This window comes from Hydra vulgaris, chromosome 11 (genome assembly GCF_038396675.1).
Source record: "Hydra vulgaris chromosome 11, alternate assembly HydraT2T_AEP".
Taxonomy (NCBI): Eukaryota; Metazoa; Cnidaria; class Hydrozoa; order Anthoathecata; family Hydridae; genus Hydra; species Hydra vulgaris.
Window position 1 is genome coordinate 40,081,656 of NC_088930.1, and position 72,089 is coordinate 40,153,744.

At 29.9% G+C, this 72,089-nt stretch overlaps 2 protein-coding genes across 2 annotated transcripts; one reads left to right on the forward strand and one right to left on the reverse strand.

Annotated features, from left to right (window-relative positions):
• Positions 1 to 29,509: 29,509 nt before the first annotated feature.
• LOC100206315 (acyl-CoA-binding domain-containing protein 5A) lies at positions 29,510 to 37,160 on the reverse strand. Its single transcript, XM_065811064.1, has 8 exons — positions 36,940 to 37,160; positions 35,435 to 35,469; positions 33,808 to 34,330; positions 30,836 to 30,900; positions 30,337 to 30,724; positions 30,028 to 30,239; positions 29,846 to 29,949; positions 29,510 to 29,725 (listed from the first exon to the last, which is right to left on the reverse strand). Exons 1-8 carry the CDS (start codon positions 37,025 to 37,027, stop codon positions 29,704 to 29,706), a joined length of 1,437 nt encoding a protein of 478 aa, XP_065667136.1. The 5' UTR covers positions 37,028 to 37,160; the 3' UTR covers positions 29,510 to 29,703.
• A 26,851-nt stretch (positions 37,161 to 64,011) lies between these two features.
• On the forward strand, positions 64,012 to 66,354 carry LOC105844409 (myo-inositol 2-dehydrogenase). Its single transcript, XM_065809531.1, has 4 exons — positions 64,012 to 64,140; positions 64,303 to 64,502; positions 64,643 to 64,774; positions 65,561 to 66,354. Exons 1-4 carry the CDS (start codon positions 64,136 to 64,138, stop codon positions 66,268 to 66,270), a joined length of 1,047 nt encoding a protein of 348 aa, XP_065665603.1. The 5' UTR covers positions 64,012 to 64,135; the 3' UTR covers positions 66,271 to 66,354.
• The last annotated feature ends 5,735 nt before the right edge of the window (positions 66,355 to 72,089 follow it).

The following is a 72,089-nucleotide window of genomic DNA, read 5'->3' on the forward strand; positions in this document are numbered from 1 at the left end:
ATTCAAAAATCATGACTTAGAGTAAAAGCGGGTCAAACCGATCACCGAACAGTAAAAATCAAGTAACTTTATTATTTTTAAAAATTTTTAAACTATCTTTTTTAAATAAGATAAAAAATACCAACAAGCACATTATTCAATTTTTTTTTTTTTTTTTTTTTTTTGATTGAAAATATGAAAACTAGAAGAAAAAAGACCGCTTTCGGCAGAAAGTCTGTTAAAACCGATCAATATAAAATGCATTTATTAAATTTAACATTTTATATATGTAAATGTATATATTTATATATATTATTTATATGGCATACAGAAATATGCTATATGGTGCTTTGCCTTGATCACCACAAAAACCCGTTTCATCGCAATTCCAAATGTGACAACCAGAAGTTATCCCAGACAATTGATATTGTTTAGTGACAACTTCAAAATAATTATCAATTATTTCTTGCGTACAAGAAGTGGCTCTGGCAGATGCTAAAGTGTGAGTTTTTCTTGTGGAAATTTCTTTTGATCGCTTGTGGAAACTTCTTTACATCGGTTTATAAATGCATAAAACCAGTCTCTGCCAGGCCTGCCGTTATTAAATCGGCCTGATTGATTTGTACGAAGAAGGTAACCGCATACGAAGTCCATGACATTATTTCGTGTTAAACCATAATTCCAATCACAAAGGAACTTAACGCATGCACCATAATTGACTCTGTTTGCTGTGAGAGTACGGTTGTCGATCCTGATCCCTTGAAGCTAGTATTGTTGTTATTCTTGCGACCTATTAAAGTTGAGAATGGAATATAATATTTAAATGCAGCTTTTCTGATTGAAATTTTTTTTTTTTATATACCATTTAACGCAGCTTCTATATCTTCTTCATTGTATGATTTTTTACTTGTTGTCATCTTGAAAAGTTGGTAGCTACGAAAGTTGGTAGCTACGAAAGTTGGTTGCTACGAAAAAGTTGGTAGCTACGAAAGTTGGTTGCTACGAAAAAGATAGTTGCTACGAAAGTTGGTAGCTACGAAAAAGTAAAAACAAAAGCTAAAAAGAAAAAAAAAGTTGACAGATGAATGTCAAAAAAGATCCATAAAAACTTTTATTGATGATATTTAAAAAGAGATTGTTTGTAAACAATGTCTCCTTAAAGTTGTGCTTTTCAAACATAGGAGATTAAAAGATCTTTTTCGTTGTGATTTTTATTGACTAAATAGCGTTGTAGTTATTTGCAAACACTGAGCAAAAAAGCCAAAAAGTTTCAACTTATATTTTTTATTTCAACGAGTTTATGGAAAGCACAAAATGATTAAAGAATTGATATAGTAAAAAATTCCAAAGTATACATGTTTTAGAAAAGAAACTAGTTGAACAAAAGCTTTAAGCATTTAATTGTTAAAGCTTACTTAGCATTTAACTGTTTTAAAGCTTGAAAATTTTAAGCTTTAAAACAGTTAAATGCTAAATAGGGTGTCCAATATAAAAGTTTTGCACGCATGTCTTTCCTATTCTCTGTTATCCACTAAGTTTATATGGAACACTAAAAAATACTTTTGCGCTGTGTAAAAGCTAAAACTTTCAAATTTTCATCAAATTAAAAGATTTTGCCTTTTTTCTAGATGCAGACTATTTAATTTTTCTCGATATTTTTGAGGATTTGGAAAGTCAATGTATTAAGAATGAGTGGAAAAGAGTTGATCTAAGAGGTTTATTACCGACTATCTAGAATGCTCTGGTTCACTGGTACTTTTAATACTCTGATATGTTGTGTTTATTGTTTAATATTTTGTTTTGACTCGTCAAAGTAATAATTCAAAACTGTATTTTTTTTTTCGTATGAACTAATTTAGTTAAAAAAATTTAATGTAATATCTTATTAAAATATATATATATATATATATATATATATATATATATATATATATATATATATATATATATATATATATATCAACACTATAAATATTTTACGTTAAATTTTCAAAAAGATATCATGTAATATAACATATAAAATGTAATTTTTTTTAATAATTAGTTTTAGGAGAGAGACTTATTTAATGTACCTATTGTTTATTTTAGAGTTTTATTTATTTTAGAGTATGCACTAACATTAAAACTATTATTCCAATTTTTATTACTAATATTATTAAAAAGTGGATTAATAGTGTACACTAACATTAAAACTTTTAACTCAAAATGTTTCTCAAATCTCCTAAGTATACTATAAATAAATTCTAAATATAAATTTACCACATAATAAAATGATAAAGTATTTGAATGTTCTTAACAAAAACCTTTTCATACAATACAGATAACACAACAACTCTTTGTGTCAAAAAATGAAACACATTGAAGTAAATATTTTATACAATAACAATAATAATTTTTTTTATCATTTAGATCAATAAGATTTCGATCCACTAAGTAGATCATGCCTGCCCTCAGAAGTATTGAACAGGGATGTAATCTGCAGAGTTCCTGTGAGAACCCTGAACAGAGATGTGTGGCTTTTGCTGTTATAGATGTTTTGAAGATTGCAGGAGTTTTATATAAACTATATATTACAGAAGAGTTTCATCAAGCATTTCAGAAGTCAGTGGGGAATAAGTATTTCGGTTCAAGAGAATGAACGAGACAAGAGTTAAAGGCAAAATGAAAATAAATGCATTAAAACCCAATAAACTTTAAGGTTCTTTTCATAAATTTTGACCTGATTGTGGATCTGAAGTTATTTTAGATTCTTTAGGTAATGAAGATTTAGCTGATATATTCAGTTGTTATAATATAAGTCTATTATAAAATAAGTCTAAGATGATAAGTGATTCATAAGATAATCAAGATTTGCTTTATTGTATTGCTTCAATTTCAACCCGATGCAGAGTAGGTATACGCCTACAAACTTCATTAGTAGCTACAATCTGTTATAAAGCTGGTGTAAATCTAGAAGATATTAATCTGTCAAGAAGTGCAGTCAAAGAAAGAGGTTCGAAAAAATTGAGGTATTAATTGACAAGCTCCAGCAAGAGACTATAAATACTCTAAAAGGAAAGGATTTTTGTGTTCATTTTAATTTTCATAGAAAGCAACTCAAACAGATTGAAGAAGATTTTAACATAACTGTTGCTGTAGAAAAGAGAGTAGTCAGTGTCACATCGCCCGAAATGGATGATTCTGATGACAAAATGCTGGTTGTTGTTCAGTCAACAAGCTCTGAGGATATTGAGCAAGCTGAAGTCATTTTGAATCTGCAAAAGTACTTTGAATTGTAGATTAAATATATGCTGTTTGCTGCGTCATTAAATCATCCAATACTGGAGTAAACTATTGCTATCCTTGGCTCCATTTTCAACATTCTATTTTTACGGTTTCTCTGCAGGATACATATGCTAGAAATACACATCTGCCACATTATACTGGGAGATGTGTATCTCTAGAACTAACTACTAGTAGATATGTATACCCCAATTTATGGAGGCCTTGACTGAAAAGAAGAAAAAGGGCTCAAGAGAAAATCTTTATGTTAACTCCAAAAAGTTTGGTGTTCAGTCAGGTAGAAAGTGGACAAGTTGATAAACCTGGTAAGGTGTAATTGGACTCAGAGACAGGCTAGATTACCTTTTCATTAAATTTACAAGGAAGCATTGAAAGTTCGGTAAAAGAGCACTTTTTTGCATAGACATTTGTCAGAGGTGATTGCAAAAAATGGAATTCTTGAAGACACTTGGAAGTAGGTAAGCAGAAGATTGTATGGCTCAAAATGATTTTTTTTAGCTTTCAAAAAAGCAGACCAGATAATATATTGATATATTGAGAACATAAACTGGAGAGCTGCTATATCGACTGATTTAGGTAGAATATGCAAGGAGATGCAACTACATTAACTGAGGGTTTGGGTTGAGGCGGGTATAAATCGGAAAATTTAGTAGCACTCTTACGTTTCTCACAAAAATAGTATGATATCTGGACTTCATTTTTTTAAAAACTCAAAATCTCATTTTTAGCCATACTATATTCTACCTACGTAGGGAGTGAGTCCCAACGGATGAGATATAAAAAAATGGAAAAATCTTAAATAGGACGATAGAATAAGTGTGAATTTTATAATTGCTAACTGGAAAAGTGCAAATGGCGTAACTCTGAACTAGCGTAAATGCAAACTTGCATAAGTGCGAACAGGCAAATCTGCAAAGCAGTTGCAAAAACTGGCATAAGTGCGAACTGAATAAGTGTGCTACTAGAGTTTGCAAACATTGGCATAAGTGCGAATTGGCATAAATGCAAACTAGCATAAGCCGCTAAAAAGAATTTGTAGACATTAGCATAAGTGTGAACTGGTCTAAGTGCAAATTAGCATAAGTGCAAAATGCCGATTCGCACTTAATTTAATATTTGCAATTTATTTATTTGTTGCCAATTTGCACTTATTTTAACTTTTGCAATAGCTTCACATTTATGTCAGTTCATACTTATGCCAGTTCGCACTAATGCCAATGCTTGCAAATTCTTTCGGCGCACTTATGCCAGTTCGCACTTATGCCAGTTTTAGCAACTATTTTGCACTTATTCATTTATTCAGCCTTCCGTTTTAAAATGAGATAATCTTGTTTTTAGATGGCTTATAAATGTGAGGAGTAAAAACGGAACAGTATCTGCATTAAATCTAAAAACAAAAGCCAGCGAAATTGATAAAAAAAATAATACCAAATTATTTCAAGCGTCTGATGTTGACTAGACTGTTGAAAAAAGAGATATAACGTTTCTTTCAAAACATTATGTGAAAAGGCTAAATCTTGTACACCTAAAATAACCACACAATGAAAGGAAACAACTCTCCTTACAATTTTATTTAGGTATAAACTTGATGATATTTATAATACAGATGAATTTTGGTTGCTTTTTTTGCATGCAAGTCACTAAATCTTTGATATAAAGCTTGCATACGGGGAAAGCATAGTAAAATTCGTCTTACTGGGATAGCCGCAGCAAATTTAGTTAGTGATAAAAATTTTATGTTTGTAATAGGAAAATCAAAATTGCCTTGCTGCTTCAAAGGATTTAAGCACTTACCTTTCAGATACAGAAATCAAAATGAAAGCTGCATGAATAGCGTACTATTTGAAGAGTGGATACAAAAAATGGATACACAGTAGTGTGATAACAAAAAATTTTTTTTTATGAAACCACTTGCAAACGAGGAAAGTTTATGAGTAATTGAAGAATATAAATTGAAAAAAAAAATTAAAAAAAAAATAAAAATTGCATTTTTGATTTTTTTAAAAAAGTTTTTCCCACCACCACCACCACCACCACCACCACCACCACCACCACCACCACCACCCACCCACCTTCCTCTTTGGAAGAAAAAAGTGAAAAAATATTTCTTTTTTTAAAATGACATGTGTTTTTTGCTTTGTTCAAAAGAGTAATAGTAATAACTAAGCAACTTTTATTAACAAATAAGATACAGAACACCTAGCAATTTGTCCAAAATGTACAAGAAATGTTTAAAAAATTGTTTTTTCTATGAACTTCAGGTTCAAAAATTCACAGCACGTTTAGCAATTTGGTTAGATCTGGGAATATCAATTAATGACTCTTCGACTGACCAATGTGTCTCCAAACACTTAACTGCTTTTTTGCATTTTATCTTCATGAGTGAGGTAAACAGTTCATTGAAGGATGCTTCATTGTAGTGTTGCGAATGGAACCAAGCATTTGCCCATTCGTAGCAGATGAAGCCGCATGCGGAGCGAGGATACTGCGCCACTCTGGTGTCAGAAATAATGCTATAATAGCATATATCGCACGTGAGTTCCATCTTGCCTAGTGTAAATTTGGGAGTTTCTTCCAGCTGATTCTAGGCAAACGTAAAGTTGTTTTGTAATGACGATATGCCTGACATAGTTCATATAAGAACTTAAAATCATCTCGCCATCCAGGGTTCTCGCCTGTGTTAACATCATCTGTCGTAACGAGGTGGTAATCAGGCTGAAGAAAGACATAGTTTTCTGTTAATTTGTTAATGAAGGAATAGTTGAGTTCTGGTTTGGTTGTTGGCTCTTGAATAAAAAAATCCATGACATGCTTCAGAAGGAGGTCGAGCGCATAGCGCTGACAGCCAATATATTGTGGCTTCTGAAAGCCCTTGACATTTAAAAATACCGAGTTTGATTTCGGTTGTCAAATTTTTCAGCAGAACGACTTGATACTCTTCCCCTTGCATTCTTTTACCATCAAACTGGAGACAATAGGGATCTTTGCTTTGAAGTTTTTGAACAATTTTGGTTTTCATTTTCTGCCCTTCAGAGATTACTCGTTTCCTGACACCCACCTGACTTGGAACCGGCACATCATGACCATGTTCAGCAATGGCTGCAAGAACGTCATGTGCTTTATGTGTAGAAATGTTATTTTTCAGCACTAGTAAACCCGCTGTTGTATTGCTTGATCTTTGGTATTTCGGTTTGCATTCAGGAGAAGATGACGTGGAAGAAGAGGTTAGCGACCTGGGTGAAGAATCAGAGGTTTCAGAATCCGAAGATTCTGAGTCAATTTCATGTGTTTGTGTGGGTTGGGATTGAGAAGAGCTGGCTTGAGGTTGAGTTGTTGATAGTCGGATTCGTTTTCTTGGGTGGATTGATTCCAAAGGGGCTTGTTTGACCATTAAATAACCAATCTTTCCTCCACTCTTAACTTGCCTCTGGTAGAGCTCTTATGGTATCCTCCGTGCTTTTCCATTCTCCATTAACGTTAGTGACATCTATTAACTGAGAAAGTGTTGCAGTGAATTTATCAGACGGTTTCTTTTTGTTTTTGTCATATAGATCAATCAGACTATTGAGCTTCTTTCTGATGAGTGCGCTTTATAATAGTGGAAAGTCTAGAATTTCCCTCCGGAGCAATTCTATATCCGTAATCATAATTTTGATTTGATCCAGTCGCCATTTTTCGCTGTTGAACAGAAAAATAAAGTTTCCAAGATTTTGACGGATTGTCGGCATCCGTGTGAGATTGGTTAGCTTTTCAACAGATGGAATACTTGGATCCCTTTTCTGTTTAGAAAAGGAGGGTAGATCCTTCATTCAAATATACCTGTTTGACTTTGCACTGTTGCTGGAATTTCTATAAGACATTTTATTGATAATCTTGCACTGAAAACATAAATATTCGAACGAGTTCATACTTCACACGGTATAGCTGGGATCAAAACAAAGATAATAAACAACATCTGTTAACAAACTACTAAACTAACAACCATCTGTAAATGTCTTGTTTATAAACAAATGAAAACAGCTGACTGGAATGTGCTTAAAAGCAGTATAGAACGTCATATAAAAAGTCAGTGTCAAATTGAAACCGATAGTCAAACTGTGCGATGTGTGTACAAAAAAAATAAAAAGGTGGGGGAATTTTTTTCAATTTTTTTAAAAATTGATGTTGCTACTGTCATCTACCTACAATTGTTCCTCTAATGTAAAGGGTTTCAGTTTCGTAACGAAATGATAATAGTTATTACCCTAATACACAGTTTACTAAAGAAAAGATTAAAGTAATATTTACAATAGAAAAACGCCCAGCGCACCCAAAAATCGATTATAAAAAATCTGTTGAGCTCATTTTTTGCCACCAAATACCACGTCTTGACTTTAACCAATGGATCAGGTAGTTATAGGCTTTTGAAATTCAATTACATCTCTTTGGCATTGCAAAGACTTGTTGAAGCTATCAATAAAAGAAAAAATCTTCCTAATTTTTTGATTTTTGACGTAACAAAAATGCTTAATCTTGCATGGCAAAAAGAGAAAATCTTTATGATTGTTAACTGTTTTGTAAAAGCAGGAATTTTGGAGGAACAGAAACCTTTCCGTTTATATAAAGACGACGACCCCTTTAAAGAGCAGTGAGATTACATAGAAAAAATTTTACCATTTAGGTACAACAGCCGAAGAATTCATTTCTGCAAACGAAAACTTCATGAGAATATTACCTTAACTGACAGATGAAGAGTTGATAAATGAAGTAAAAAAATGCAGCGAATGAACATAATGCCGATGACGAGGAAGGTAAAGATGATGATGATGCGATCGATCCAGTTTTCCAAAAAGTTATGTTCGGGAGGCAATGCAAGTGTTGTATGACTGTATGCTCCTCAGTCGTAATGGTGAGATTACTTATAAGTACATGACCTTTTTTCATTAATTATTTCATTCATTAAACGATTATTTTTGATGCGTTACTCAATTATAATTTTAAAAACAGTTGTTAAAAATATAAAAATGTCAATCAAAAAGTAAAGTTAATTTTGACACGGAGACTTTTATTTCATTCTTTCTCTAACAATGTTACCAAGGATTTTTAAAACGCATGTCATAAAAGACATGTCAATAAAAGTTTATTCATTCAAAAATCCATTCATTAAGCTAAATCTAAACTAAAAAATGGCATCAAGAAGTTCTTTTTGTACGTATGTTAACTATTCTAGATCGTTGGAGATATATGACAATGTTTTGAAAACATGTTATTATTCATATATATATCCTTGTCAAAATTCTCAAATGCATGAAAAATAATATATTTATAAACAAAGATTTATAAAATATATAGCCGTAGTTATTCGGAAAACTATTTGCGAGGAAGTGGGACAGTATCCCTATTTTTTATAATTTATTTTAGTTTAGTAGGATTATTTAGTTTAGTAGGATTATTTAGTTTCTATTCAAAATAGAAATAAAAATATTTTTTTATTTTTTATACTATATATAGTTCTTGGATCAATTTTTTAAAATATTTCAGTGTAAACTTTTTTCCAATATGGAAAAAGGTTTACACTGAAATATTTAAAAAGTTTTCTCTATGATATCATATAAGGCTGTATATAAACGAAATCGGTGATTTTTCTCAATTTTTCAACCTTTCCTCCCCCCCCCCTCTTCGTTTGTCAATCTGTCAATTTTGACCTACCCCCTCCCCTCCCCTACCTTATAAATATGGTCACTTTTTGTATCGCCACCCCCAACCCCCACCCTAAAATAACATTTAAAATATTTGTAAACATCATTGATTTTTTTCGGTTAAATTATGCGCTTATATTGTAGTAGGTCTTAACAAACTATATTTTTAAAATTTTATATTTTAAAAAAAAATAAACAAACTGATCAAACAAAGAAAAGTTTATACTATAATATAAATGCACTCAATCATCATCTTCCCATGGGTTGTTTGAGTAATTTTCAATTAAAACAGTCGGTGTGTGAATGCTCTCCGCAAACTAAAACGTTATACTCGTGAAGTACAATCAGATCCGTTGCGTCAACCTCATTTTTGTCTAACCATTCAACAGTTTTCAAATTCATCTGCAGATGACAACTGTCATATATTTTGTCTGACGTTTGTCAGCGATGCGAATTGGTCAGACCCGTTTGATAGGATGTTTGATAGTGTTAAAAGAATGGAAGAATGGATAGCAACGTGCTTTTTTAACATAGCTTAAATGGAAAAGTAGATAATGCACTTTTTACAGATTCTATTAGCTAAACTAGACTGAACTGATAGTTATAACGCATCATAGGAAAGAATTGGAAAACCTTAGCAGGTTGAGGATAAATACTTTTAATGTTTAATGTGATAAGCATCAACAGGGATGATGAAAATAACTCTTTAGCTCCTGAAACATCAACTGCTTTGAGACCATCTCTCGTTTGGCTGACTGGGACAGGTGGCAAAAAAAATCGTGCTCTATATAGAGTAAAGTAAGATCTTTTTTATAGTGCGCAAACAAGAACGATATTTGCATTTCACAATTTGAGTAAAATATTGTCTCGTACGAAGATGACGGTCAATTCAACGTTGATCTGTAACAATTATACTAATAATATATTAATAATATTGTAATACTATAATATTATAAAATAAAAATATACTCTGTAACAATTGGATAACCGATAACTTTTAGGTCAGACCAAATATCTGCTAAAGCCTGTCCAGCAAAACCAAAGTTCTTTTTTCCTGAACCTTCATCAATTGTCCTACCAGATTTAAAAAATTTATTGATTAATATAGGTTAAAAATTATTTTATACATTACGAATTAATTTTCGTCAATGAATATTTGTAATTAACTTGAGAATCAAGATCAGTTCCGTAATGCTTGTGTGGAAGAATCACCCGCAGATAATTCTTCACTTAAAGGTGCCATTTGTTGCTCAGCTCAATAGAATGCACTGCAACCCGGAGCATTTGTCATGATGAAAAGAGCGTCGAGGTTATTTTTCAAGAAATGGAGAGTTACCCGGTACTCCAAATTCATCAAGAACGACTCTTTTTTTGTCCCAACTAGATTCCTTCTAAACTTTAATCAATCTAGTAGGGGCTGTTTTGACGTGCCTTTTTACTTTTGATCTCCCATAACTTCTCAGAAGTAGACAATTATAGAGGGCGCTCTTGCTGATTGCGAATCTAATTTCGATCATCTCGGATGCCGAGACGTAGAGGGTTTTAATGCTTTAAATAATAAATGGATATATTTGGATATAATGAACTACTCAGCAGAAAATAGAATTTTTTTTATAAATTATATTACGCGGAGAACCTCTGACCAACTTCTTTCATGAGCGGACGAACCATGGACAGCAATATCAATAATCGCCTTTAAAAGAAGACGTTGATCTACTTATAAAGACGGTCGACCAGATTCTTTCTGATTTTCAGTTTCTCTTTGACTTTTTCTTCATTCTAGCTTTTTTCAGTTCTCCAGTTTTCTTCTATTGAGCTTGATCATAAAATTTCTTGGCCAACTCTTTGGTTAGATGAGCTTCTTTTTTTTTTTTTTCAAACCATCTTTTTTAGCTTCAGCAATGAACCCATTTCTTCTCCTAGTCTATATTATAATACAGGTTTTCGGTATTCAAAATAGTTCAATCGGTGTTGCAAGGTATTTATGAAAAACATTTAAAAAATAATATAATATTATAAACCGGTGTTGTAAAACCGGTGTTTTAAACCGGTGTTATAAAAAACATTTTAAAAATAATATAAGTAGTATAAACCGGTATTGCACGGTATTTATAAAAAAGTTTTAAAAAATTTAGCCAAATCCTTAGAAAACTGTATGAAATTAAAATAGAAAAAGAAAATATTCACATTTTTCTTTTTCTATATTATTTTAATTTTTAACATCTAAAAATTAAATGTATTACCTAAAATATTAAAAATATTTTATCAAGCAGTAATAAACTCAATAATTAAACGTTCCAAAAAATAGTATTTTAAAAACATTAATGCATTTGATATATCAAAACTTATTTGGTTTCCAAGCTTAGTTGAAAAGTTACCAGCAACCAAAAAAATTTAATCGGTGGATCTTGACAAGAACTGAGTTGTATTGTGAGCAGTATCAGTCTTATTTAAATTCGATGCTCGAACTTCACTTGCTTCAAACAGCTTAAACTCCCTTAATATCTCTGAAAATGGACCAGAACAATCTTGGGTTGGAAAGAAATTGTCTTTGTTAGGAATTGTTGTAACTGAGTCTTAAGGTTTTTATTGGCTTCTTTACCAGCTTCTTCACCAGATGGTTTGACATTTACACCATCCAATACTTTGGTAAATTTGTGTTTTACTATACTAATTTTCATATTGAATAATTGCTGTCTTTGATGAATATTTGAGGCTACCATTAATTTGTGACGTATTTGAATAAGGGTTTTGAAAATATCTCATTAGTTACACTAAATCTTTGTTGCGTCGCTCATAGTACCGCTTTTTGAGAGAATCTAGCATCACTACTTTTATGTTAGACGTTTGTTCAGAAAGATTTTTGAACAAAAACATGTGAACACTTTCACTGGTCAAAATAGTTGAATTACCCTTACTTAGCTCCTTAATAGCCAATTTAATAAGTTTTTATACTTTTAAAATATCTTCTAAAAGTTCAAAATTGACTTCCTCATAAAAACTATTTGTTCTAATGTCCAAAACTGCTTTTTAAATGCCTGGTTTCAATATTACCAACCTTTTAATCATGGGAACCAAAGAGTTCCATCGAGTTTTAATGTCATGTTTTAGCATCAGCTTTTTACTTTCTTGATGGAAAACATGGTTTTGCAATATGGAGCTCGGAACGCTTGACAATTGAAAAAATTTAATCAGTTTATGTGAATTATTTAATACAGACTTGATGATCATCTCGAAATGTTCTGTTGCTGATTTCGTGAGCAGTTTTCTCTATGATATCATTAAACATGTTGCTGCGATTCAATCTCTTAAGATAACCATTGTCTTTATAATCAGAATCTGAATCATTATCTTCTTCCAAAATAATGTTTAAAAAAAGTTCTTCGGAACATGTTCGGTCGTCGCTAGTACACGATCTTCTCGAGAATTCTCGAGAAACTTTGAGAAATGTCAAAATCGTAATTTTTTTTAAATTTTAATATAATTTATGTTCATAAAATGTATATGGACAAACATTGGATTAAAAAACAGCAGAGTAACAAACATAAACGTCAATTAATATAAGAATAAAATGGTATAAAAATATGACGAAAAAAAGATATGCTCTAAAACATACAAGTGTAACAAGTTTTTAATTGTTATTTATTAGTTAATTTATAGAAGAGAAAAACATTAATACAAAAATGTGAAACAAAAACAGCAATTAGACAAATTATAAGCATTTAAGTAATAATTTTTATTTATTGTTTTTGAAGTAATATTTTAGAAAACATAACGCATTCAATGACGTGTTGATAATCCATTTTTTTTTTTTTGTAATCATTAGCAGTCGAGAAATTACGTTCGTTTTGCGTTGAAGTTGTTTTTCATGTAGATAATGCATCTTTTAGATTTTCCAAATTTTGTGACCTTGTTCCAGTTGTTTGGAATATGATGCATTCTTTTTTAAGTGTCTGATAAAGATTCTGGTTATCATTATCGCAACGTTGGTGTGGCATAATTTCTTTTGTTGTATAGCTAACTTTGTTTAATTTGTTGTAATAGCTAAATTTAGTTGTTCTTCAAGCGATAGCTCAGTGTTGGCACTTCTAGTGGACGTTTCTTCAGTTAGATCTTCTTCGGAGTCGACGATCCAGACAATCTATCTTATATTTACATGTTGAAAACAAGTAAATAAATCATTTAAGATATGGTGGCACGTTCAGTTTCACGTTGACCAAGGAGATATAATATACGAGCAAGAGCTTTCCCGATGCAAGACGTGTTTAAGAAATATAAAATAAGTATTAACACGTACTACTACGTGTTTTAGTCATCTTAAACACGTCTTCTGTCCACAATGTCAGTAAAATGGACCTGGGTATTAAAGTACGTTAGTGTGTCATTTCCTTGTGTGATACATCATTTCCTTGAGTGATACATTATTGACCATGTTAGGCAACAAAAACTTAATAGCTCAAGAGGCAAAGTATCATACTTAGTGATTTTTACAACAAAAAATGTGCTTTTTATAGAAGCATGCATGTTGAAACCTACCAAGCAGATGAAGAATCCGACTGTGTAACATTCGTGTACATGTTTTTCTTAGTTATTAGTTTGCATTGAAGAAAAGAGGTCAGGCATGAATATTTTACCCATCTTCAAACTAGCTGATCTAGCTAGACTATATTTTGATAGCTTGATTGAATAAACTGAAGATAAGTTACTTAGTGTGAGTAGCTTGATTGAATAAACTGAAGATAAGTTACTTAGTGTAAGTATAACACATGGAAAAAAAAAATTTTTAGGTCCCATTTTCCTAACATGCATACGCAACAGAATTTTAGAGATACTTTTAATAACAACTTTAAACAACTTCTTGTTTTTAATGACATTGTTCCAACACAAATTATTCAGCAAGCCATATTTGACACCCGTAAATCTTTTACAGGTGAATTTCAGCCAGTCAGGAAAGTTCAGAATCAAAAAAATTCCTCCCACTTGTTACTTGACGGTCAAAACATTGAAATACAAACCAAGCCAAATAACACTCCAGATACACTCACTATAAGCCAGCCATACTTTTAATTGCGGGAGGTACAAGTGATATGAGAAATATAACTCTTTTGTTGATTGGGATAGACAAACTCAATCACAAAAACTTCCATTACCCTGTATCCTAGTTTGCTTGTGCATGCAAATACTATTTAAAATAGCTATTTAATCTTAATTTGAGCGAATGAGGAAATTAATTTTGAGAAAACGACAATATTAACAACTCATAGTTGCGCATCGACAGAAATTGATATTTTCATCACCTAATTTCAGAACAAAAAAGTTTCAATTGGTCCAATATTTGTATATATGATAGATTTCGGTATGTAAAATGTGGAAATAGAATTAACTCCAAGATTTTATTTTTGCGACTTTTTGCAAGGCGTTTTGCAGGTGAGTTCCTCATATCATACGATTGTATACTTGCACTGTTAACTGAACTAGGCAATGAAGTGTGTGAATAATTTTTGATCTGCATGGCATGCCAATAACATTAGTAATCCAAATATAAATTTGCCAATAGTTTTGTTGCCACTATTTTAAAAAATTCTTTCAATAGTGTTGCGATGATCCGAAACTCTATGAATGTAATAAAAAAGTGTATCTATCATATTAATCCTAAACAGATCCTTGTAATAATATTTAATCATTCGTTAAATAAAATTGTTTAATGGGACTGGTCTGTTCTGTACGGGCAAGAAAAACTCGTTTGTATTGATGGGTGGTCTACACATAGAAACGCCTTATCTTAAAGCGCTTAGTATTTCTCGCAAAGAGGCTGGGTTGAAGCTGTTATTACAGCTAGAATTGCAACATTTGACACCGCTGAAGCTTTTTTATCTGCATCCTATGTAAAACATTGTCGATATGTGCATGAGGGTTTCTTTTTCTGCGAATCATTTTTCTTATACTATCAGGCATGCGATTTGTGTTGTAGTTTGCTGGATGATCTACTTTGATCTACTTTGGTAGTTTAACAAAAATGGTGCCATAGTTGTTTTAAACTCAGTAGAAAGAATTTGTTCAAGATCGTTTTGTCATCAAGATTGTAAGTGTGTATGCGCCCCTGAAACGTAGCAACTTATCCACATTTAGAAATAAGCAATTGCAATCTTATCTAATAAAAGCAAACGCTTTAAATTAACTTAAAGCAAAAATGATTTATTTTTCAAATTATACATTGGTTGCCAAGTTAGTGGTAAGCACTTTAAAAAACTTTGGAAACACTTTTTGGGTATGAAAGTCAGTCCCCATCCATTCTTTGTCTAAAAATCTAAAAGCGTGTTCTAACGAAAAAGCAGACACTTGCCTAATTTTACATGCATATCATGCTGCAAAGGTTGGTTACAAGAATATTGCAATACGTAAAGTATATACAGATCTTTTCATGGCAACATCCGTTTGTCAAAAAATGTTAAGTAATCAGCTGTGAATTGCATTTTGGACTAGCAACCATTTCCGTTACATTGCAGTGCAAGAAACACCTAACAGTCTTAAACCATTAAAATTAAAACATTTACCAATTTTCTATGCATTTATTGGGTTGGAAAGTAGAAAGAACTGATCATCATTGTTTAAGCAGCATGGCGCAGCGGTTACAGCGCTTGCTTTAGAAGCAAGAGATCTAAGGTTCAAAAGAAGCTATGGGCATATTTCGCGCCATTGGTATGGAAAGAAGTATGAACTTCCTAGTTATTTGCTTTTTCTCGGTGCTCTGTGATAAGAACTTTAGGTCTGCCTGGGACGTCTGCGTGGGACATCAAAAACAAAATTTAAAAAAATTATATGTATGAAGCCTCCTGAAGCTGATAAATACTGTCCAAATAAATTTGATGCTGATGTCTGACAGGTTGTACATCACGCCACTATAAATATTCTTTGCAGCTGTGAAGAAAAAACTAACAAAAATTTAAGTGTACCAACACTTTTTATATTGTTAAAAGTTGTTTTTCAGGTTGCGTAAAAAGTTCAAGGCCATTTTTCTATAACGTTTTAAACAAGGTAGACGAACTTTTTACGCAACTTATACAGTTTTCAGGGCCCCTGAAAAACTATCATTTCCCATCAACAGAAGCCACAGCAAGTGATGGTCTGGTCAGGAATCACCCACAATGGTTAAACTCCTCTCTTCTTTGTTTCAGATTGAGTCAAAGTTTGTGGTGCTGAATATCATGCAATGCTTGAAGAAAAACTTTTGCCTTGGACCCAGCAGCATTTTGGAGATGAAGAATGGACGTTTCAACAGGACAATGCAGCCTCTCACAAAGCTATATAGACTCAAACTTGGCTGGAAGAGAACTTCCCCAATTTTATCAAAGTTGACATCAGCTCACAGAGACTGATTGAGAATGGCCATCAAACTCACCAGATTTGAACCCGTTGGACTACTTGCTTTAGAGTATTCTAGAGACCAAAGCTTGCATGAAACCCCATCAATCAATTAAAAAGTTAAAAAAAGACCTGATTAAATCCTGGACAGAAATCCCAATGGAAACAATTGCTAAAGCTGTGGATGATATTCCTAAAAGGTTAAAAAAGTGCATCCAGGTAGACGGAGGACATTTTGAGAACATGTAAATAACTATGTCTGAAGAACTTTGTACATACATTCATAACCTGTGTACATACATTCATAACCTGTTTTGCAAATGAAATATACTGTGTTTTGTAAATGAAATACTGTGTCTTGCGAAATGGCCCCGAATTTTTTACGCACCCTGTAGAGTTGAAAGTTACTGGAAGAAAAAGATGAAGTCTGTAGAGCACTTAGGAACAGTCACAGAAAAAGGACGGGACTTAATTGAATGACAAGTAACACGAGAATAAATATCAGTAGATGCCACAAAAGATGCTTGATCTTTAGAGCAGTGTCCGTTAAAGTCTTTGTAGAAAAGAAAAAGAAGCAACATTACGAAGATGTGATAATGGTTGGAGGTTGGCTGCAAGAGCAGTTCCAACAATGCGTTTACAATGCGTTTTTGAACCTTGTCTAAAAGAGAAAAGGCATCATTGGAAGATCCGCCCCAGATACGGCAACAGTATTCCATACAAGAACGAATTTGAGATTTATTGAGATAAAGAATAGAATACGAAGTAAGAAAGTTTTGAGCACGATAAAGAGATGCATCTTAAGCAGATGCTAATTTTGCAACGGATTAAATATATGGTTTCCAAGAAAGATCAGAAGTAAGAGTTAATCCTTGAAGATAAAGGGTAAATGACACATCGAGTATATTACCATTCATAAATATAGGAAGATCTAAATTATTCCGAAAACGATTGGCTGAAAAAAATTGGGTTTTATCTGAATTATAGTTCATCAGCCACTGTGAGCCCCATACTGTAGCAGAACCAAAATCCTTTTCAAATTCCCCCTCCAAGCAATCAGAGAGTTTTGGCTTCTTATCATGACAAGAATAAATGGTTGCATCATCAAGAAACAATGCCACCTTAGATGTGAGAATATCTGGAAAATTGTTAATGCAAATTAAAAATAGTATAGGGCCAAGGATTGAACTTTGAGTAACCCCTTAAGTTACAAGATATAAAGAAGAGTACTTTCCATCGAGAACAACTTTTATACTACAATTGGAAAAGAAGCATTCAATAATCTTAAAGATGTTAACAGATACACCGTAAGAAGAAAGCTTATGGAGAAGACCAGCATGCCAAACTTTATCAAAAGCTTTTGAAATGTCAAGACCAATAGCCTTAACCTCTCCGTCTCTATTTAATCCACGATAAAGTTAACGGTTAATCGAAATCCATATTGATGATCAGAAAGTGGAAAACCATGAAGAAAAGTGAGGCCTGATCTGGAACCGTCGAGAGGAAATAAAAGATTCAATGCCAGTCTGAATCCACGAAGTTATTTAAGAAGCACATTTTTAAGTCGGAAGACGAAAGATTTCCATCTAAAGGCCATCACAAAGAAAGCCACGGAAAGAGTCCCAGTCAGATTTAAAGTAGTTAAAAGAGGTACAATGATAGGGGAATTCTGATGATGAAGAAGAATGAGATAGTAGTTTTAAAGAGAGATCAAAACGTGATCAGTTTCTTCACATTCAAGCAGGTTGAATGTGGAGAAACTGAGCACTGACTAGGAACAAGAGAATATCAGAAACAAGATATAAGTCAAGTAGTAAAGGTAAATGATTCAGGTTGTCTGGAAAGCGAGTTGGAAAGTTGACTATTTGAGTTAGAGATTGAGAAAGGCAAAAGTTGTGGGCCTTAACGCTTGCAGAGTCACTGATACTAGAGCTAAGCCATTCAGTGTGATGAGCATTAAAATCACCAATAACAACGATATTGGCAGATGGATAAAAAGAGAAGTCTTGGTCAATTTGATCAGAAATAACATCAAAAAGAGTGTAGTCTTGAGATAAAGGAGAGCGATATAGAACAAAGAGAAAGGCAATAGTGTGAAGTGGTGCTAAACAAAAGCACATGAAATAATAGTCTGTGGATTCAAACCTAGTTTCACGACAAATGTGTGAATTCTTACAAATGTAAATGCCCAGGCCAAGCATGTGACTATTGGAGTCTTTACTAATTAAAGAAATATAACCATCAACACTAAGATCACAAGATAAGACAGCTGAACTCAAATTAGTCTCACAAAGAGCAAGTTGGTCTGGTGAACTTTGCAAGAGATAAGACTCAACAAAAGAAATTACTTTGAAGACCCCTAATATTTGTGAATGATAGGTTTAGAGAACTTGGTGATGGAAATGGTTTTTTGTTTAGTTTTTGTATAGTTTTGTGTAGTTTTTGGTACTTTATTCAATTTTAAATTTGTTAAAGAACTTGGCTCAAGTCATAAGTTGTACTCAGTACACTACCCAATAGTTCAAGCAATTGCCTTATTATTATTTAATAAACCCTCAGTCGAAACATAATATTCCGCATGTATAGTGTCCTTGTTCGTGTACAAACAGGGACACTATCCATGCCCAACATTGCACTGTTAATACTTTGATATTTTTCAGCTGTTGACAGAATCAGCCTTTCTGATAGCTACCACAGAGTTCGGGATACCTGACTATCAGCCGGCCTTAGAACCATAAAACTGAAAAAATAAAGTTTTAGAGTTGTACCCTCATTAGGAGATAATAGAATGAGTGCCTAGTCATAAATATAGAGACACAAGCAAAACCCATGCATTGAGTCAAGAAGGTCCAGCATTCAACATTCTAAACTGAAAACAATATATTAAAAATACATCTGCCCTAGCCTAATAGACGAAGAAGCGGTGTGAGGCTGGTCAACAGATAGAATCTGTTTACCCCTTAAGTCTTTGTCTAAGGGGCCTTCTACAAGACAGTAGCCGGATGCGTTAAACATTTACCCAAGATGAGTATTTTTAAGGAAATACCTTCTCTAGCCTTTACTTAACCAAGAGCCCCACGGCAGGGGGTATTTTAAGTTGGAGTTGGTTTCTCCTAGCCTTTGCCTATAAAAGTCTATCCAACATTGCAGCAGGACATGAAGCAGGTTGTACTGGGTTACATGTTACCAGTAGCAGGATAATCTGACCTGACCAGACCATTATGTATATAATATACATGACCTGACCATTATCTATATATATATATACATATATATATATATATATATATATATATATATATATATATATATATATATATATATATATATGTATGTAATTTTGGTTTAATCGGACAATGTTTAGTGGTAGCAGATTTAAATCAAAGTTTCATTTAAGCGCAACTTTTTGTAGCTTTAAATTTGCAAATCACTGGACAACCTAAGATATATTTGTTGTTATACTTATCTGAGTTGAAGAAGCAGTTTTGCACTGGTATACAGGTAGTAGTATAAATGTGTGTTAAGAACCGTGTATGCAATTTTTTTTAGTTATTTAAGTGCTTCTAGATGTTCTAACGATTCAAGAAGTTCTACCAATCACAGAACACAATGGGATGGTATTTAACCAAGGAATTTACTTCCTTTTTTACCAATGTTGTATATATGGCTAGAGCTGGCTTCAACCCACAGACCTCCAGTTCTAAAGCCAAAACTCTGCTATATTGTTCTGAAGCCACAGCTGCTACAATTGAGGAAGGGTGAGTGAAGGAAAAATGTGGCCACCTATTTTACAAAAATCAAGAGTTTTTTAAAATAGAATCTAAGAGACAAAAATCAAGAGTTTTTTTAAAATAAAATTTAAAAATAATTAATTGATTTAAAAAAGAAATATTTATTATAGAACCAAAATATATTTACCTGTATGCCTTAACCTAGCTCAAGTTGGCTCTAGAAGAATCGTTAAACTTAGCAAAAATTGAAATTAAGAAATGAGTTTTGTAGGTATCTTCTTCTTAACAGTTGTTTAAATAACTTCAGGTAATTTCAAAATATCGTGTGGTATAAACACATGTTTATGAGCTAAAAACACATGTTTATGAGCTAAAAACACATGTTTATGTGTGAATTTTCAAGCTTCTTTTGTGAAAACACTGCTTAGTTTCATAATTAAAATCCATAAAATCCATGTTAATTTGTCTGAATAAACTACAAGGCCCATTTTTTTGTTTTACAGAATTCAGATACATAATTGAAACCAGATTCTTTGAACAGGATATGAAACTTTAGTGTTAAAGTCAAGCCAAAATCGACTTTTTATAGCAGGCCTTTAAATTTTCAATATTAACTTGAAAGCTTTTATAAAGTCGGAATATAAAGAAAGAATCAACAACTAAATTTAACAACATTAAGCGTTCTCCAAAAGACTTTAGTTTAATTGGCAGCTTACTCAGTGGGCACGGAACGTTTTTAAAACGATTTTTAGACGTTTTTATAAGGTTCAAACCTAACAAAAACGTCCAAAGAACGTTTTAAAAACGTACTGTGCCCACTGGGTATCATTAAACACTATACACTTTTTTAGAATTTTTCGAGAAGAATTTCCATTAAAATTTACACCATACTGACCAGTCTTAATAATTTTCAACTGTTCATAAATCTTATTCATATTGATTTCTGACCAAATCTGCTCCATGCTATCAATTACATGGTTGGCTGTTCCCTTTGTTATATGAAGTTCCGGTAAATCAACGCCGGAGACAACTTTTTTTGATGTTTGAGCTAAGCAACTTTGAAGGATGAAAAAAACTCCATATTTAAGTATGTTCATGTACATGAGGAATAAGGATGCTATGCAAAAAATTGCGGTGATTGGAAACTGGGAACAACAAAAACCCCAAAACGTTAGCCACCCAAGTCCCAAATAAGAGGGCAACGAGTCAAATTTTAACTTTTTTTTTCAATCATAAATTTAATTTATATTCATAAACGAATTTGAAATTTGATTCAATAATCTCTTCTTGTTCGGCTTTTATGACCATATAAAGTTTACACCCCCCCCCCCCTCAAATTGAGGGGATTGTAAACTTTATAAAGTTTACAATCCCCTCACGAACATACTTATTACTTAACTTTAGAGCATGAACATACTTAAATATGGGGTTTTCTTTATGTTTTAAAGTTGCTTAGCTCAAACATCAAAAAAAGTTGTCTACAACTTTGGGTTCAGAATTCAGAGGGGTTTCCATGTACTTAAACAGGATTTATAAAAATCTAAAAATTTTGTCCAGACTTTAAACCAGATTCTTTGAATTTTTTATAGTTTTCTTGATAACTCCTAAATGTTCTGTATGGAGCATTTGCCCAGGTTTCTCTTCTATCCCACTCGCATACATAACAGGGATGAGTTGAACTGCTACTTGGAGATATCCCTGTCAGAATTTGACTAAGTTTTATTTCGCATACCCCAATGTGCTCAACTTTTTAAAGATTTAGTTTTTCAAATATTATTTTAATGTTAAAATATCACTGACGATTGAGAATGGCCATCAAACTCACCAGATTTGAACCCGTTGGACTTAAAATAAAATAAAACTTAGCATTTACTGACAAACCTTTGACATTTTTTAATAGAACATCTTTATATGAACATATGCAAGTTTTGCATATGCAAAACAAAACCCGCTGTTGCGGGTTTTGTTTTAAGATAATCTACGCAACTTTTCCGTAACTTTCATACATTTTATTGATATTAACTATTTTATGCAAAATTTAATAAAACCACTTCCCCGTCAACAGCAATTTTAAACAACTGTTTTTCAGAATCTAGTCATTTAAGATCCAGGAATAGTTTAACAAAAAGAGTTACATCATTGCATTAAGCAACTGTAATGTTCTTATATTCCAAAGTTTTATGATTGTTTTTAAATTGAAATAAAATACTTTCTGTGGTATATAGTGGGAGATAATAGCTATCCAAATCAGAGACACAGTCTTTCACTCAAGGTTCTACAGCGTTTCATCTTTTTTAAATAACTCTGTAGTTATTAATTTTTTTAAATAATAAATTTTGCAACAAAAATTGCATTATTTCATTGCGCAGAATTAAATGTGTATTAGTATTTTGATTTTACCTTATCATATTAGCAAGTTTTATTATTTAATGATTACTTAAGAGAATTCTGAATCAAAAAAGAATTTAGTGAGTAAAATTGTTTGATTTTATTCCCAGATGCAATAGATAAATTTAGTTTACTACCTTCTGTCTTCAACGAAATGGTGTCATCACACTAACTACATAACTTTTCTTTAACAACGTAAGATGCCATTTTCCTTGACATCTAAATAAGTTCCAAAACTATGAAGTCTAATGGAAAAAGGTTTTTGACAATTTTATATTGTTGAAAAGGTTATAGTTTTAAAGGTTACTAATACCTTGATATCCTGATGCAACTGAATGTTATTTCTAAAAAAAAAATTACATAAAACTTGTTTTCTATAGAACATGTTATACAACCTTTCACAGCCAAGTATTCAAAGTTATAAATAAATTTTCTACCTGAGCGTTGTTGGATTGCATTTATGCAGGGCTGGATTAACATATTCATGGGCTCTATGCACTTAATTGAGCATGGTGCCCGAACATTTTTTTTTTTTAAATCTTCGCTTCCAACAAGGCTGCAAGTGGGAAGTTACTGTAAGAGAAAAGATGAAGATAACGATTGACGGATGACTTAAAAGATTGCAAATTATATGAACCAGGCAAGCAAGATGAAGGAAGCGAATTCCAAAGAGCTGATGTTCGAGGAAAAAAACTAGACGAATAAGAGTTTTTGTAGCACTTAGGAACAGTCACAGATAAAGGATGACACCTAATTGAATGACGAGTAATACGAGAATGAAATATAGCAGATGACACAAGAGACGCTAGCTCTTTAGAGCAGTGCCCATTATAGTATTTGTAGAAAAGAGAAAGAGAAGCAACATTACGACGATGTGATAATGGTTGGAGGTTGGCTGCAAGAGCAGGTCCAACTATGTTTACAAAACGTTTTTGCACCTTGTCTAAAAGAGAAAGGGCATCATTAGAAGATCCGCCCCAGATATGGCAACAATATTCCATACAAGGCCGGATTTGAGATTTATAGAGATAGAGAATAGAATCCGAAGTAAGAAAGTGACGAGCTCGATAAAGAGATGCAACCTTAGCAGATGCCAATTTTGCAACTGATTTGATATATGGTTTCAAAGAAAAATTGGAAGTAAGAGTTAGTCCGAGAAGATGAAGAGTAGGTGACTCATCGAATACATCTAGGATTCATAAATATAGGAAGATCTAAATTATTGCGATAACGATTGGCTGAAAAAAATTGAGTTTTATCTGAATTAAAGTTCACTAGCCACTGTGAGCCCCATGCTGTAGCAGAAGTGAGATCCTTTTCAAGCTCAAATGCCCCCTCCAAGCAATCAGAGGGTGTTGGTTTCTTATCACGACAAGAATAAATGGTAGTATCATCAGCAAACAATGCCACCTTAGATGTGAGAATATCTGGAAGATTGTTAATGTAAATTAAAAAGAGTATAGGGCTAAGAATAGAACCTTGAGGAACCCCTGAAGTTACAGAATAAGAAGAAGAGTGTTGTCCATCGAGGACAACTTTTATGCTACGATTGGAAAGGAAGGATTCAATGATCTTAAAGATGTTGCCGGATACACCATAAGAAGAAAGCTTATGGAGAAGACCAGCATGCCAAACTTTATCAAAAGCTTTTGAAATGTCAAGAGCGATGGCCTTAACCTCTCCACCTTTATCTAATGCACGATAAAACCTGTCAGTTATTACTGTTAGCAAATCAGCTGTAGAACAAGAAGATCAAAATCCATATTGATGGTCAGAAAGTAAGTTATTAGATTCAAGATGAGAAATTAAGTGTTTGTTAATAAAAGATTCAAAAACCTTGCTTATGATAGGAAGTAGACTTATGGGACGGTAGTTAGACAAATCAGATCGCTCTCCAGAATTTTTGAAGATAGGGATAACAGATGCCGCTTTCCAGCAGGCTGGAAAGCAAGACTCTGATAAGCACTTATTGAATAGTTTTGATAGTATAGACGACAGCTCCGGAGAACACTTCTGTAAGACAATAACAGGTATGTTACCCGGGCCACAAGCTGTAGAAGAGTCTAGGCAGGAAATCACTTTAGATACAGATGCTGGAGTGATATGAATGTCAAGCAATGGATCAACCTGTTTGTTGGCAATATCAGGTAGAACGCAACTAGTGGAATCAAGAGATGATATTGATGAAATGTTTTTAGCAAACAATTCGGCTTTGTCTTTAGGTGAGGTGACAAAGCCTGAACCATACAAGAGAGGTGGAATTATAGATTTGCCCTTATTATTGATATTATTAAAGATTTTCCAGAAGTCACGAGAGCCTAATTTTTGAGATGAGATACGAGATTTCATGACCTGAGAATAGCGGGTTTTGGCGTTAGACAAAACCTTTTTACAATTGTTTCTAGCAGTAATAAACAGACGTCTGTTTTCTGAAGAATTGTTTTGCTGATAAATATGGAAGTAACGGTTTCGATTGGCAATCGCAGCAGCACAGTGTGAGGAAAACCATGGAGAAGAGTGAGGCTTGACCTGGAATCGCCGAGAGGGAATAAAAGATTCCATGCCAGCCTGAATCCATGAAGTTATGTAAGAAGCACAATTGTCGACAGGAAGACGAAAGATTTCTACCCAAGGGCCATCACGAAAAAAATCACGGAAAGAATCCCAGTCAGCTTTACTGTAGTTGTAAGAGGTACGATAATAGGGGGATTCAGGTGATGAAGAAGAAAGAGATATTAGTTTTAGAGAGATCAAACTGTGATCAGAAGCACCTAAGGGTGAATGTGGAGAAACTGAGCACTGACTAGGATCAGAAACAAGACATAAGTCGAGTAGAGAAGGTAAATGATTCAGGTTGTCTGGAAAGCGAGTTGGAAAGTTGACTATTTTAGTTAGGGATTGAGAAAGGCAAAAGTTGTGGGCTTTAATGCCTGCAGAATCACTGACAATAGAGCCAAGCCATTCAGAGTGGTGAGCATTAAAGTCACCGACAACAACTATATTAGCTGATGGATAAAGAGAGAGGGCTTGGTCAATATGATCAGAAATAACGTCAAAAAGTTTGCAGTCTTGAGATGAAGGAGAGCAATATAGAACAAAGAGAAAGGCAATATAGTGAAGTGGAGCTAAACGAAAGCACATAAAAGAATAGTCTGTGGATTCAAACCTAGTTTCACGACAAATGGTTGAGTTCTTACGAATGTAAATGCCGAGGCCATGCATGTGACTATTGGAGTCTTTACGAATTATAGGAAGATAACCATCAACACTAAGATCACAAGATGAGACAGCCGAACTCAAATTAGTCTCACAAAGAGCAAGTAGGTCTAGTGAACTTTGAAAGAGATAAGACTCAACAGAAGAAAAGTTACTTCGAAGACCACGAATATTAGTGAATGATAGGTTTAGAGAACTTGGTGATGATGATGGTTTTTTGTATTTTATAGTTTTTGGTACTTTATTCATTTTAAAATTAGATTGAAGAACTTGACTCAAAGCATAGATAGTACTCAGAACACTGTTTAATAGTCCAAGCAATTGCCTCATTACTACTAATAAACCCTAAGCCGTATCAAAGGGCTCCAAATGTGGCCCCCGCAATTCACACCAAAAGTACAAACAGGGACACCATCCATGCGCAACATGGCACTGTTAATACTTTGATATTTTTCAGCTGTTGATGGAATCAGCCTCACTGAGAGCTACCACAGAGATCGGGAAACCTGACTACCAGCCGGCCTCAGAACCATAAAACTGAGTTTTAGAGCTGTACCCTCATTAGGAGATAATATAATGAGTTGCCTAGTCATAAAAAAAGAGACACAAGCAAAACCCATGCATTGAGTCAAGAAGATCCAGCATTCAACATCCTAAACTGGAAACAATGTATTAAAAATATATCTGCGCCAGCCTAATAGATGAAGAAGGGGTGCGAGGCTGGTCAACAGATAGAATCTGTTTACCCCTTAATGGAGTAATATTACCCCTTAATGGGGTAATATTACCCCTTAGAGGTGTAATACCCCTTAATGGGGTAATAAATAACATGACCAACCAATAGCATTTAGGTGCAAATCGCTCTGCAATGTTATTATTTATTTTAATATTACATACACATGCTATAATCTATACATCACACTGTCACACATCATGTAACTATGATAATGTAATTGGTAAACAACATATATGAGTTTGATGTAAATAGTTGCAAAACTACTACACTACTAGTAACTGTTATAATTTTTATAAATCAGATATTTCGTTTTCTAGACTTTGAAAAGTGTAAAATCTTTGATTACATTGTCAAAGTAAACTGAATTAAGCATATCTGCTCGATGCAGAGTAGAGACAAAGAGTCTAATCTCTCCTGCTTCATTGTTGTTCTAAATGGGTATTTGAGTCTCTTAGGCTGTGAAAAGGATCGCTTAGCAGAAACATTTGTTAGCTTGCTGGTAAGGAAAATGCGAAGTGCAATATCCAGGTTTTGAAAAACACTAAAAAGTTTATCTTGAATAATGACATCATACAGTTCAGCATAAGTGAAATCACTTTTGTTCCCCTAAAACTTTGAGCTGAGGTACTTATGAAACTGCTGCAGTACTCCAACAATGTGCAAGGTGAGATTTTCCTGGTAAAAACTGATTAAAGTATGACAGCCTTTAAAATACTTTTCTTCGCTTAACTATAGGTTATTGATGACTGAAAACTGTGCTGACACATCTTTGTAAACTTTACTTCTTTTTACCATTTCAGTCGTCAGTTTGTCAATTATGCTGTAGAATGTAAACACTCTAAATATATCCCTGGCATTTATATCTTCAAAAGCATCAACTGCTAAACCATCATCAGCTTGCTTTCTTCTTTACCTTATACAATTCTTCGATTGCCTTTAAACAACATCTGGTAGTATTTCTTTGGCATCCTTCACATATTTATCAAAGCGGTCCCTCATGTCGGTCAGATAAACTGCCAAACTCTAATAGAGATTTCCGCCCACTGCCAAATTAAATTCTTCGTGTTGCAATGCAGTACTTGTTTTATAAAAATGTTGCAGTATGTACTGCCAAATTACTAGCATCAACACAAACTCCAATTCCATCATTTTATTAGCTGAACTTGTTGCCACTCGCACAGTGTGACCTTTTTGTGACTGATCATTAGCAATGCTCTCCAGTGCATCAACTATTTCTGAGAAAGATTCCGGAATAGCACTAGTTGCAGCTAAGTGTGCTTCCCATTCAGTATCTAAAATGGGTTTTAAAAACCTTATCTTGTACATGAGATTTCAAGACATCCCACTACACTGGTTGCTACAAAGGCTGCATGCCTTTGTAGCAACCAGAAATATTTGCTGCGTTTTCGCACGACTGTCTTCAAAACTTTGAGAAATCAATTTCACATACTTCACACATGTTCTGCAACACACGTAAGTTTTTAGAAATATAAAATTATAAAATTTTTTATAATTTTATATTTTTTTACAACAGATGTAAAAATAACAATTTACCCTTTTCGTTTTTTAGGTGGAAAAGTCATCTTTGACCTGTCAATGTCAAAGTTAATTTTCTGCCTGAGGTTAACAACATCTGTTTTTTCAACTTAAATAGAAAAAGATATACTAGTACCGTGCAAAATGTGGTTTGATTCAATTATTAAATCGTATTTCTTTGAGTTGAACAGGTTTTTTAAGCTTTACACGGTTAAAATTTGGGCCAAAGTCACTACATTTTACGGTAGCTTATGCAAATGCAACTCTAATGCGAAATTTTCAATCAAATTATTAGATAATGTATTGTTATCAAGTATTCCAGTTATGTGAATGGTTTTACGTTTATGACACATATACTTTTTATATATATTTTTATAGTTAAAAATCATCAAGTATACCAACTTGGACACAATCCAGTAGGATATCGGCTATCAGCAATGTTACAATTCAAAAAACAGTATTTCACATTTGTGACCATAAAAAAAGTTCCGTGTTTTTTTAAATTACGGTCGGTATTAGTCCAGGTTTTTTTTTGAAGAAGTCTCTAAATGCCCCGTATTTTTGAAAAACATCGGGTTTTTTATCAATAAATTAAAAAAAGTCTTTTACTATTTTCAACTCTATTAAACACTACAAAATGTTATTATTCAAGTTTAAGAATATTTAATCATACTATTTAAACACGATATTTTTAAAATATATTCACTAATATTCACTTGTTTGATATTTGGCAGAGCATGGAGCTGCACAAAGTCGTACATTACATTCTACACTCATTTCTTGAATCTTTTCTAACTTTGTGTTTATAACATACCACACACCTTCTCTGGGCATTATTCTTCCATTAATTTCATTAACCACTCATCAAATATATCTTTTCATTAATCATTCATCAAATATGAAATTTTCGATCTCTTTGTGAATAAATATTTGGGTATTGTGGTTTATCCTCCTCCATATGGCCTCTAAGTTCCATATAGAGGCCACATACCCAGGCCAGCAAAGACAAGTTCAGCTCACTAATGAGCATCATCACCAGCATCGCTGACCAAGAGTAAGTGAATTTAGGAAGAACGAAGTAAGTTATAGTGAAAGTCAGAAGAAGTCGAGTTAGAAAGATAACATAGAGCAAGCGGACAGATATTGCACGAGGTATTAGAATGTGCAATTCAAACTATACACATAACTGGCTTTAGCTACTTGATGTGTATTTGTGAGTAAATATTTGCTTTTTTGATGATTGTTGCACTGAAAGAACTTCCTTATCTGCCGTATTTAAAATTGAAGTGAACACGTGTAAAAGTGCATTATTGAAACAAAAGCTTTGTAATTATGTAGTAATAAACTTTGTGACAATTAGATGTATAGCACGAAGGAAATATGAGGAAATCCTTAAAACCGTAATACTACGGCATGGACATTTTAAGTTTGCGTAATAATACGGCATGGTTAAAGGGTTAATACTTTTGTAAAATTAAAAGTAAAAAAAAAATACACGGCTGTTCAAAAAAGCAACAATTGCTGCCGCTTATTCACTAGTTGCTGCTTGACTGGCTTTTTTTCGACACCCTTGTTTTAACACAATCGATTAGAAACTTAAATACAAATACAACATTTGGAATTAATAAAAATGTTAACTTACAAAATTTAAAAAAATCATAATTTCTGAATAAATTAATGGGGGGATTAACTTCAATATTTTAAATGTCATTATTTCCAGTTGTGAATTGCTTCAAATAATGCGTCTTTTGTCAGTTTAAGTTTAACTTTTTTATTTTATTTTCATTTTGTTTTCTCATCGAGGATTTTGTAATTTCCTGAAAAAAAAAAGACTCAAGTAAAACAAAAAAAGATTTTATTTAAAAAATGGCTTGACAGAGTTATCCACCTATACATCGATTTCAAAAATATTTTTAAAAAATTTAAATAAAATATACCTTTTCCGAAGCCATACAAAAAATAGATTTACTAAAACAGGCCAGAGCATCCATACAACCATAAACTTGGATGGAATATATTTTTGCCAGAATAAACTGGAATCCTTTCAAACATACAAGTTAATATGATTCTAACGTTTTAATTTGAAAACTATGATACAAAATTATAAAATAATATATACCTGGATAGCTTTTAGTGAACGCTCAATCGAATCCAATCTGTTAACAACATTAAGCAAGTTTGTTTCCATTCTTTCCAAAGCTTGAACGATTTTCAAGCCCAAACTATCATCACTGCTGCAAGAAGTAAAAGAACTCTCGCTACTACTGGAATCACTGTGATCAGAACTTGATCTATCTCTAACTGTTAATGATCTTTGCAATGAAATTTGACCTGTAAGTTTTAACTCTTGACAGTTCTGATTTTTTTTTTTTAGAAAAAACAAAATCAAAAAGTAAAATAAACAAAAATTGTAAAGATAAATAAAAACCTGTTACAATTGGACTTTGATGAGTTGAAATATAATTAACTGCACCATTTGTATTATTTGAATAGGTTGAACAGTTTGGCTTGGAGTTTCCTCTGTGTGTGCGTGAATGTGATTTTACATGTCTATATCTGCTATTATAATTTTCACAGTTTTGATTTTTATCATTTTTCACTTTGGTGTTATTCAAAGAATGACAAGAACTTTCATTGTTTATACATTCAAAATCACTAGACTTTTTTCTGCTAAAAGTTTGATTTGAAACGTCATTTCGTGTACTTGTGCTTTTATCTCTTAAGATAATCTCATTTTCTTTATGTTCTAACACTGAAATTTTAGTAAGATCAGTAAAATCATCGGTAATTTCTTTCTTAGAACAAACAGCAAGAAGCTGAAAAAAAAAACAACTTAACTGAAAAAATATCAATAGCTCAATTTAAATTTATTTCTCACTTAATATCCAATTTCAGTTTAAAAACTTGTTAAAACAATGAACGCTTACTTGGTCAGGATCTAATGAGTCACAATATATTTCATCATCACTCTCTACAATTTCTTTGATAATGTCTGAATAAATAAAGAACTAAACGTAAATTTTAATTTTGGTTAAGATTTTTATATACTTAGCGTTTGTATATTCTACATTTTTTATGTTCTGTATTTGAAGAAATTTATTATGGAAAGTAGATTTTATCCAATTTGACCTATTCAATTTCATCGAGGATTGAAGACCTAAAGTTATAATTGGGCACTTAAGACCTGCTTATACAAAACAGTATTCAAGACAATTACAATTAATCGAATTTCATGAAACCAGCCAATTTTATGATGCATGGTTTAAATTGACAAACTATGATCAGTATTATTTTGATATAGTAACATAAAGTACAGAATAAAGCAGCATTTTGATATGGTGACATATAGTATGGAATAAAGCAATATTTTGATATGGTGACATAGAGTATGGAATAAAGCAATATTTTGATATGGTGACATTGAGTTCAGATATTTAACAAACAAAAAAAAAAATAAAAAAAGGATTTTGACATATTTTTAGATATTCATCAGTAATTTTTATCAGCACTTAATAAAATCAGAAGTTTAAGGGTGTCTTACAAGAGTTATATTTTATATTTTGTAAAAAGTATTATTAAAAATCACTTTAAAAAAATATTTTTTTTAGAATTAAAATGATCAAGCTATGAAATGGGTAATTCCATGTCAAATGACCTAGGTCATGGCACCATACATCTCAGACTTTGCTGATTTTTATACAGTTAAAAGTGCAAAAAAAATTTTGGTTTGTACTTGTTCCATTTTATTTAATTATTTACCAAGTAAAATAAAAAATTTTTAAAGCTTCAAGATTGTTTTAAGATTTGCTTAAATGCGCCAAAGTATACGTATGCCCAGTTGTTGTTACAGGTGCATTAATGATAAAAATCATGTTGGTAATTGGAACTCAACACTCACCTGTTCTAAATGGCCAGAAAAGTTTTTGAAAAGGACCATGAGCTCAATGTTTTCAATATTATTTATCATACCAATCCAATAAAACGTATCATATTTACACAGAATAAATTCACCAAATTTCAATGAATAGATTTTAATTAGCTGATTAGGTTGAATACTTTGAATACCAGAAAAAGAAAACATGCCTGTTATATTAAACTCTTCACTTGTTCGTTTAAGGCTAACAGTATCTATAGATTTTAGTTCCAGGAATTGTTATACTTAGCTAAAAACGTTTTTTCAAAGTGGCGTGCAATTCTATCAGTCTTTCTTTTATCAATCTTGAAAAAAATATTCCCTTTAATTCGATATCTGGTCATTTATGGGCTAGATGGTCATTGCAGTTAATCGTTTTACAGTGCCACCAATACCATCATCATATGGTGACTTTCCATGAATTGTAGCAAAAAATGTCCACTCTGCATCAATGTCAAAATCATCTTTATGGAAAGTTTTTATACTGTGCAGCACAACCATCTGAAAAATAAAGAATCTTCAAAATATTAGGATGATTTTCTTTTAAATAATTAACTATTTGTGTCTAAACATCATACTTTTTACATTTTCTGCAAAATAACCTTAAACAATCTTTTAATTAAGATAGTCTTTTACCAACTCTTCTTTTTGTTGCTTTAGGTATCTTGCTTGACATTTTGCAATGTAGGAACGAGCTGTTAATTTGTTGATTGCTTCTGATAACATCAATTTGTATTCTTTAAATGTTGTTCTTTGACAGATTGTTGTTGTTCTGTCTGTTTTCTTTTCAATTCAAAAAGTTTTACATTACACAATGAAACATTTTTTACCCATATACTTGCAAATCAAAAATCTTATAGACATACTTTCTTAAAACATTTTAAGAAAGATTATTGAATACAGAATGTTAATAAATCGAATGAAACAAATATAAACCTAAAAAACTTTTTGAAAACAATATTTTCAAAGTAATCTTTATTAAAAATGCAAAAAAACATTTTTTTTGTTGAGAAAAGTGGGGCATCTCCCCCAGTGCCCCAGCCCTCTAGTAATATGCCCTAAAAATAATTCAAACACATGTTCAGTAGGACTACACAAATGGGGAAAGTTTTGGAGTTCCAGTTTGTCTGGAAAGTAGTGAAAAATCACAAGACTCCACTACAAAAAAAGTGGGGACTATGCCCCATCATCCATATATAGAAATCCATATACTTGCAGATCAAAATCTTTATATTTTTTGAAAGTCAATGAATATAGAATGAGGTGTAATAATTTTTTTTTGATATCATCAAGGCCTCATGGGTTTTTTGAGCATCAAAATCAGGTATATAAAAATTACCTAAACTTATTTAAATTAATGAATACAGGTACAATACAAGAGGGGCCTAGCTAGCATCTGTTAAGAGTGAAATGGGCATATTTCAGGATCTTCTTGGAGCCAGAGGCTAAAATTTTTAAGGAATTCTTATTTTACTAAGTACTCTCAACTGTGTAAAAATCAGCAAAATCTGAGATATAGGGTGACATTTTTAAAAATTTCTAGAGCATTTGATATGGAATTACCTAAATATTATAAATAATATAAATTATACATAAAAAGCTTGCAGACCATTAAAACTATAAAATTTGTAGACTAATAGATCAAAACAGATGTTCTTTTTTCTCTGTGGAGCAATTTTAGATTTTTTATAGAACATATAATTTTTATATAGAACATATAAGTTCAGTCAAAATAACCTTTATATAAATCAACTTTTAAAAAAAGTCAAAATCAGTAAATCATTGAAGTAAACAAATGGATTGGAGTTAAAATAAAACTAAAAAATTCAATTAAAACTTTAAATTCAAGCCAATATTGACTCTTTAACAAATCAAAAATAAAACTATATATAGTTATGTATAGACATTATATATGTATGTAAACAGTTCAACTGAGAATTGGATTTAGTAACTTTCTTGTCAAAAAATAAAAAACAATAATCAAACCTTCTACATCACAACTATCACGTAACTCATCCTTAACAACATTCTCCTTGGTTTGATTGTCAACAATATTATCTTTCACATCATTATCAATAATGACTGAATAAGGTAATTGAGTGTTTTCATGGAAACTATTTTCATGTACTTTAACACCATTATGATTTCCATTTGTCATTAAAGCATAACTAGAACTATTTAAACCATTGCTTAGTTTATCTCCAAGTTTTTTATTTTCTTCTTTTTTCAAAATACTTATAAGTTTTGGAGTCATTGTTATATTTGTGGCTTGACAGAATGGGATCAGAAGATCATAATATTGTTCAGCTTGTTCTTCAAATTCTTTTGTTTCCATGAAACGAGTAGAAACCTCCTTGATTTTATTTATATACTCTTCCATTGCTTTTTCTCGCGGTAAGTTACCAAGCTGTGACCACGCATTCCATTTTGCATAATTTACTGGTTCCCAAAATCCGGGACGAGGGGAAGTGCAAGGACCAAACTTTGCTTGCTTAAAATAACTGTAAATCTGAAAAAAAAATATAAACAAGTAAAAAAATTTTATAATATTTATAAATTTATACTTCATAAACTTTTTGACCATTACAGTAACAATAACCAAATTTATTCAGCAAAGAGAATAAAAAAATACCAAATGAAAATTTTATTAAAACACTGATTGGGGAGGAATGTTTTAACATACCAATACCTGATATATAACTATAGAAAAAGAAGTTATAATAAAATGCCACCAGTTGTAAAATTATCAACAGTATCAAAAGTTATCATTAAGAAATGTTTTGCACCCTGTAATTTTTGTCAAAGAAGCTGGATTAGATATTGACACAACTTATCAGTCATTAATATACAACTAAACAAAACATAACTTAGCTCAACTTAAAACATGAAAAGTAGAACTTTTATTTTAGACCCAAGCTTCTCCAGACTATCACATTAATTGCTTATTTTAAAACTGTCAAGTGAACAAAATTTGCAGCAACTTGAATGTCATAAAACTATGAATAATGACATAAAGACCTTAAATTCAAAGAGTGCCTTTCCTTACTAAAACCCCTAGTTAATGTATGCAAATCTCACAGTTTTAACGGCTATATCAGTTCAATGTCTACCAGCATGTAAGTACACTTTACTGTGCATGAATATAAAAAAAAAGTAGAACCAAAGTAATTTAAAAAAATTCTATTTATCAATAAATATAAAAGATTAAGCATTAAAGATGCTACCTTTGTGGTTTTTAAAAAACATTATTATTCAATCTACTCCCGCATTTAAAATAATGGTTTTAAAACTTAAGTGAGAGTTAAAAGTCAAACTATTTTTAAAGTAGCAAAAAACTTTATTAAAAGATATAACCTAAAGTCAACTTACACATTCATAAAGGTAAGACATATTTTGATTTTGAAACCTGAATTTAACAATTTATAACGTAAAATTCTTTAGTTTAGCAAAGGTCCATCAATTTTTACAATTTATAAAAAAAAAAAAAATTTAAAATGTGACATAAATTTCTTAATCAAAATTTAGTGTGATATAAATTTCTTAATGAAATAAATTTCTTAATCAAGATTTTTCTCAACAAAAAAAGCCAAAAACAGATAAAAAAAATGATTACCTTTGCAGCATCACTATGAGAAGGCTGAAATGAACCTAGATAAAAAAATTATATATTTTTGTAATTCTATTGTTAGAGATTCCACAGCACAATGAAAAATATTTGAAGCTTGACAAAAAACATGTAATTTTTATGAACTTTACTCTTTTATATTTTTTTATAACTAAACAAGAACCTTGGGGTTTTTGCATCAATTAGTTTGACTCGACCTTTTTCCAACCATGCATAGAAAGTACTAAGTATTATATGGCTTTACTTATAAAATATTCATGTCTTGAAACTACTATTAATAAAAATACTTGCCATAGGAATCTTTTTTCAAAAGAAGTTATTAAAGGTAAGGATTCCTGAGTACTAAAACACATTATATCTATTTGAAACTTTCCATATAGATTAAAAAAGGGATGAGGAATCTAATGGAATGTGAAACCTTTACAACATTTATACAAAGTTTCTTAGTTCTCAGCTATTATTTAAAAAAAAACTTTTTTAAGGTTTCCTGTGAAAAAAGCAAGTACACCCTTTCCTCTATTTATTCATACCAAGTATTTATTTATGTTTTCTTGTAGAATTGGTACTTAGAATTTTTGTGTAGAAATCATGTATAATATGTTTGTTTTTTTCATTTACATATTGTTTGTTTTGATTTTTGCAATTGCTTTTTGATGATTTCTTCTTTTATTTAGGTCCAATTACACAGCCAATTTTAATAAAGTACAAGACGTTTTGTCAAAAAATCATCAGCTTTCCAGCACACAAAATGCAATAAATTTGGATCCATTTTATTAAGTTGAAAAACCCCTGTTTTTTTAAGGTACTTTAAAGCTCTATTACAAAGCTCTAAATTTTTTTTTCATATTTTTTTATTTTTGCATCTAGCTAAAATTTGTAATAGTAATCATTCCAGAAGATTTTTTTGTTATTATACAATTATGTTAATAATATATAAATATGTTGATAAAAAGATTTTCTGGAATGGTTACTTGTGCAAACTTTAGCTAGATGTAAAAATCAAAAAAATATTTAAAAAAAAATTATAATTATTTCTTTGAGTAAAACATTTAATTCTTAAAACTATTTAGATACTTAATTTTGAATTCAAGATGCAGATAAGATGCTGTTCTGAAAAGTATTATTGCTTTGGTTGTTGACTACATGAAAATGTGTAGGAGTTGTTACAATTTACTGAATTATTTAATTACACAGAAATACGGTAATTAACAGATTTTAACACAGTTTTTAAACTTCACACACACACACATACACACACACACACACACACACACACACACACACACACACACACACACACACACACACACACACACACATATATATACACACACACACACACACACACATATATATATACACACACACACACACACACACACACACACACACACACACACACACACACACAGACACACACACACACACACACACACACACACACACACACAATTTATTATTCAAACAGATTATTATTCAAAATTATAACTAACCTTTTTGAGGAAGAGACTTGACAAGCTGAACAGCCAAATTAAAGGTGCATTCTATTTTATTTTCTGATTCAGCAATTATATCCTTCATATCAACGAAATGGATATTAGTTAAGCTGTTTTATTTTTATCTCATGGTTGCCATTGTTATGACTTTTGTTATGGAGCGCCATCTCAACATTTAAAATCGCTAATTATCATATTAACCTCGCCGTTTTATTTTCGCTTTGGTTAGCAAAACCTTTGTTTCGCAAAATATCGTCCTCCTCACAGATCATCCGAAAACTACGTCATGCAATTTTTGAGAGTTTTCGAACCCTAACACCCTTTATAACAAATCGTAACAACATTAGCAAAAAAAAAAGGTTAATAAAAACGTTCCGAAAAAAATTTTTATCAAAAGTTACGAAAGCTTATAGTTTTACTTGCACTATTTACTGCTTCAATCAACTTTTCATCTGTTAAAATTACTGTGCTCATTAAGCTTTTATCTGTAGAAATAGCATCTCCAGCTAATTTGAATAGAACGAAAAGATTATCAAACATTTCTATCTGGTTTTGAAGCTCTTTAAAGGGGTATTTGACTTTGTTCGAAATGGCCGATTTCTGCTGATCTTCCAAAGTTCCTGCTTTCGCAAAACAATTATCGATAGTGGAGGTTTTCACTTTTTACCATGCAAGGTCAACATTTTCATTGCCTCTAAAATTGAAAAAACCATATCATCTTTTATTTTATTGATTGCTACTACCAGTCTTTGAATTGCCGAAATTCTGAAATAAATTCTAAAATTCTGAAATCGATTGAAGTTTAGATCTGATATTCGGTGGTTAAAAAAATAAGCTCAATTAATTTTTGAATAATCAACCGTCGGATGTGCTGGTAAGTTATCTATGATAAACGCAACTTTCTTCTATTCTATTCTAACCATAGGAATTTTATTACCCGCTGCTTTGCTGCGGCAATCCCAGTAAGACGAATTTTACAGTGCTTTTCCCCTATACAAGCCTTTGATCAAGCCAAGATTAAGTAACTTAATATGATGAATACATAAAAACTGCTTATAAATTTCATTAATAATAAACCTGGATAAAGCCGTAGAGAGATTTGTTTACGTCTTTGGCGGTTAGCGTGGTTATTTCAGCCTCGCAAGAGTTGCCTCACCAGACACCGTCTTGAAAGAAACATTATACCTTTTTTTTTTAGTTTAGAATATATTTTGCTGTTTAATAAAATAAGTTACATAAGATTATCACGTAATAAAATATATAAACAAATAAGACAATTTAAAAAACAGACCGGGACTCAAAGAAGATATGGGTGATACAATACCACCACAATCTTTTCATAGAGCTCCTTGAAAAAATAAAATGTCGTCAAAATGTTCAAATAAACTGCAGATAAAAGTAAGATGTAAAAACTTCAAATTTAAATACTCAAGGATTTAAAATATATACACGATTGCATAAATAACTACAAAAGATATGTACAATTAATTTTTCAAAGAATAAAAAAGTAAAACTATTTTGATAAAACTTAACGGAGTTCTTGTAATTCCTCCGAATTAAAAATGTGTTTTTTTGCTAGCAACTTAAATGAGTTTAATGATTTTACCATATTATCTTTTTTAGCTTCTTTTTTTTTAAAATAGTTCCATATTTTTGGTCCGCGAAATGCTATTGAACACTCTGTAAACTTGTTTAGTTTCTTAGGCAACTTTAAAGAAATTTGATTGGTTTGTTCTAAGGAAATACTTTTCATTTATATTTTTTTAAAACTTACAATTAAAATTTACTGGAGTTAGGTTATTTGTAAACTTATACATAAAAATTAGGTGTTGATAAATATTTATTTCATAAATGTTCATCATTTTCATGTCAAGCATTAAGGGTTTCGTGTGCTCCCTTCTTTTTTTTCCGTATATAATTCTACACGCATGTTTTTGAGCACTAAGTATTTTTTTAAGTTTAGTAGTTTGCGTGCTGCCCCATGTAATATTGGCATAACTGATAAAACAATGAATTAAAGAGAAGTAAATTAATTTAAGACATATAATATTAACATAAGGACGAACTCGGTACATCATGCCGATGGCTTTACTAACTTTTGATTGTAAATATTTAATATGGGGAAGCCAAGATAAATGCTTGTCCACAAGTATCCCTAAGAAATTTAAAGAGTCTTTCTGTTTTATTACTTTATTATTTAAAAAAAGATAGTTTGAGGGGAAGGTTTACTTCTTGCGACTTTTTATAAAATAATGTATACTTTGTGTTTTTAACGTTTAATGAGAGTTTATTTGCTTGAAACCAATCATTTATCTTATTTAATTCAAAGTTCATATCAGCATAAAGTTGCTTGATACTATAGTTGGAAAGAAAGAGATTTGTATCATCAGCAAACATAATTGGGTTTAATTTCACTGATGCATTACTTAAGTCGTTTATATAAACTAAGAATAAGAGAGGGCCTAGTATTGGTCCTTGGGGTACTCCACAGGGGACTTTAAGAATTCCGTGTTCTTTTTTATGAACATATTGTGTTCTATCAGTAAGGTAACTTTTAATCCAATTGAAGTCCTTATTAATTACCCCATAATAATTTAATTTTTCTAACAAGATGGAATGATCAACAGTGTCAAAAGCTTTAGTTAGATCAATAAATATACCTAAGGTAAATTTATTTTCATTAAAGCCATTATTTATTTGATCGACTAATTCAATAATCGCATGTTCAGTTGAAAGATTTTTCTGAAATCCGAATCGTTTTGGATAAAAAAAATTGTTTTTTGTTAAGTGGTCAAAGATTCTATTATAAATTACACGTTCGAATATCTTTGAAAATACGGAAAGCAATGATATAGGCCTGTAGTTAGAAACATTTGCATGATCATTATTTTTATAAACTGGAATTACTTTTGCGAGTTTTAGTACATCAGGAAATATTCCTTGGCCCATTGAAAGCTTGACTATATAGAGCAATGGTCTACTGATGCTTTTTTTATTTGAAATTAGTATATTACTGGGAATTCCGTCAAATCCTGATGAATTTTTATTTTTTATCGAAGAAAAAGTCGTTTCAAATTCTTTTAATGTCAAGTCGAAATCATACAACGTTTTATCATTTGATGGTGTTAGATAAGTTTTATAAGAATTAAGGGGTGTTGTAATTTTGTTAGCTAGATCAAGTCCAACATTTGTGAAATATGTATTAAACTCTTTGGATATTTCTTTAGGACAGAATATATCATTATTATTTATATTGATTCGTTTGGGTAGCGAAGTAGTTTTATTTTTATTTTTTCCTAGTATGCCATTAATTACAGCCCATGTTTTTTTCGTATCCAGCTTACAATTAGTAAATTGTTTACTGTAATAATTTTTTTAGTTTTTTTTAAAAGATCGATATAAAAATAATTGTATGCTTTATAATTTTTTCATTAGTTGTGCTTTTATTTTTAAGAAATTTATTATACAGTTTTTGTTTGGTTCTAGAGCATTTAATAAGTGTTTTATCCATCCATGGATTAGCAAGTGTTTTTGTTTTTATTTTTAATACTTCATTTGGACAAGCTTCATTAAAAATCTCTTCGAATTTGTCTAAAAATAAATTACATGCTTCATTTGCATTTTGACTTTTATAAACATCACTCCAATTCTCTAAATATAATTTGTTCGTAAGATTGTTTTTACTATGAGTTGAAAGGTTACGTTTATTTATATATAAAATTTTGGGTTGATCATTTGGAATAACTTTTATATTTTTTATGGTAATGTATATTGGGAAATGGTCGCTAATATCCGTCTTAAATATTCCTGCCTCAAATGATGTTTCTAAGAGATTGTTAATAAAAATATTATCTATTGCAGTTGCAGAAGTTCTATTAACCCGAAACGGTTTATTAATTACTGACAAAACATTGTACTTATATAACATGTCAAAAAAAGATTTTGTTTTTGGAAATTTCTGGTATGTTAGTGCATTCAAGTTTATATCCCCAAGGATAAATAATTTTTTTTTCTCGTTGTTTGTTTTTAAAATACTTTTTTCGATAAAGTCTTGAAATGATCTAATTTTACCATTTATACCTAATTTATAAATACCTGTTTATCCAACAATCAAACCCACCACAAGAAGCTTGAAATCCTTTTGATATTACCCTTTTCGGAAAGTTTCGTTTTTAGAAGAGATATGAAAAGGGCTACGTTTCTACTCCTTACATTTAAAAACCATTTAAAGACGAGGTAATTTAAATTTGTGGTTCTCTTCTTTAATTCTCATACTTTTTGATTTGTTGCCTTTATATTGTAAAATATAAATACAATAACTTTTATTATAACATTCCAGCGCAAATGAAAATTATCTCTATATATATAACTGCCTAACTTAATTCTTTTAGTAGTAGTAGTAGTAGTAGTAGTAGTAGTAGTAGTAGTAGTAGTAGTAGTAGTAGTAGTAGTAGTAGTAGTAGTAGTAGTAGTAGTAGAAGTAGTAGTAGTAGTAGTAGTAGTAGAAGTAGTAGTAGTAGTAGTAGTAGTAGTAGTAGTAGTAGTAGTAGTAGTAGTAGTAGTAGTAGTAGTAGTAGTAGTAGTAGTAGTAGTAGTAGTAGTAGTAGTAGTAGTAGTAGTAGTAGTAGTAGTAGTAGTAGTAGTAGTAGAAGTTGTAGTGTTAGTGCTCATTCGAACGTGTTTGACATGGATCCCTTGACAGCCATTGCAACCGAAGTAGTGGCGAGAAAGAGTCGCAGCACTTTGTTTTATAAGAAAGTGTGAACAAACGAGTATGCAAATATCTAAGGTACGTAAACTTTCAACTAAGTAATATTGAAAGATACTGAAACATTTACCAAGTTTTACAGTTTGATTTTCACTTAAAGTTGCATTGAGTCAAGCTCTCCTTAATTTTGATTTATAACATTTATTTCTGTTAAAAAAATAGTTTTAAAAATTTTCGTTTAACATTGTTGCCAGCATGACCGAGAGGGTAGCCTGCTGATCTTCTGAACAATTAAGCCGTGGTTCGACTCCTACTAATGGCAACTTTTTTAATTTTTTAAAATTGTTTTAAAATACAAAATTCTTTTGAAATTTCATAGAGATTTTATACAAAAATATGTAACGATATTATCACTTGAGCAGCCGTGGCGCAGTGGTTAGAGTTCTGGCTCAGAACCCAGAGGTCCGAGGTTCGACGCCAGCTCCAGCTCAACAAGCGACATTGGTACGGAAGGAGGCGTGAACTTCCCGTTAAATGCTCTCCCGCGGTGCTCTGTGATAAGACCGTAAGAACTTCTGGGAGCACCTAAAATAACTACAAAAAAAATCTTTAACAAACAAAATGGTTTGTAAAACAGCTAAAATTTTTCTAAAAACATCAAAACACCGGGAGAAAAAATTTGTTGCGTATGTGTCATGATTGAGATACTTATGTTATTAATGTGCTCAGGTAATTTGCCTAATAAGCTGCGGATGATCTGAAAAAAAAGTTGTCTGAAACTTAATAAAAAAAATACTTTCTAAGACAGTCCTGCTACTCCAAAAGGTGCTGCTGTGGAGGCAAAAAAATAGAAAAAAGCCCCTAGTTAGAAAAACTTTTTTGTGACAATTAACAGTATTTTTTGCTACATTTATTTTTTTACCATAAATATATGCTGCAGCCGTTTTTCAAAACGTCTTGAAAAGCTAATAAGCTTTTCAAGACGTTTTTACGTATTTCGAGAAAAACGCAATTAAAAAAAAATTATTAGGAGAAACTCTCGGTAAAACGTTTTTTGAAACGAATAATTTTTATAAATTTTTTCAGAACTCTTTGAAAATATGTATTCAATAACGTTCATAGACATCTAAACTAGCTTATTTTGTAAAAAAGTAAAAATTGATTTTTTTTACCTTAAGGCGTTTTGAAAAACGGCTGCAGTATGGATGATACAACGAATATGTTGAAATGAGATAACTTGACGCAATATTTAAAAGTTTTTAACGAAAGCTACTAAACCAAAAAAATTAAAAGTAATTGCAGTTCAGTGCCTGTAAAAATTTAAGTATAGTGTATTGGTGTTTGCAAAGAAATATTATATAAACCCTTTTCAATTTTAATATGCACTAATTTTTTTTTAAACTTTATTGCGCTTAACAATCCCTATATAAACAATATATATATATATATATATATATATATATATATATATATATATATATATATATATATATATATATATATATATATATATATATATATATATATATATATATATAAACAAATATGTTATTTGTTTATATACCGGTTTTTGCATTTAATCTGGTGGTTTTTTGCACGAATCTGGTGGGTTTTTCATTTAGTCTGGCGGTTTTTTGCATTCAATCTGGCGGGTTTTCTTTATTATGATAAATAGTTTTGCTTTTATTTCTTCGTTTAATTTAACTTTTTTACATACAATTTAAGCCCATTTGCTCTTTAATTTTTTAAAAACTCTGAAATGAACAACGCACGGAGCGTTGTTCATTTCAGAGTTTTAAAAAATGTTGAAGATAGAAATTTGATCATTAATCTTGTAATTAACGAAGGAAAAAGATTAAAAGAAATATCAGAATTCGTGTTTAGAAGTGAAATTTCACTGTGACGCTTTGTCAATCGATATATATCAACAGGTAATATCAATCCTGGTATTAGAGGTGGTTTTCGACAGTCAGGTTGTACTGAGGAAATAAGAAAAATGCTACACAAGTTAATTGGAGATAACAGAAACTATAATCTAAAGGAGATAAAAGGTAGAACTGAAAATTGATGTCAATGTCTCTACATGATGGCAATGGTTAAAAAAATTAAATTGTACATACTAAATTTTAAGAACATAATGTAGAACCTTTTTTTAAAATTTTGTCACAGAATTTTAAAAACATATGATTCATGGTATTTAAACTTGATATTGCAACAACGTCACAAAAGTATCATTTATACTGATGAAAGTCCGTTTAATCTTCATATGATAAGAAACCATGGATACAGTCTCCGAGGAATGACCCTAAATTAACGTGTGTTGTCATCAAGAGACCGTAACATAACCATAACATTAGCATTAAGTTGACTAAACATGGTCAACAGTGAAGCAATAGTTGACGTTGGGGTGACAGCAGATATCTTTAAAGGATTCTTAAATACACTTAAAAGTATTTTGGGGAAGGAAGAAGAGCTTACTTTAATGATGGACACCGTTAACTTTCATCATTTGTCATGTTTATATATATATATATATATATATATATATATATATATATATATTATATATATATATATATATATATATATATATATACATATATATGTATATATATATATATATACGTAAGCGTATATATATATGAATAAAGAAAATATCTTTATATTATCATGTATAATATTGTATATTTGAAAGAGTGCTCAATAGATAAACTAGAGCTATATAATATATATGTTACTGTTACCCGCAGTACCAGGAATTAGCTAAATGCTAATGTTTATAATATAATTTAATAGTGCAACTCTGAGTTTCATGTGTTATCACAATCATTAGGCAAGTAGAAAAAGTTTAATTTTGCTACCTTGTAATTTTAATTTTGCTATTTTAACTATTATCTTTTGCTATTGTAACTTTAATTTTGCTATTTTGTATATATATATATATATATATATATATATATATATATATATATATATATATATATATATATATATATATAATCCGCCAGATTGAATGCAAAAACCGGTATAATGTTTATAAACTATAGAAAATGCACTTGTATAACGTTTTATTCAGGATTGTATGTTATATAAATAAACTTTTCTAATAGTTACAAGTCTTTTTCGCTCAAGCTGCAGGACCGAAGACACGGGTTTCGAAGTGGGAGGAGGGAAGGGGCGCAATTGTTTATTTTTAAAAACTCTTCAAAATCTGGAATTTTCTTTAAAAATAATTAAAAAAAAGGCCTTTGAAAAAAGAGTTGGTGGGATACCCTTCCCCCTCCCCCACCCCACTTTTCCCTCCTTCCGTGTCGTCGGCTCTAAGTTTTCTTTTGATTTTTTGTAGGTATTTTATTATATTTAAAAAAATGGGCAAGATTGAAAAAAAACAAAACATATTGTCTCATCCAAGTAAAAAAATTGAGGGGCAAATCTAAAATCTCCAATTTTAGATTTGCCCCTCTCTTGATGATTTCTGATTGCTAAAATTACTTAGACCTTTAGAAAAACAAACTAGAATTAAGATTTAATTTAAATTTAAAAAAAACTTCTATTCAAAATATATGGAATATATTTTTATGGGATATATTCTAATAAAGACAAAAACTATTTATTTATTACTATTGTAATAAATACAATCTCTTATTCGTGAAATATATCTGTACCAGTTTTATATATTTTTATGCAATTGAATGCAGTATAGTTAGAATTAATCAAAAAATGTAAGATAAATGCAAAAGGAAGCTTGACACAAAAGGAAACTTGACGCAAGTTTATTTTGCCACAAACCGACGTCAATGCACAAAATCTTTTTGGATTAACTTTTAGATTAGCGTTTAATATTATTCTTAAGTTTTTAATCATAATCATAAAAATGAACCTATTTTTATGACTGTGTTTTAGTGGTCTAAGATCTTCTTAGTTCCATTTGTAAAGCGTTACGTATAAACGTCTGTAAGTGTAAACGTCTTTAGCATATCGCGAGGTTAGAATTTTTTTGTTTTATCTCCAAAAATCAAAAAAATTAAGTAGATAAATTATTCTTCTTTTTATGGATAAAATATTTATTTTTTACAAAAAAAAATCAGTAAAAAAAAAATTAACTAACTATACCTGACATTGCATTTTATTTTATCTCCTTAATACTGTTTTTAAATCAAAATTATAATGTGCTATCCAATCAAAAGTCAAAAGTTACTTTCACCAAAATGGTAGCGGATGTTTTTATTACAAAAAAACAACATCAAAACTTTCAAGGTAAAATATGTTATTGTTCACACACACAAACACACACACACACACACACACACACACACACACACACACATATATATACATTTTTTCAGAGACTGATGAGGCTGTTCTTGGTTATCATGATGATAATCCTAAAATAGCACCAGCTCGTCGTCTGCTCCTACGTTGAGGAAAAACAAGAAAAAAAAAGTCAGCACTTAAAACTTGGACACAAATGTGAGAAATCAGCTAAGACAATCTGATCAGTCGTATAAAAATAGAAAGAGAGAAAATGTTTCATGCAAGTCTGTAACCAAAAAGAAAGACTGTTAAATTGTTATAAATTTAAATGCACAAAAAGTATCAGTGATGAAAAATAAACACGTATATTTGTTGATTTTTTAGTAGTGATATGTTACCCAAAAATCAGAGTAATGTAACAAAAGTTTAAGACAAGAGAATTCTAGTTTACAAGAGGTTGATAATATCCACAGTCAAATTGATAGAGCACTCGCTCCTGTTGAAATATTTAGTCCCCTTGGTTTAATCAGAGCAATTCCTGCTCTGGTTAAACCAAGGGGACTAAATATTTTTTTCTGTCTACCAAATGAAGAAATTGGATTTCAAACATTTTTCAGCTATTGCAGGCTATTTTAATTTTTAGGCTTGTTCCCTATATCCAGATAAAGATCATGTATAGTAGAAAAAGTCGTTTTCTAATGCTTTTTCAAAAACATGAATTAACAATCTACAATCTTAGTCGTGGCAGTGGTACTAATGTTTTCTGCCTTGAATCAGGGTGCTCAAATTTCAAATGATAGCGGCAATGTCCTTCAAAGAATGTTTAAGTATATGCCTGCTGTAAATATTGCATTTTACAAGAGTATTTTAAACAATTTAATTTATTGACAAAACATTCATGTTTTATTTGTAATGTTGTTAAATGGGTTTCTTACTGAAATGTTATGTTTTTATTGGATTAACCAGAGGTACTGGTTAACTAATTATTCTTTAAGATATCATTGCTCTATCTTCAAATCAGGCTGTAGTAATTCAGATACCTGCGTTTTAAATATTTTAAAACAATTTCTTTGAAACTGCGGTAGCCTGCATAAAAACTGCGGTAGCCTGTAGGAAATTAATACTAATTGGTTTTATTTGCGCATAGTCATAAAAAATTTTTTTTTTCAAGTTCAACTTTTTGTAAAGTTGCATAGTTTAAGTCAGTATTGCCAAGATCGACAAATCCTATTATTTCTCCTGTGTGTTTAATTTTAATTTCATCAAGCAACAATACAATATATTTTTATATTTCACAAGAACCTTTTACTTTTGATTTCAACTCTTTAACAATACCAGGATTGAAACCACGTTGAGGATGAATATAATTCTTGTAGTCACGAAGACGGCGACGGCTTGGTAATACAAAAAAACAAGTACCAGACTTTCTATCAAAGCGAATATCCTCATATGTGCTATGAGACTTTGCACAAAGACTAAGGCAATACCGTATAATCATTGGATAATATCGTACAGATGGTGGATTTGATAATAGGTTGTTTTTTTTTTTGCTCACTCCAAAAGAACTTCATAAATGGTGAAACATTATATTTATCAAAAGCATTTGACATTAGGCTTTTCATATCATCATCAAGGTCTTCGGTTACTTGTAATCAATTTCTTTGAATTTCATTTTGCACATTTTTCATTTCTTATTTCAAAAAAGCATTTTCAGATCGATAGTTGCAAAGTAAATTTAGTTCTATCAGGTGAAGTTATTGAGATAGAGTCATTTAATTGAGCAGGTTTTGTGATTGTTTAAGCTTTACGTTTTACAGCCTCGTGATGTTTATTATTATGTGACGATTCCAAAGTTTTACATTCATTGCAAATATCACCAGATTTTATCAATAACAAACACAAAGTTAACCTGTTAAATTCACTCTCAAATGGAGAAATTGAAGAAACACTTGGGTTGTACAATTTTTTAAGAATATGTTTTTTCAAATGCTTGAACCAGTGGCAACACCCTGACATAATGAGTAAGTTGATAAAAGAGTAATAATACTCAATAAAGTAATGTTTTTAACTGATTTGTTATCATTAGAATATACCTAATGCTTATCAGGTAAGTTCCAAGCAAAAGATCGTATTGTAAATCTTAGCCTAGGTTGAATATATACTTCATATCAAGGTTGTAGGGAAAATCTTTTGATATAACAAGTTCCCATGATTCCAACTTAAGGGTGCTGACACAATCTACAAATTCTCAAAACGATTTGTAAAAAGAATTTACATCATTTTGAATTTTGTCAATTTCACAGTAATCTTTTTTTTGAACTCAATACTTAATGTTGGAAGTTGTTGTGTTGCCAAGGAACTAAAAAGAAGGAAAATAAAAATACTACTTTTAAATGAAAAAAAGTAAAATTAAAGCTTCTCATTTTAAATTTTTACCTAGATGTTTGAATACTCTTTCTTGGTAAATTTTTTGAAGGTAAAGATTCCTGGTAAAAGTCTTGCTCTAGCTGAATCTATAAAAAACATTTATTTCAATATTCTTAAAACAATGAACTAATAACAGATTTATTTAAAATAATAGTTATAAATTTTATCAGAAATATAAAGATATATATATATATATATATATATATATATATATATATATATATATATATATATATATATATATATATATATATATATATATATATATATATATATATATATATATATATATATGTATATATACACACACTTAAATAAGTGAACAAATAGCTTACTTCTATTAACTTCATGATCTTCAAAATGCCTCTCGCATGCATGTAAAAATTCACTAACAATTTGTTTTCTAAAAGTTGAATCAATCAAACAAACTTTTGTGATAATCTCTATCAATTTTCTTCTCCATTCAACATTATAGTCGTCCTGACTGTTAGGAAGACCGAATATGTAGCTCTACCATGTGTATAACGAGATGTAGTACAACCATATATTGAATAGTTTGCTCTAGGCATTGTACTTTTAGTTAAACTCTTTATTAAAAATTGTTTGTTTTGCACCTTAAAGTAGGCTGGGAACAAGAACCTAACATCAACGCAAAAACTATTGTTTCTAGGCCGTGTTTCCAGACTATTCATTCTTATGACTATGGTTTGCGTTTTTTTATGTTATTTGGCCTGCAGGTCCATTTAAAACTTTGAACTTGATTTTCTCGGTTCGGAAAAACATGGAGAAAGAACAAATAATCTCTAACCTCGCGATATGTTGAGTTGGCAGGCATTATATGGAATAATTGCGTATAATATATCTATAAAATGAGAAAACTTTAAAATTTTATTTTCAATTTTAGAACTCTTTTTTGCTGTATTATTATTTTTTGCTATAAATTTAAAAGCAAGATTGAAAAAATTTCAAAATTTATTACGCTAAGCGGAGGTCTTAAACTCTGCAAAACAACACTGATGACAGCGCACTTAACACCTGAGCTATCAATCAAATGCATTTAGCAGAAAAACAAACCTAATTATAAGTCTTTTAAATATGCTCTACGTGTTCGGAAAAGGTGTGCATGTTAATTTTTTTTACTCTTAAAGTTTTTTTTCAGAACAAAATTAATTTACGAAAAAATATTGAAGTAAATAAGGAATAGGTATAGAAATAATTGGTATGGAATTGATGTGTATAGAAATGGTAGGTTTGGTAAAGACCTGTATTTTACGGATCCAGAAAGCTAGGATATATAAAAAAAAGTATAAAAAAGTTCGGTTTGAAATAGACTTACTAAGAGCCGTATTTTTACGGGTCCAATCTCAGCTAGTAAGTTATAAATACTATGAGCAATACTAATGACAAAATTGAAGATTCAAACCTTGTTTGTTGTCAAGGTCTTTATCGCAATCTAATTCACTTGAGGGGAAAAAGTTTAACTTAATGAAAGAAAAGTAATTTTAAGAATTTGTTTTTATTTTTCTTATAAAGTTCAAGTTATCGAAAGAAAATTAGCGGCAAGGATTTTGCATGCTCTTTTAAAAGAAAACATAGAACCTCTATAAAAGAAACGGGGGTCATTCCTAATAGAATGTTTTAAATGCAACAATAAAGTTTTCACCTTTGTATTTAATTTTAGCAAGTAGTTATTCTGGAATGTAAATACTATTTAAGAAATTTTTATAATGGTTTCCATAAAATTTTTCTTTATGTATTGGCGGCCTTTAGAAGCTAATTTTGTTTGAGCAATAAAAATAATTCTTTTTCTTTTAAAGAGCAAGAGTCGTATTTGCTAGGGACGTCTATTTAATAATCAAGTATTTTCTTCATAATTTTAAAGATCAAATGCACATCCGTGACTTGCAAAATATTAATAACAAATCAACAAAATATATTTGTTTTATTATGATGATCTAGCAAATGGAATTTTACACAACTTTTATAACATGTCTAATTTAGGAAAAAAGTGTTTGCTTCGTGAGTCTGTTTTAAAGAAAACCCTTTAGTAGATTAAAATCTTCTTGATTTTTTTAAATTAGATATTATTGTCAGAGTTATATTTAAGTCACTCTATCCTAATGTTAATAGCGTAAATTCTGCTGCTTCGGGATTTTTAACAGTATTGAGATTCAAATATGTTATTCAACAACTAGTTGTGTAATAGCAGTGCTGAAATTAGTTGTGTCACGAGGTAGCATAAAGTTTTTTACAGCTACCAAACGTCTTAAATAGCAAAGTTGAAAGCACAACTATCTATGGTTGGAAGTGAAACATTAATTCCCGAAGTTTGGAATATTTTAAAAATATATTTCGTAAACTACACATGTTCTAAGTTCCTACAATATACCCAAAATAAAACTACCGTTTAAGCATTCCATAAAGTACGTACGCTTTCATTTCAAAATAAAAGCGTACATACTTTATTAAGTCCCCTTACTTTGAAAACAAGTGATCGTTTTTTTTTTTTGTGTTGAATTTTCCTCAACATCTTTTTTTTGTTGTTGTTTGTTTGTTCTTTCTTTAAATAATTTACAATATATGCCGTTTTACAATTATAATAATTTCAATAATAAGTTGAAGACCTTAAAGTCTTGTCGTCGAGAACCACTTTGTTTTTCGGCTACATCGTTACGATTATTTTGTTAAATATATCGTACACCCAGATCAAGGGTGCCACAACTCAAAAAGTGTCAAACTGAGAAAATCAGGGTTGAAGTTTTTAATAGTTTTTCAAACTAAGAGTGCCATTTGTATCTGTCATTTCGTAAACATTCGTTTTAGACTTGTGTTATTTTGTCACCATGTAACATACTATCCGATGGTATTCATAACTCAATATCCATAATTTTTGACTTGTGACATCCTTGATCTGGGTGTACGATATATATTTTTGTCGAAAGTAAAAATAAATAACGTAAAATATATGTAAATACTAAGAAGTGAATTTAAAGGATTTTACTTTATAAAAATTAAAAATATAAGAGTATGTCATCGATATATAAAATTATCTGTTTCAGTTTTCTTTTGAATGTGTTGTAATTCCACTCTTAGGAAAAATCAAATTACTTTTTTTTTGAAGAAAATTCTAGATATAGAAGACTTTTTTTTTAAATTTACGATTGCGCCCCCCCCCCTTACTTCGAAACCCGTGTTGTCGGCCCTGTAGCTTGAGCGAAAAAGACTTGTAACTATTAGAAAAGTTTACTTATATTACATACGATCCTGAATAAAACGTTATATAAGTGGATGTTTTACATTTTATAAACAATATAAACAAATAACATATTTGTTTATATATATATATATATATATATTGTTTATTTAGGGATTGTTAAGTGCAATAAAGTTTAAAAAAAAATTAGTTTATATTAAAATTGAAAATGGTTTATATAATATTTCTTTGCAAACACCAATACACTATACTATAAAATTTTTACAGGCACTGAACTGCAATTACTTTTAATTTTTTTGGTTTAGTAGCTTTCGTTAAAAACTTTTAAATATTGCGTCAAGTTATCTCATTTCAACATATTCGTTGTATCATCCATACTGCAGTCGTTTTTCAAAACGCCTTAAGGTAAAAAAAATCAATTTTTACTTTTTTTTCTAACTAGGGGCTTTTTTCTTTTTTTTTGCCTCCACAGCAGCACCTTTTGGAGAAGCAGGACTGTCTTAGAAAGTATTTTCTTTATTAAGTTTCAGACAACTTTTTTTAAGATCATCCGCAGCTTATTAGGCAAATTACCTGAGCACATTAATAACATAAGTATCTCAATCATGACACATACGCAACAAATTTTTTCTCCCAGTGTTTTGATGTTTTTAGAAAAAATTTAGCTTTTTTACAAACCATTTTGTTTGTTAAAGTGATAATATCGTTACATATGTTTGTATAAAATCTCTATGAAATTTCAAAAGAATTTTGTATTTTAAAACAATTTTAAAAAATTAAAAAAAAAGTCGAACCACGGCTTAATTGTTCAGAAGATCAGCAGGCTACCCTCTCGGTCATGCTGGCAACAATGTTAAACGGAAATTTTTAAAACTATTTTTTTAACGGAAATAAATGTTATAAATCAAAATTAAGGAGAGCTTGACTCAATGCAACCTTAAGTGAAAATCAAACTGTAAAACTTGGTAAATGCTTTAATATGTTTCAATATTACTTAGTTTGAAGTTTACGTACCTTAGATATTTACATACTTGTTTGTTCACGCTTTCTTATAAAACAAAGTGCCGCAATTCTTTCTCGCCACTACCTCGGTTGCAATGGCTGTCAAGGGTTCCATGTCAAACACGTTCGAATGAGCACTAACACTACAACTTCTACTACTGCTACTACTACTACTACTACTACTACTACTACTACTACTACTACTACTACTACTACTACTACTACTACTACTAAAAGGATTAAGTTTCGCAGTTATATATAGAGATAATAATAATAATAACAATAATAAGAGTAATAATAATAATAAGAAGAAGAAGAATATCTATAATATTATAAATAATAAAACCATAATACTATTATTAAGAATAAGTATAAATAAATGATTGACATAAAAGGAGTCCACTCATGCAGAAACCTGATAATTATATTATTAATATTAATTTCAATAACTATAATAATAACAATAATAGCAATAATAATAATAACAACAATAACTTTATTTTTTAATAGAACAATAGTAACAGCAAAAATAATAGTATTTATTACAACTATAATAATAATAGTAATAATAAAAATAGCAGTAATGAAAAAAATAATCACAAAAAACAATAAAGTTTCTACAAAAATAGTAAGAAGAAAAAGTAAAATAAGAAAACTAAAAGAAGTTAATTATGATAAAAATGTAAAAATAATTTTTTATTTTTAATTTGTTTAAGTTTATTTTTTTTTAAATATAGAATTGAAGATAATTTATTTTTTAATTTTACTTTTAGTTTTTCAAACTCATTCACAATACACACAAGACTTCGATTCCATTCACTGATGCACTGAAGTGTTATTAATTACTTACCATACTTCAAAGTTTTGTAGGGAGGTACATTTAGCTTTCCATTATTGATGTTTCTTGTTAAATTTGAATGTATAAATTGAGTTTCAGTGGAGAAGGTTGTAATAGAGGAAGGTAAATTTTTATTAAGGAAGTTAAAAACAAAAAGAAGATTACTGGTGCTGACAAGGTAGGAATTTTAAGTTTTTGAATAAGTTTGAAGTTTCTGTATTATGGAGTTGAAAATTTATTATTTGGATTGATTGAGCTGATAATAGTTTACAGTTACCAATTTGTCCCCAAACCTGACAACAGTAGTTGAGATGAGACTAAAATATTGCAAAATACAGATTCTTAAGGGTAGCTTTATCAACATAATGGCGAATTATTGAAAGCATGCCATTAGCTTGATTAAGTTTTTTAAGGAGTGCATTTATATAAAAATTCCATGAGAGGTTCGAATCTATAAAAATACCAAGATGTTTAACAACGTATGTTGGATATAAACGTCTATTATTAATTTTAATTGTAGTTGTATGATTGTTGTATAAACGTTTTTGTCTTGGAGATGAAAAAAATATTAGTTCAATTTTTTCCAGGTTCAGAGAAATTAAGTTTGCATTTAGCCAATGAACTAAACCTTTTAGATCTAAGATTATATTATATATATTTATAAGATATATAAGGAATGATGAGACTTATTAATATGCAAGATATTAGTATCATCAGCAAACAAATTGATTGATGAGATGAGGACAGAGTTATTTAGATCATTTACATAAATCAAAAAAAATAAAGGGCGAATAACAGAACCCTGGAAAACACCACAAACTATGTGTTTGTTATTTAATTTGCAACGATTAATGCTTAAAAACTGTTTCCAATGAATAAAAAATTAATAGATTTAATAGATGTAAAATAAAGAGAGTTAAAGCCTAAGAATCTTTTAAATGACAAATTATTTATTTGTTCTTTTTAAAGCAACAACGAAAAACTTTTATAGCAATCATTATTAATAAAATGTAATTACGAAAAAACTGACAACAGAACTAGTTTCAGATACTAGAAAAACAAACATAAATCATTAATTACGAAGTTGAACTTGACAGAAAATTAAAAAAAAAATTGTTTATATTGAAAAATAGATCAACTTTTTTACTGATAAAATCAGTAACTTATCGGTTTTAATTATTTATTATTTTATTTTTTTGTTATTCACCTCCGCAAGGCCGAGAAGGCCATTTCAGTCACAGAGGCTACTTTTTAAACTATAATTTTATTTGTTCATTCTAGTAAGTGAATAGTTATAGTAAGTTTATGTTAACGACATGTTGGTGGAAAAAAGCGGTTTTAAAACAATATATTGCTACCAAAACAATGTTTTGAAATCTCTTACAAAAACCAGCAATATGTAGCAGCTATAGAATTGTCGTTGTGTAGTAGCTAGCAAAAAAGCTACGATATGTAGTTATTTATACATTGTAACAACATTACTAGCGAAAAAGCTACGATATGTAGTTATTTATACATTGTAACAACATTACTAGCGAAAAAGCTACGATATGTAGTTATTTATACGTTGTAACAACATTACTAGCGAAAAAGCTACGATATGTAGTTATTTATACATTGTAACAACATTACTAGCGAAAAGGCAACGATATATAGACATCGATTAGCTTCTGATTTGTCGTTGTATTGTAATTAGATACATACCTGCGTATATCATTATTATTTTAATCATTGTCATAAGGTGTTTACTTAATGTTGCAATATTACCATGTATAAACAACCTAGAAATGTAACCACCAGCTGTTTCATAAATAAATATTGATTGATACAAAGATATTTCAACTGTTGTTGGAGCCATTTTTTGATCTGAGACGTTAGAAGTTGTTGTACTGCAAAGAAAAACTAATTTTTAGTTTGATTTTGAACTTGTTGTGTTAGACAGGATTCTTAATTTTTTTAAATTAGGTTGGTTTCTTTTCATATTTGCACCTTTCCTTTGATTAGTTTTAGCTTCAATCAATATATTCTGAATTATATGATCTTATAATTCAAGGATGAAATAATAATAACATACTTACCAGCATCTTTATTCATATCCGAATATCCAGTGTTAAAATATTGTGTTTTAAATATTTTTTTAAGATTCCCGGATAACTCTTTTAGAAAATTATTTTCTGATTTTAGCGAGCTTACATTTTCCCAACCGATATTATTTTTTTAAGTTTAAAATATTAAATTCTGATGCTGTTTCATTCTGGTTTTTATCAAACTGCCTGTTTCGCTTCTATTTTTTGATCCGCATTAACATTGAACAAAATAAACATCCGGGTTACTTTTTTTGTGTAGTTTTGATCTGTTATGAGAGCAAAGAATTTTTGGATGGATTCCAATTTTAGGTATAAAATTCAATTTTATACCTAAAATTGGAATCGAGTGTAAAGTAACAAACTTTTTGTATTTAATACCTTTATTTTTTAGTCTATAAGCGTCTCTAAAAAAAGTTATAGATTTGCAACTCTGGGGGTACCGAATAGATAAAGGCAGGGTTTTACCTTTTATATGTTGCAATAAGCTCCATATACGACAACAATGAGAAATAAGTCTATGGGACCAAAGTTAACTTGAGTTCTAATTTCATCATTTCATAAAAGGTAATAGTTTTTAAAACACAGTTCTGATAAAGTTTTAATGTCATTTAAAACTAAATTTAATAGTTTTTGAAATGTGTTTGTTATTATTCGATATATTTTCCATCATAACGTCTTTAGCTTTTTTACTCGGGACAGAACCCATTAAACACAGATTGGTTCAGAATTGGTCAATATTAAGTCGAAATCGGTCGAAAAATAGATAAAACGTTTAGCGACCTATTATTGACTAAAAATCGACGCTTGATTTGAAATGCATATTTCAAACTTTTTTATATATACGTTTACTAAACGTCGATCTAACGTTTAGAATATCGACTTACATTAGTCAAAATTGTAGACCTTTAATCGACCTTAATTAAGCCTAAACATTTATAGATTTAAAATCTACGCTCTAAATCTTGTAATTTATACGTTTATTAAACGTTAATCAAACGTTTGCAATATTGACTAATATAAGTTGTTATTCTAAACGTTTGATCGACTTTTAATAAACGTTTATTATATCATAAAATAGTAATATAGCCATTGGTCAGAAGACTCACATAACAGCTTAAATCACGCGGTTTAAATAGACGAAATTAAAAAAAAAATTGAAAAGAAAAAACTGAAAGCAAAACGACTGTTTAATAAATAATGAACTAGTGTCGGGAGCACCATTTTAATTCATGAAAGGTAAAAGTCTTTTATCGCAACAATCTACCTTCTTAAATGCCAACAAATTATTGGTCTCAGATGATTTAGAAATTATTGATTGCAACTTTGACACAGTTAAAAAATATGAGTTGCTGGTCTCTCGTTATGAAAGTCCTGCTGCAAGAACGTTTTTCATAAGTTTTATAAACAGTTTAAATTTATTTCCAATTTTGATTTATGAATGTATATTTAAAATGCTAACTACTTTACCCTAGTTTTTTGCGGTTACAAATTAGGTTACGAAGTCAGACGATCAGGGTAAGAATGTAAAAGATGTTACACAAACAGGTGCATGATAAACAAGTGGTAGACGGTATTCTGGGACAACTATTGATAATGCATAAACCAGTGATCCAAAATATTTGTTTATGAATTTATTAATTTTATAAGTCATCTTTGACTTAATCCTAATGTAAACTTTTATTTTCAGCTAATGAGATTAAATTTAAGAAATATTTGATAGAAATTTTTTAATATAATATTTATAATAATTATATATAGTTTTATAAAATAAGAGTATAGTATACGTAGTATAGTATAAAAGTTAATAAACATATTATAGTTATAAAAATTATATTATGGTTATAAAAAATATAAAAAATAAGACCAGGTCTTTTATAACTATATCTTATTTATAAATTGCATTACTTTTATAACTATATCCTATTTATAAATTTCACGACCTATATATCTCTTATTACTTATATAAAGTTAAAAAGTTATAACGTAATTTTAACTTTTATTAGTTTTAAAACTTAAATAAATTGAAATTACGTTAACTAAATCAAAGAAACTAATAGACAAATTTAATATACGTTTACTTAGACTAAATCTAAACGCTTTATATACGTTAATTAGACTTGATTTAAACGTAAATTAAACAAAATTTATACGCTTTATATACGTATAATAATCCTATAATAGACGTCTAAAATACGTTGAATATAGACGTTTTATGAACGTTTGTTCTAAACGTTAATCTGGATTTTATTCTAAACGGATAATTGACCAAATCTGAACGTTTTGTTGAAACGTTGTTTTGACGTTTAGTAGACGTTTGCGTGTTTACTGGGAAGGATATAAATTGACAACATTAAATGAAACTTGTACTTTATTTTTATTAGTTGTCCATTCTTTAGCCTCCGATGCAAAATCTGTTGTACTTTTTAGTACTATATTACTTTTTTGGAGTATTTGATTAATAAGTTTTATAATTTATTCAGAAATTAAGCGTCTTGATGTTTTATTCGTGTAAACCCAGAACCCATATCGAATGGATAAATATATATATAGACTTAAGTAATTTCTGATATTCAAATTTTCTGAAGACAAGTTAAATTGCTCTTTGGCGCTTTTAATTTAATAAGAACTTTACTCACTCGTTTCCATGTTTCTTTATTTACAACTAAGATTATTTCCATGTTTCCTTATTTACAGCTTATTATTTTACAATGTTCTTGTTTTACAACTTTCATCAATAAAATTTGAATTTAAAAACGATAGGAGCAAGTAAAAGACCAAAGTCTTACCGTCAATAAGTAAGCGCAAAGTAATTTTACAAATTTCTATTTATATAAATTTACAAGTACTCATTATATAAAACATGTTAATATTTATAATTACAATTATAAATACAATGAATTGTAAGAATAAAATAAATAGTAAGAATATATATAAATAGTAATAAATAGATAAAGTTAGAAATATAACAAGATTATTATTATTTTTTTCAATTTTCTTTTAAACTTTAAAATACAAAAATATGTTTGCATCTGTTATTTCAAGTAAATACTGTTTAATTAAATTTTTAAAACAATTTATTGAGGTTATGCTTTTAGTATTTTCATCAAGAGTATTTAGTATTTAGTATTTTCATCCATAGTATTCATTCAGAGTATTTAGTATTTTCATCCATAGACGAGGTCCTCTATATGAAATTAAGTTATCGAATTTTTTAATATTTTTTTTTTTTTTTTTTTTTTTACAACAATCATTATTATATATTTCAAAAACAAATAATATTTACATGTTCTCCAGTTTATATAAATGTCCACCACAAATATTTACAATATCTAAAGAGCGTTAACAATGCTGTTTTACGCATGTGCGTTTGACATTTTAACTCATGCAAGTTAAAATAATAAATTCGTGGTTTATAATATAAAGTGCTGGCTATTAACCCATCCATTTAAAAAATATACGCAAGTCCGTCGCACCACAGGGCTACTAGGGACTTGCTTGTCGTTGTCATTGAAAATATATGTTATTTGTTGAAAATATATATCAACATATATTAGTAGTACTATATAGTTGTAAGGAAACTCGCAGAAGACTAAGAAAAGTCTTTTCATCGAGAACCTTTAAAATACAAAATAAACTAAAAATTTAAAGAGTAAAGACACACATTAATTTTTTGAGGTCTACTGCTCAGTAATATTTTATTATGTATAGTTGCTAACAATTTTTTTTTATTATTATTTTTTTTTATTTATGTTTTATTTCTTTTTTATTTGTTTTTATAGCTTAAATTGTTCTTTTTACATTTTATTATATTAATTGTTCTTTTATATTTAATACATATCGAAAAAATTGGTTTTGTTAATTATGAGATCTTTTAGTTTTTTCTTCAGGGCAATAAGATTATCCAATTTAATAAGTTCTATATTTTGAGGTATTATTTTGTTGTATAAATAGGGGCCACGGTATACAATTGAAAATCTCGAAAATTTTGTTTTTTTTATGGGCAATGTAAAGTTTCCGGTTCCTCGTGTGATATATCTGTTGGTGTTGGTTTGAAAAAAGTTATTAGTAAAATGAGTTGGGACAAGTCCGAGCATATATTTGAGCATAAATAAAACATTTTGGTAGATGTAAATTTGATAGATATTTAAAGCATTCAAGTTTTTAAGTAAAGGATCGGCATGAGTGAATTTATTTTTATTATAAATCAATCTTGATGCGTGTTTTTTGTGTGCATATAGAGAACTTAATTTAGATTTATTTGTACTTCCCCAGGCAATATTAGCATATGTTAGATAACTTTTTATATAAGAAATACTAGATAAGGGGTTGTCCAAAAATTACGTCACGCAATTTCAGACCGTTAATGAAGTCTCCCCCCCCCCCATCCCTCCCCTTCCTTCACACGAACACACACACACCTTGTCACAACATCATAACTTTTTAGTAACAAGTTCCGGATGAGTCGTCACAAAACCTTCCCCCCTTCCACCTTTTTTAATGTTGAAAGGAAGTAATTTTATTATTTTTGTTGTATTATCACTACTGTTGTTAGAACTTCTATAATAATTTTAACATTATATAATAACGCACGGACCATAAAAAATTCATTTTTAAGTTACCTAAATTTTTAGCCAAAAAAAAATCTATAAAACAATTTTACAAAAAACTTTTTATTTATAAACTGTAATAGTAGGCAATTACGAATATTTATTTGTTGTAAAAACCGCAGACGATTATTTAACTGTAGACTGCTGTGAGCTATCAAAAACTTAATTTAGGTTTAACAACAACAAATTAATTAATCATGTGTAATGCTGCACTGTTGAGTCCAAATGAGAAAAAAGTGCTCTCTAACATAGTGAAAATGGGTCATTCCATAAGCGACATTGCTAGAGCCAATGGACGTTGCCGAACTGTAATTAGAAACTATGCTAACAGTTCTGAAATGTATGGAATAAAAAAAATTGATGACTCAATGTTGACGGACGTCTCGGACGTCCATCAACATTGTGTCAACAATTGATCAAATCAACATTGAGTGACGTTGAAGTGAAGACGAAATTTGTTGAGTAAAGCCTTAAATTCATTATTAACTGCGCGTCAAATAGCTGAAGAACCAGGTGTGATTGCTAATTTACATACAATTCAGCGAGTTATTCATAATGCTATTCAACTTTCGCGCAAAGAAACTTCAGCGAAAACCACCATTGACAACAAAACACATAACGATCAAATAACTTTTGGACCACGTAACTGGACTAGTATTTTTTGACAAAAAATGAGTACTTATTTTATGAAAATAATAACTTAATTTATTTAGCCCATTAACACAAACGTTTGTATTGATGGGCCGAATAGATAAAACTATTATTTTTACAATTTGTCACATATAGTGTTTGAAATTGTTCAAGAATTTTTTCGGCGTGAAGCATCTGTCATTGGCAGTAAAAATTTTGTTTCTCAGCAAGATAATGCTAGTGATCATATAGCTAAGATAGTAAAGAATTATTTCAACAACAGTTAAATTGAAACATCGAAATGGCCATATTATTAAGAATGCTTGAGGAAGTTGACACATATAGTGTTTGAGGCTGGTAAACATTAAAGTTCACTTGCTGACTTAAAATCATCCAACGCTTCTGCATAAGATGCAGTTGACATCTAATACATTCTAGAACGATTGAAATCATTCAAAAAAATGGTAAAAGTACCCGCTAATTTAATTTTTGAAAGTTGAGACAACTTTTTCTATAAAAGACAATTTATATAAAATTTTTCCAAAAATGTCTTAATTTTGTTAATAATGTAATTATTTTGTTGCACTGAAAAAACAGTTTTTTTAAAACAAAATTAGTAGTAGTATTTTTAAAATAAAACCAGAATGTGTGCAGCAGAATACCACTTACACAAATAGACCTCCAGGCTTAGTATTAGAATACTAAGCGAAATAAACACAAGTCAGCAAGATCAGAGAGCGAATACTAATTCTAGATTAGACGCTCAAAAACGCTCTTTCAGGAAGTTCTATAGACGTCGTAAAAAGACTTAAATAAGATTTTCCGTTTAAGTGCAGTTATACAAAATTGGTCTAGAAAAGAAGTCTTTTAAACGTTCAATAGGCGTTCTGAACGTCTTTTAAGCGCTCAAAAGACATTTGTTATGCAAAGAGCGTATTGTGGCACAGAAATTGTTGGGTTTTAAGAACAAAAATTTAACATTCAGAAAACATAACGAAAAAGGAAACCTGTGTGCCTTATTAATTAAAACAGATAAAACACAAAAGTAAAAGTATACACAAGATTAAATCATATTTCAAATTACAGATCTAAAAAACATCATAAAAACTTTTGTCGTACTTTAGTTTTTTACGGTCACTGACGCCTTTTCTATCCGGCGATCTTTTCAGGATATCTCCGACGCAATTTTCTAGCTCATTCTCGGAATACTCGGACATGGTCTCTGCAAAATACAAAAAAATATATATAATTAAGATTTATAGAATATAAAATAAAAAATATAATATAGATTCAATCAAGTTAAATTATACAATGTACATATATATATATATATATATATATATATATATATATATATATATATATATATATATATATATAAATATATATATATATATATATATATATATATATATATATATATATATATATATATATATATATATATATATATATATATATATATGTACAATTTGATACAAAAGTCTTACCATAAAAGATAGAAACGAGGTCGGCAATTTTTTGCCGACCTCAAACACTTTTAGGTCAGCAGTTTGGTCGGCGTTGCCGAATACCGACCCTAATTCCGAGGGTTGTATATGTATATATATATATATATATATATATATATATATATATATATATATATATATATATATATATATATATATATATATATATATATATATATATATATATATATATAAAGGGTTAGGACTATTGTAATTGTAATGAAAACAATAACAGTAACAATAGTTATTGTTATTGTATTAACTTAATTTAGAAACAATAACAATACTTGTGATTTACAATTATTGTAATTCTGTAATACAATAACAATAAATATTGTATTGCAATTCATCTTTATAAAACAACAACAATATCTGGAAAAAAATGTATTGCAATGACCTACTACAATAACAATAAATATTTTATTGTAATTCGTCTTTGTAATACAATAACAGTATATTGTTATTGTAATAAAAGACATTAACATTTTTATTTAAGAAGAATTATTATGTTTAACTGTTTTTGAATTATTATGTTTAACTGTTTGTGTTACTAAAGTTAATTTTCATATATATTTTAGGTTCCTTTGCAGCATTAAAATCAAGAGGAAAAAATAAAAGGTCTGAATAAAATAATTGATGAATGTTATTTTTATAATAGTAAGGCTATCATCAGACAGGCAATATTTTGCGGCCATTTAGAGCTTAGAAATACATAACAAGATAGGTTATGCAAAATCTAAATATGTAAAAAATAAAATTTGTAATTTATTGCAAATCTGTAAATAAAAAATAACAATAATAATAGTAAGTTCGTCAGAGATGAAATACATTAAAATACGTTTAAATACGTTAAATACGTTAAAATACGTTAGCTTTTTTACTCTAATGTAAAGTAATACACTGCAATAGTTATTGTAATTGTTTTCATCAAAACAATACAACAGTTATTGTAATTTTATTTCATTAAAATAATACAATACAATAGTTCTCGAATTTTATTGTATTGTAAGAAATAAACAATGCAATGCTTATTGTAATTGTTTTTCATCACAGCAATACAATACCAAAATAAATTTTTTTTATTATTTCTGTAATATTACAATACAATATTTTTGTATTGTAATGTGTAATTGTATTTAATTTTTACAATTACAATAGTCCTAACCCTATATATATACATATATATATATATATATATATATATATATATATATATATATATATATATATATATATATATATATATATATATATATATATATATATATATATATATGTATATATATATATATATATCAAGTTCTACAAACATTCATTTGAGATAATATTTGTTAGTCATCTGTGGTACATACTTCCTCGTTTGACGCAGTTCTTGAATCCTTTATTTTGAAATAAATGAGTCTTGAATCAATTATTTAGTATAATTCTTGAGTTTGAAAGATTAAAAATTGGTTGTTAATCATAATACAGAATATTAAAAAAAAAATATATATATATATATTATTTGTTACATATATACATATATATTATGCTCTTTGTACGTGGAGTGTTTGCTAGGATGTTATATAATTATTATAATTATAACAGTTAGACAAGTATTTATAGAACTGCTAATAAAGTTAATGACTAACAACAGCTAATGATTTTTTTTTTACACCTACTTATATCGCAGCGCAAAACCTAGCTCATTGAAAATTAATGAGCAACGTTTAAAAATTAATGAGCTGCGTATTGACAAGCTGACAGTGCACTCAAAAAATTACTTTACTAAATTTATGAGATTGATTCGATAAATTTTTTGTCATAAAATTTGTGTAACGTAATTCAAAGTATCTATTTCAACTCAAAAATTCGAAAAAGAAGGTTTTTTAGTAGATAGCAAATTATTTAGTAGGAAAAAAAACTAGATTTCAGGATGAGGTAAGAATTATCGTTTATTATTATTACCATTAGCATTCTTGTTATTTTTTATTTTTTGAGTTAAAAAAAAGAACTTTAAATAACGTGAAATTTTTTCATTATTTGGATATAATTTGTATAACTATAACTTGTAACTATTTTGACGTTTTTTTTAAACTACAGCTTGTTAAAAAAGTTCGGGCTTGCTATTTGTGGTGTAGGTCGAGCTGGAACAATTCATACTGGAAACTGTTACCGGAATCCGAGAGTTCAAATTAAATACTTTGTTGAGATTGATACTAAAAAAGCTGAACAATTAAAAAATTCATTTGGACTAGAGAGTACAAAAGTTGTTAGCGTTGATCAAATAGATAGAGTCCTTAGTAATTGTTTTTACTTATCTTTATTTTATATAAGTTTTTTAATTTATTTTTTAGGCATACCTAAAAATATGTTCAATATTTACCGGCGCACTTTAAAAATTTTGTATATTTATACTTTATTCTCAAATATTGATACCTAGGCGATGAATCTGTTGATGGCGTCATTATTGCCTCAGTAACAAGTACTCATCAAGAATTAATTTTTAAATGTATCCAAGCAAAAAAGCCAGTGTTTTGTGAAAAACCAATTGCATTACAGCTGAAAGATATAGGCAAGTTATGTTATTATCTTATTTTGCCAATGCATTTTTATTAAACAAATTTAATTTTAATTTTAACATTTAGTTTGCTATTAGGTCCTATATACTTTTAAAAAAGTTAAAAAAAGACTAAATCTTTTTTGAGTGACGAATCTGAGGTCTGTGTTAAAAACAAGAATTTTTTGAAAAAACTTTATCCTAAATATCTAAAATGAAAAAAATAAAAATTTTTCCATTTTTATATCGATACAATTTTGATAAACCCGAATATAAAATTGTAAGAAAATTAGTAAATTTACGTGAACAACCTAATAGCGCTACTTTATTGACAACTCACAGGTTTTTTGTTGCTCCATCAATTATTTGATTACTACCGTACAACTATTGCGTCCAGTGACTAAATCTATTTTAAAAGCTAACTAGAATTTTTTTTGAGATACGCTGTCATACTAAAACAGGTCTCAGTTAAAAAGTCAGTTGAAAAAGTTAGAATTTATACTGCTGAAGTCTTTATTTCTCTAACATATATATATATATATATATATATATATATATATATATATATATATATATATATATATATATATATAAGCTGTTTTATATCGTAACAGAACACTTAACTAGTAGAAATTATATAACTATCCGTTGCCAAAACTTCTGTTGATGCTATATTTTATACACGATCAATAGAAGTTTAACCTTAAAATTATTAGTTAAATTTTTTTTAACATTATTTTTACTGAACATAAAGATTTACTAGAATATCTATTAACCTGTATGTATTTATTATATTTATAGCTATTTGCTATGAATTGGCGGCCAAGGAAAAGATCCCTTTATTCTGTGCGTTCAACCGTCGTTTTGATTCGTCACATGCACGTGTTCGTAATGCTACCCATTTAGGAGAAATTGGTAAAATACATATGGTGCGATGTATTAGTCGAAATTCGCCACTACCTAGTGATGATTTTCTAAAACAACCGGGAGGTATTTTTCACGACTGTGCTGTTCATGATATAGATATGATTACATGGATTTTGGATGAATATCCTATATCTGTTTTTACATACGCGCACGCTTTCCGTCAAAGTATACTAGAAATGGGAGATGTTGACACTGTTTCCATTACAATGAAATTTGCATCTGGTTGCTTAGCTCAAATTGATATTAGTCGGTTTGCAGCATATGGTTATGACCAACGGATTGAGGTTTTTGGAGAACTAGGCATGTTAGAGAGCGTGAACCAACATAAAACATCTACAATCAAATCAACAAAACATCATATATCTCGAGATTTGTTATTACAATCATTTCCACAGCGTAACGCAGAAGGTTACGCTAACGAACTTGAACATTTTTTAGAAATTATTGAAGGAGCTACATCAACTGTCACTGGTAAAAATGTATTGATGGTATCTTTAATAGCTTCAGCGTGTGAAAAATCTTACAAGTGTGGCAAGCCAATAACAATTGACGAACAAAGACTAACATTCAAGCCATCATTTTAACTTTTTGGTTTGAACTGTTTGAGATAAGTTAGGAAATGCACAATAATTTTCTTTGTAAGTATGTTCTTGTTTATTTGAAACTTTAAGATTATAAAACGCAACTACTAATACTTTAAAACACAACCATAAAACGAATTGTAACTCCCGTTAAAGTACAAAAAACAATTGATTTTTTTACATGAGCCTCGTGTCTTTTATGATTATGACCCCTCGTGTCTTTAATGATTACCTAATAAATATTGACAAAAAAAATATTTTTCAAATAAATTTTGCTGCTCATAAAATAAAACAAAGAAAAAAGCAGCCATATGTTTAGCTAATATTTTGGCCATGAATGAAAAATATTTAAAAACCGCATTCATAAATCAAAAGTATTTTGAAAAACATCAAATATGATCATCAGTAAGAAAAACAACGCGAGTTTCCTCGTTTAAAGCCCATCTGCAGTGCTCTTTTACCAGATCTTTTGGTTTTCTTGGAATAATTCAATAATCAATATTAGGATAGAAATATGTTTCAACACAATGAAAATTTGCAAACAGTGACTTTGCTTTTTGTATTTAGCTTCTGAGAACAAAACACGTTTAAATAGTCAATTAAGTTCGATTAATTGGTACAAATCTACCAACATTTTGTAAACCTGGTTAAAATTTTGTTGGTTGATTTTTTGTTTTTCACAGAGTTTACAGTTTCTAGTTTTTTTCTAGTTTTTAGTTGTTTCTAGTTTTATTTTTCTTATTCTTTAATCTTCGTTTACGCTTTTTTTTGACACTTTTCAACGCGTTTTTCACTTTTTACACTGTGAGACGTGTTATTCACTTATTACGCGGTGAACCGTGTTATTTGTTTTTTACATTGTTAAACGTGTTATTCATTTTTTACACTGTTAGACGTGATATTCATTTTTTTACACTGTTAGACGTGTTATTCATTTTTTACACTGTTAGACGTGTTATTCATTTTATACACTGTTTGACGTTTTCGACCAGGAGTTAAAACCCCTGAGTTCTGGAACCCCACAATAAGAGTTCTGGAGAACGGATTCTGAAACCCCTATTACAAAACAGAATTTGGAAAACCTTGGGGTTATAGAACTCCATAAATTGGGTTTCTGAAACTAGGGTTCTTAAACCCTTTGTGTAAAATGTTTGTTTTTACCCGAAGCGGTTTAAGTAATGCTGGTATTACGATACTTTATTCCACTAACGTTTTCTGAGTGAATTTTTAATATAAACAATAATTTGGGGTTATATAAAAAAAAAGGTATTGAAAATATTTATATTCAAGAGCATTTATGTTGTTGAAATGTTATATTTATTTGAAATTATCTAAATTATTTGAAACATTAGGAAATACTGTTAAGGAGAAAAAACAATATATTTTATAATACATACAGAAAAATTGGATTACATTTTTATTCGGAGTGTTTACGTTTATGTTTTTTAAGTTTTAATTTATTTTTATAGCTCTTTGTGTAAATAATATTCATTCTTATTAACATAATTAAGAAAACATGCGTTTTATTTAGTTTATTTCTAAACAGACTTACTGAATCTTATGAATCTTAAAAAGCTGAATAAACGTTTAACTGATACTTAAGTTGATGGTGCACTATGAGTAACTTGTACCATTTTATAACAAAGTTGATGAATTAACTTCTGACTCTCCTTCGATGATAGCACATCCATATTATTTTTTTTTATTTTTGATAAAATTGGCTTTTTCCTTTTGCACCTCCTTGGACAATTTTTGTTTTCCGTAGCATAAAGTGGTGTTTACTTCTGTTAATTGTTCTGCTTGTAATTTTTTGGTTGCTATTTAACCAGGTTGTATTGAATCAAGATCCAATTGCAACGTTTTCCATTTGTTCAATGAAAATGCATATATATTATCATCTTTTCTTAAATCATTATACAAATCTCGATATGACATAATAGATTTAAACATATAGAAAGTAGAGGAACATTTAGTCAAAGCATCTAAAATTGTTCTTTTCATTAATCTATTTTCCAATTCATTATAATATTGTATTCTTTATAATAATGTATTATAATTCTTTATAATATTATATTAACTTTTGTTAGCAGTTCTACATCTATCAATAAAGTCATTGTTTATAAATGCCTTTTCTACGGTAGCCGTAATTGCCAAATCAAAAATATACGCCACCCATCCTAAAACATTTACCAAAAATTCAATAGATTTAAATTTAAATGAAACAAAAACTACTGATTGAACTTAAAAAGCAATGTAAAAATATGGATTCTATTTTGTTTAGCTGGTCCTTTTTTAGATGTACGAGAAATATGTTTGCAATTGCAATAAAAATGATCGCACCCCAATTTCAATTTTTGTATTTCAACACATATTCAATACAAAATTCAATTTACATTTCCACCATCCGCAATCTGATACATGTCAAAAATGTGATCTATTTAACAACAAAATAAAATGTCTTTCAGAGGGTAAAGATAAGTACACTGTTAGGATGGACCTTATTATTCATCAAGAGATGGTTGTAAAGACAAAAAAAAAATTAAAGAAGATACACTAGATACACATAAAAATTCAAACAAGAAGGTATTAGTTTTCGACTTACAAAAAACTCTACCGACACCAATGCTTAGTACAGGAATAGACTACTATATAAGGCAAATGTGGACTTACAACAAGACAGGATTTTTGTATGTATGGAGTGAGGAACAAGCGTTCAAAGTTATTCAAGAGATAGGTTCATGTATCCTCGAGTATGTTTTTTAACACATACTAGAAACTGTGACCCATTTAATATTGTATAGTAATAGTTGTGGTGAAAAAATCGTAATATAAAAATGTCTCTTATGTTACAATATATTTTTCACAAATCTTGATCTCTGAAAACCATTGCACTAAAACTTTTTGTACCAGAGAATAGTTTTTTTCTCCTGCAACCGGGACTTTGCTGTGATTGAAAAAGCTAAAAAAAGGATGTACCAAATATTTGCTCCAAATCATTAAATAGACCTTATTAAAAATACAAAGAATAAAGCGTTAAAATTTATTGTAAGAAAAATGGAGACCCATAAATTTCTTAGTGCAAAATCACTGGAGAGTGGGATAAGCAATAGAAAAAAATTGATAAATGACGAAAAGGTTTCATGGCTAAAGACGCGCTGGGTAAAAATGGCAAAAGGATTACCACGCTTTAAAAAGTGACACATTCATGCTGCTGAACGTAACAATGCGAAATCGTGGACGGCCATTTTGCACTATCAGTGTTTAACTTGAGCCCTTGCACCCCAACTGTAAAAATTCACAAAAGAAAAGCTAAGTGACCTTTTTGAGCTAATATAATTTATACCACCTGTCCATCATCCCTATTATCTTGCTCTTAAAGGTGACAATAAGGCAACTCATTTAGGTCTAACTGATGATTCTGGTAACGAAGACATAAACTAGTTCAGCTTACATATATTTAAAAGAATTATTACCAAGTCATAGACAAAACATCAGTTTAGCCAAACCAACTCTAATAACAATATTTTTAGGAGGCAAATTTGCTTAATCCTTTTGTTATTGCAGGACACAGTAAGATAGTGCCCTTTTATTTTTTAGTAGGTATACCAGTGTATTTTTTCACCCGTCTATAATAAATATATCCTTTTGATAATCATATATTTTCCTGTTATTTTAAAAAAAAACCTTAAAGTCTTTTCCAGTTTACTAAAAATGATGTAATTGTGGCTTAGACCACTTTCCCGCTGAGCCCCTATATTCACTATGTTTTTACTTTGTCCTCAACTACTATTAAACCTACTCTAGACTCATTTACTGCCAATGTACTTTTCCAAACATAAACATCTGCATTAACAATGGTTTTTGCTTTGAAGGGTATCTGGACACTTTTCTTTTTGATAATGCTTATTTAATGATGTTTGTGAAGTTTTCAATCCTTTCTTTAATGACAGAATGGGGTAATAGCAGATAATCAGAAGAATTTAGGTTCGATATTTTCATTTTATTGATATAAAATAGTCTTGCTCTGTTTACCATAAATTTTCTCACAGATAGAAAACCGTGGTTTCCAGATAACATTTTTCTAATGATTCGTCGAAAAAAATGATTCAGCACAACCAAATTGTGTACAAAACTTGAGAATGTTAACATTTCTATCAACATGTAGCTTTTTTGGAGACTGTTGGTGCAGTATAACTTTTGCAAATCAAAAAAAAAGGCTTAACAATTTAAACTGATGTATGGAATGTCACATTTGTATAGGTCTATTTTTTACCTTTACCGATTCGGAAGTATCTCTAAATTATCATAAGATAAGGGAATAACTGAAACGACTGCAGCCTATGTTTGGAATCAGATTTGATCCTAATAAAATAGAGGCTTTGGATTTTGTTAGAATACTATTATAATTTCAGTGACATTAGCACTTTGAACTCCTTTACCATAATGAAGAGCCAAATAAAGATCTTCTGCAGCCAATAAATTGTTTCCAACATAAACAAAACTCTTGATAATACATTTCACTCCTGCTATTTGATCTCTATCGCATTGATGTTTTCCGCGTGAAAGAACTTTGTAATCGTACTTTTCAAGAAAAAATTGTATTGATTTGAAAACTTTGTAAACAGCATCTAAGAAGATGTTTCCATCAGTGACAGATCCTGCAATTTTTGGAGGAAGAGGAGGGGGTGATATGTTGAAATATTTTTGCATTTTATATCACATTTGCATCTCCTAAAAAAAAAAAGTCCTCCATTTTTAAGATATTTTAGGACTTTCAGATTCTGATGGGGGTAGGGGGATGCATCCTCCCATCCCCCCTGGATCCGTCTCTGGGATCCATGTTAAGATGATGCATTGTCTAACTTTACATAAAGATTTTTTAATTAAGACAAATTATAAAATCATTTAACTATGGCCAACACTACATCAGCGAGACAGAATACAGTAAAAAGGGTTTGCTCACATCTATGCACAGCAGTATATTGCATTACTTGAACATATCATTAAGTATTTTATTACATTAAAAAAGCTTAGAAAGTAACTTTTACAAAGCACTCTTGTACAGTTCAGTTGTACAATTACTTTACATCTAAAATAATTAGTACAGTTTACTAATTATTTTAAATGTAAAGTAATTGTTGCTAAGCATATCTATACGCTTGCTACAGTATTTTGTTAATTAGGAATATGGCAAAATAAGACTATTTCTGGGACTTCTCGTAACCTTTTATTGCTTGAGCACATGGATTTTTTTCAGATAATGGAAGATGTATATATGAATTGCTAACTTAAAAAAGGTGATATTTCACATTTTTTTCAAAATGGAGATTTTTATTTATAAACTTTACATTTTACTCTATAAACACTTATTGATTGGTATATCGTAACGATTTGTGTATTTTAATTGCTTATATTTTATTACGTCTAGTACAGGCAGTTAAAGTATTTCTCCTAGGAACAAAAGAAAGAAAAGTGTTATTAATAGTCAAATGTATAAAAGAAATGTTATTAAAAAAGCTAAATTGTTAGGAAAAAAACATAAAAATCGTATTGCAAAAATTGTTTTTGCCAAACAAGTAGCTACAATCAGTAGGTAAGTGTTGCATTTTGTTTAATTTTTAAATAAATTTAATGTTTATTTTCTCTAACCTCTCTTTTTTATTGCAGTAGCAAATCAAATTATTTGGGTAAATTTTCAACTGATGCAAAAGAAAAATTTCTAGTTATCTATAGTTTCTACAGGGCTGCTTTAAAATTTTATCAAATAACTTTTTTTGTTACAAAAATTAGAACTTTATTCCTAATTCCTAAGGATAGTTTTC

Coding starts and splice junctions, on each gene's coding strand:
- LOC105844409 (XM_065809531.1), top strand. Junction 64,503..64,642: donor TCAAATAGATAGAGTCCTTA/GTAATTGTTTTT, acceptor ATTGATACCTAG/GCGATGAATCTGTTGATGGC. Junction 64,775..65,560: donor ATTACAGCTGAAAGATATAG/GCAAGTTATGTT, acceptor TTATATTTATAG/CTATTTGCTATGAATTGGCG.
- LOC100206315 (XM_065811064.1), bottom strand. CDS start 37,027: ATGAAGGATATAATTGCTGAATCAGAAAATAAAATAGAATGCACCTTT. Junction 30,901..33,807: donor TGATAGTTGTGATGTAGAAG/GTTTGATTATTG, acceptor TTATTTATTCAG/ACATTATCAAAGAAATTGTA. Junction 29,726..29,845: donor TTTGTATGGCTTCGGAAAAG/GTATATTTTATT, acceptor TTTTTTTTTCAG/GAAATTACAAAATCCTCGAT.